Source organism: Ochotona princeps, chromosome 13 (assembly GCF_030435755.1).
Source record: "Ochotona princeps isolate mOchPri1 chromosome 13, mOchPri1.hap1, whole genome shotgun sequence".
Classification (NCBI taxonomy): Eukaryota; Metazoa; Chordata; class Mammalia; order Lagomorpha; family Ochotonidae; genus Ochotona; species Ochotona princeps.
In genome coordinates, this window is record NC_080844.1 from 3,073,187 (window position 1) to 3,145,275 (window position 72,089).

The window sequence follows — 72,089 nt, forward strand, 5'->3', positions numbered from 1 at the left end:
GCCCCTGACCTATGCCAAATTATGCTGGTGGGTCTCTTTCCCTGGCCTGGTCTGGGCTGCTGCCTATCATGCTTCTTGCGCTCACCTGCAGGGACTGTGTTCCGACAGAAGAGTTGCCCAGGATCCTCCATCAGAACCTCTCTCAATGCCAGATCTCACGCATAACGGTGGGTCCATGGGCCAGCCCTCCTTAGTCCCCCTCCTGTCCTGGCAGGAACAGTGGCATTTCCTGACTGGCCTTCAACCCATTCTGTTTCTTACTGTTAGATGTCTCAGTCCAGCCAAGACTCATCCATATCCAGACACAGCTCATACATGGCTCAGTAGGGGCCGAGACCTAGCCTGGTCTGTCCTACAACTACCCTGGTCCTCCAGAGCACCAGATGGTGCTGAAGTCTAGCCCAATTTGGTGCGCCTAGCCCCAGTCCACATTTGTGCCAGCTATAGATCTTTCACATGGCAGTCTGACCCAGCTTGGCCTAGCCCCTCACCTGTCATGACCTTTGCCGTTGGATGCTCTATCCTGGCCTGACGCAGCCTACCCCAAGTCCCACCACTTGCTGATGGGTGCTGAAACCTGACCCTGCTCTGCCTGTTCACATGTCAGGCTCATTAACCCTGGTAGGTGTGACAACCTAGCAAAGGCTGACCTGTACTCCAGCCTGGTTTCTACTCTTGCCAGTGAGGTAATGTTGGCTTGGCCCCACTGATCTCCACCCTCCAAAACTAAACCACACATTAGCCAACAGTTGAAGTTATCCAGCTCGGGTTCCCCAACACCCAGGCCTGAAGCATGTGATAATCAGTGGGATTTGTGACCCCCTAATAGGTTCCCCAAGTTCCCACATTCCCTCATTCGGCCTACTCCCTGACCCAGAGCTCACATGCTCCAGCAGGAGCTAGGTCCTTGCCTGGCATAGCCTGCCCCTCCATCTTGGCCTTTGTAGGAGCTGGAGGATGTTGCAGCCAGGCCTGCCTCACACCCTGTTTTAGTATGCACATGTGGGTACTGCAGCCTGGGCCTGCCTATCCTGTTTCCAGCCTCAACACCCATGGGTGTTGGGTTCCATAGTCATTCTTACCTCAGTCCATCTCCATCCCGACTCTTAAGCTAATAGCAGGACTTGCATTTCCACAGGGTTGGGCCCATTTATCCCCCACAGCATCTACCCCCTGGACCTGGTTCTCTTGCATGGTGGTTAGTGTCATGACCCTTCCTAATGTGACTCATCCCTGTTCCGACACTCAGTCAAGTACTGGGCTCTCACCCTGCCACATAGGCCCTCAGCCATAGCTTTCATGTAGACTGGCATGTGGCAGTCAGCAATGTTCTTTGCTAGCAACCAATCTCAGGACTCCCATGTGGGTTGGTGAATCAGTCTGACCCAAAAAGATCATGCAGACTCTTTCCTCAAAATCACCAGGTCTCTTCCCCATGCTTGCCTGCAAGTTCAGTGACCCCTTTGCTTGGAGTCACACAGGATTCATTCCTCACCTACACGCACACTGGTCTTATCCATGGATGTCTCTAAGCAGCAATTCTCTAAGCAGCAATTACAACCTCCCCAAAGCCCTAGAGCTCACCACCAGGCAGCCAGCAGGCGGAGCCTAGCACCACTTGGCAGGTTGTCATCCCATAAGCCCATCACTTGCTCACTGTGTGGCGATGGTGTCCATGCCCAGAGTCCCAAGCATTGGGTCTGAACTGGCTCAGGTAACCTCCTCAGCCACCACACTGCCAAGGGCTCCTTTCACCCAAGCCCTGCAGCACAATACAATGGCTAGTATTTATTACTGGATTTTGATGTCAGTGAGACAGCAAATTGCCAAATTAAATATGATGTTAGTTATAGTTCTCTGTGTGTATGTACAAACTTGGCATATGTGATAATTAAGAGATCTCCAAAGAATTGAAAAATGATATGATAAGCATTTAGGGCATAGCAGAGTAGAATCAGAAATATTGATCTGTTCAATCTGGTAAAGAAGAAAACATCCCAAATAACACGTGTTAACAATAAAATGACAAAACTTCAGTAGTTGGAGGAAAGCTAAGTGAAGCACGTATAATAATTCTTGTGGGGAGAGAATCAAGATGGTGGAATAAGGTGAGGACATGTTTAAACAGATGGAGAAACATTACCCAGTATGAAGCACAGAGGACACATTCCAGGAAATAAGAGAGGACAGAATGACAGCAGAGGGGCACTTAGAGACTAATGGACACAGGAAATGAGCGGACACAGCCGTGTGGTGTTGCAGTGCCCAATACCCCAGTAATCAGCAATCTGAACTACACCAGTGGGCGGAACTGCACCAGCAACAAGGTAGGAAGAGGAGTTCACCAGGAACTCGGGAGGTGAACCCAAAGAACTGCCCATCCTGGTGGTTTGATTTGACCAGGAGCAGAGACAGATCAGAAGATCCCAAAAAGGTGGTAAGGGGACAGGGTGAATTTCACAGCCCAAACCCCTACTAGAGTCAAATCAGGTGCATCTTATGTAGGGAGACAATAACTATGAGACAGGACAGTGCATGCACTAAGCTGGGAGTGAACTCATGTTGGGTTCAGTAAATTGCAACGATGTGGCATCCTTCAGGTTCCACCCAAAGCAGGTCCAGGTAGCCCCCAGACCTAATGGCCAGCAGATCAAGAACTCCACCAGTGGAACATCGGGTACCATTTTGTACAGTGTGTCAAAGGCTTTGAGACTGCAGGGACAACAGTGAGCTGTGCATATACTGAGCTGGGAGCAAACTCACTGAGTTTAGTACATTGCACTGGTCCCATAATGACTTTGGCACTGTGAGACTCAAAACAGTTCCAGGTGGCCCTCAGACCTAATGGACAGCAGTTTCCAGCAAGATTTGCACAGCCAGCAACCCAGTTACTCAGGACACCTGGTGTCTCCCTAATCAAGGGACCTGCTTCAACCGGAAGTGGGAGAAACATTGAGACAGTAGTGTATCAACAGCGTGGGATTACAGGAGGTAAAGTCCTGAGTCAGGAGCTGGGCAATGTTGGAATGGTGGTGAAAGCCTAACAAAAGTCCAGATCTGAAACTTGCTGGAGGGAATGGCATAAGTGACTGCAAACAAAGAACCATGTACCAGCCACAACAAGTAAAATCAAATTGGAGACCTGTGGGTGACACAGCATGGAGACCTGCCCTAAGGAGAAAAACCTGCTAACCAAAAGTACAATGACCAAGAGGCACAATGACAAAGTCACAATGAATATTACTGAAGACTCCCATGCAAAGGAGCAAATCACTTTGCCAACCTCAGAGTTAACTGAGGAACACATTGAGAAAATGTGGGTTACAGAGGTTTGAACACTTTTATAAAACCTCTTATCAACAATGAGAAGCACATGAAAGAATGTAAGGAATATATCACACAGCAAATAGCAACACTAAAACAAAATCAAGCTCAATTATTGCAAAAGAAGGTGCAATAGAGCAAGTTAAAAAAAATCAGTGAAAAATCTCAATAATAGAATGAATGAAGAAGAAGAAAGAATATCAGAATTGGAAGATACTTCTTGTCACCAGGGGGAAACAAGGAAAAAGCTGGAAGCAGAGCTAATTTACAGACATGATTAAAGACCAAATATAAGAGTTACGAGAGTTCCAGAAGATACAGGAAGAGAGGCTAGGTTTACAACTGTATTTAACAAAACACTTCCAGCAGCCACCTTGCTGAGGGGGGCACCCGGGATGGAACGGTCATCTGATTCCTAGTTCACACATGCCAGCCACTTTGTGCACATGATGAGCTGCTCCCGGACCTGCCAGACCCCCAGGGGCTGACCTCTCTGGGGTAAGTCTCCTGGGCTGTTAGGCAGGCTCAACCCCTCCCACTGCTCCCCTTTCTCAGCCTGTTAGCCACTCATCCAGGGAGCTGGGGGTTTTGGATTTTGATTCGCTTCTTACATAGCTCCATGCCAAACCCACAGTGCTTTGGGGCCATGAATGAATCCTAAAGATTCCCAATGACAGTAAAGCTTCTTCTAAAGAATTTGTAATTACTTAATAATGTTGAGCACTGAATATCAGTTCATTCCAAAGCTAAGACTCCGGGCATGTCTGACAGGATGTCCCCATTACCTGACATGATGATGGATCAGCAGAGGGGTCACAGTAGCCAGGGCTGGTCTTGCAGGAGCCAAGGGAGAGGAAAACTTAAGGCTCAAGCTGGGCCATGTGTTCCCCTGTCCTGTCCCTGCCCCTCTGGTCCTCAAGGATTCATCTCAGGATTCCTGCCAGCCCTCTGAGCTGTCCCATGTCCAAGCTGGGGAGCTGATCTCATTGTCCCACCTGCTCACTCACCACAGCTTCACCCTGAGCCTGAGGGATGAGGCTGCTCGCACACATGTGACGCTCAGAGCATCCTTCGCCAACAGAAGCCTGGCCTGGATCTCGCCCTGGGGACAAAAGACGCTCATCGCAGCCCCCTTCCTCTTCTACCCCCAGCGATTCTTTGAGGTACTGCTGCTATGCCAGGATGGAGGACTGAAGCTAGCCCTTAATGGGCAGGGGCTGGGAGCCACCAGCCTGGGTCAACAGAACCTGGAGCAGCTGTGAGAACTCTGGATCAGTGGAACTGTCCAGCTCTACTATGTCCATTGTTGAGGAGGTTTCCTGCAGAGAGGCCCTAGCCAGCGAAGAGTGAGGAAAGCCCATGCCCAGGGGTAGATTGTGGGGTGGTGGGCGTGGGCCACACCCTGTGAAATTCTAACCCCACTGGATGGCTTGGGAGTGTGGATGGTGACGGTCTAAGCTGGTGAACAGGAGGTCCAGACCTGGGGGACGGACAAGCTGGGCAAAGTAGCTCCAATTGCTCATCAGTGTATGGAAGGGTGATGGATTGGGCGCCCCAATCCAGTACTGAGCAAACCTTAGCCCACAAGTTAAATTAGAAACCAGGATGGACCACAAGACATGCCAAGCTAGGTTCTTGCACCAATTGGTCTGTGTGAGCCAGGGATGATGAACCACAGTGTCCAAGGTAGGGGTTGTGGCAGGCGATGGGCTGTGCCTAGCTGAGCGAGAGCAACCACTGGCACGCTCAACACTGGCTGGGAACAGGCCTGGTTGGGGAGCTGGGGGGAGACCCTGGTTGGGTGGAGGTTCCCACCAAGGGGTGCACAGACTGGAATGGGGCTGTGTTCTGGTAGGGATACAGTTGCAGCCTCGCTTGGCACAGGTGTGGACAGGGACTTGACGCACAGGGCTGGGTCAGACTGTAACACCTCCTGGTGTTCTGCAAGACCAGGATAGATAAGGGATGGAATAGGCTGGATTTAAACCCCAACTGAGCCGTGTCTGTGCTATATGTGGGTATGGACGAGCTGCAGCTGGGCTTAAACATCCCACAGCAAGAACCTGAATGGGTTGAAGGCCAGTTGAGAAAAGCCACTGTTCCTGCTAGGACAGGACGTGAACTGAGTAGTGCTGGTCCATGGACCCACTAGTAAGCATGATACCTGGCATCAGGAGGGGTTCTGAGGGAGGAGTCTGAGCAACCCCTCTGACAGGACACAGATCCTACAAATAAGCGTAAGAAGCATGGCTGGAAATAGCCCAGGAGAGATTATGGAAAGTGTCGCACTGGCATACATTTGGCATGGGTTGGGGGCGGACTAGGCTGGATCAGTTCGCGTCATACACTGGCAAATTCAAATGCCCGGAGCAGGGTGTGGGTCAAGCCAGGTTCGATCACAGCAAAAACAGTACACAACACAGAATGCCAAGGTGTTGCTGCCTGTGACAGATGTGACCACAGCACCCAACCAGCACACATGAGAACCAGGAAGGGAGGGGCAGAGCCAACAGGGGAATAACGGGTGGTTCCCTTGCTAGATAGCTGCTCCCACTGGAGAGCATGAGCTGGGATGAGGATAAACCACACTAAGCAGGGCTGCAGCACCTATGCGCCTCAAGTGGACCAGATCTGGGAAGAGCCAGAATGGGTGGACTACTCCTACTGGTGCTAATAAAACTAGAGGGGGTGGAGAGCTGTTGGGGCTTAACCGTAAAAGAAGCTGGCACTGGGGGCTAATAAGATGAAGCCCAACCACAGAGCCACCTAGAGAGAGCATAATCTGGGAGTGAGAGAGACCTGGGAGAGAAATAGTGAGCTCCTCCCTCTTGGGTTACCATTCCCATGGGAGGCTACAAAATAACTGGGATGGGGGCTGGGGTGGCCAGACAGAGAGAAATTCAACAACATCCATGAGGGCTGGATAGTTGAGCTGGTTGGAAGGAACTAGGCTCTAATACCCTTTGACATTTACGAGAGCCAAGTGGGATATGGGGCAGACTGAACTGGTCTGCTACACATACTGGCAAACCAGGGTAGGGGCGGGCCTGGTGGGGGTTATTGGGGGTTGCCCTGACTGGGTTGTGGCTCCCACTGGTTTGTGTGATGGCTGAGTATGTGATGGGCAGAACCAGGCTGGACTGCAACACCCATTGGTTCCAGTGGATGTCGGGGCTGAAGACGGAACCAACCCAGCAATTGCAACCACCAGCTGACCGGGTAGATAGACTGTGCCAGGTCCTGTACTGGCTAGTACATATAGGAATCAGGTCTGGGAATGCCTCAAAGTTTCTTTGGGGATCCCCTCAATTGAAACGGCAGACTCAGAACCTTAACCAAGAAAAGACAGAAAATAGAACAGGTCAATCAACCACCTCAGCTATATGTTGGCAGAGAAACACTGGACAAAGGGAGACTCTATGTTGGACTATGTCAATCAATAGGTTCTTCAACAGCCTCATTGTGCCTGGAGTGGCCATGGGCAGCAATGCATAACTGATGAACTACTGGGAGCACTTGAGCAAGGATCTCAGAATATGCCCTACATCCGGTACCTGGGGGTGGGTGGGAGAATGGTGGGGCTTCTCCCCAATATTCCCTTTAGCTCTTGTAACTTTTTATCCTAATCAACAATGTAAAGATTGTCTAAATAAATTTAAACAACACAATTGCATTTAATGAAATAATAAAGGAAAACTTCCCTAATCTGGAGACAGACTTGGGAAACAACATCCAGGAGGGCACAGAACTCCCCACAGGATTGACCAAAAGCAATCTTCACCATGACACATGATAATCAAACTCTTGTCAATGGAACTTAAGGAGAAGATCCTTTTCTTTAAGGATTTATTTATTTTTATTACAAAGTCAGATATATAGAAAGGAGGAGAGACAGAGAGGAAGATTTTCCATCTGATGATTCACTGCCCAAGTGACCACAACAGCTGGTGCTGTGCCGATCCGAAACCAGGATCCAGGAAATTCCTCCAGGTCTCCCACATGGGTGCAGGGTCCCAAGGCTTTGGGCCATCTTTGACTGCTTTTCCAGGCCACAAGCAAGGAGATGGATTGGAAAAGGAGATGCCAGGACTAGAACCATTGCCCACATGGGATCCTGGCACATTAAGTGTGAGGAATTTAGCTGCTAGGCCGCCATACTGGGCCTGGATTTTGAATAAAGGGGATGTATCGTAACTGTGTAATGGAGACTAACATATCCAGTGACATGTTATTTAACTGCATGACAGTGTACATTTGTTTTTCTTCTTGTTTTTGGTTTTGTCTTGTGTATTTTTCACTTGGAGGAATTTATAGTTACTGTATAGAGGAGACTGACATGTCCAGATGTGAGGATCTGGTGCAGTATGCATCTCTACTTCTGGATCAAAGATGGACTCCTAGTGAAACTGTTCGATGCGTCTTGACAATGGGATGCTGGACTCTGCCATTTTCCATGCCCGCAATGATGGACTTATGACGGTTTGCGCAGAACTATGCTGTTGTAATGATATTGGAGAATTAAATGTGTGTGTGGGTCGGGGTGTACTAGAAAAGAGGGAGGGGTACTCCCAGGGCCTATGTAACTGTTCCATAAAATGATAATAATATGATAATAATAATAATAAATCCTTGGGAACTATAAACATAAGCAGTGCTACATAAAATATGGAAATGAGTTGAATATGTTGGCATGTGCCAATGCAAGACAGCTCCTGTGCCTGGGTTTCCTCAGGTGCTGAATTTGTTCCTCCAGTGAGTGCCTGTTCAGAGCAGGTGGCTGTCAGGGCACGTCAGGCTCAGGGACTGTCAAACACCAGAGGCCCAATCAGGGTGATGGAGTCTTGAGAGAAAATCAGACAATCTTCCTGTTTCTCTTAGACCCTCTGGTGTTTTGAAAAACGTTAAAAGAATTCATTTCAGGTTTTATGAGAATGATGTAGCACGTGGGGGCAAAGATGCAGCCCAGGAGACCCACACTGGAGACCATGATGGAGAACACCTCCACAGCCACCATGACCTTTCCCTTGGTGCTGTGGTACACAGGCAGGAAGGTCACCCACACACTGCAGAACACCAGCATGCTGAATGTCAGGAATTTTGCTTCATTGAACGTGTCAGGCATGTTTCTGGCAAGGAAATCCACAATGAAGGTCCCCAGGGCCAATGAGCACAGGAAGCCCAGCACACAGGAGAAGGCAGTGAGGATGACGTGTTCATGCTCAGAGTGTGCATCTATGTCCAAAAAGGGAGGAGATGTTGCCAGCCAGATGCCACAGAGAGTCAGTTGGATGAGGAAGCAGATGGGAATGACAGTTTTAGGGGCTCCTGAAACCAGCAATCGCCTCATGGTCCTTCCAGGCTTCATGACCTTGAAGCCAGAACCACAGTGATGGTTTTGGCCAGCACGGCAGAAACAGCCAGTGTGAACATAAGGGCAAATGTGACTTGTCTTAGGAGGCAGGTAGCTGTGTTGGGATGCCCAATGAAGAGGAAGGAGCAGAGGAAGCAGAGGAGGAGTGAGATGAGCAGGATGTAGCTGAGGTTGTGTTTTTTGGCCTTGACGATGGGAGTGTCTTGGTGCTTCGCAAAGATCCCCAAGATGGCAGCTATCACCACAGACAGGGACAGAGCCATGCATGCCAGGACCATCCCCAGGGAATCATGAAAGTCCAGGAAGGTCACTTGCTTGTCCAGGTATCGGTCATGTTCTGCGTTGGCATACTGGTGATCAGGACATGTCACACACTGGTCCATATCTGGTGAGAAAGGAGAGACGCCATCATCCTACATCCAGTTCGCTGAATCACAGGCCCCTCTCTGATCCCATTTGGGTGAATGTTCCCTAGTTGTTGTTGTTGGAGATAGGGCATTAGCATAAAGGATTAGGAAGGAATGGCAATTAATAGCACCCAACTTCCCCATTGTTTGGAAAACATTCATTCTGTCATCCTCCTATGTAGCTTGTGTGCTGATGAAAACACTGTGTATTCTCACAATGCCGTGAGGTCTGCTGATTCAGTTCATTCTGCTATACAAAGAATTCCCTAGAATTTTTCATTAATAAAATTTTAAATTATTTCTTCATGGTTTCTTTAAATTTGAAAGGGATTCCTGGAGCTCAAGTGTCCCGTGTTCTTACACATGGTACACTCGTGTGGCATCCTCATGTGTGGCATGAGTTGGCAGTCTCCTCCTGCTTTATTGTAACATATATTTCCCTCACTTCTCTCACAACTTACTCTACCAACCACACTTGGTCCACATGCTAACATGATGGGCTGGTGCAAGGTGGGTGCTCAATGTCAGTTGTTGAAAGTACCTAACTTGCTTTTGTAACAAGCATAGGAAGAAATGCTGATATGAGTGGGAGGCAGAGCAAGCGTATTATTGCTCTATCAAGTTACTACATGGCACGTGGTTTTCAAAGAGTAATCAGTATGATTTGGGGACATTTCATCCTTCAAGATTATACATGTAAGCCTTGATAGCTTTGCTTTCCGATGCCCCTGAACTGGTAGTAGAAATGACCCTTTTTTGTCATTCAATCTTGTATGCAGCACTACTGAATACAGATGGTGAAATACAGTTACTAACACATGGTTTAGCCTGAGTAATGCTGTCTCACTATAATTTCACTTCAAAATGATACCACTATAGGCACTTCTTTTTAATGAATTGCCATTGTGTTTTCCTGTTTGTTTCTGTTTTGAACAATTACTGTGAATCTAGCCTCCTCTGAAAATTTTTGATGCAGAGGCAATATGCACCCTTTTTACATCAGCTTGATTTGTAACTATAATCATAGACATCCACACTTCCACTGACATCCTGCAAATGACCTTCACTTAGAATTGAAAACTGCCCCTTGGTCTGGGAATACCTCAAAGTTTCTTTGGAGATCTCCCCAACCAAACTGCTGGACTCAGAACCCTAACCAAGAAAAGACAGAAGACAGAACAGGTCAATCATTCATCTCAGCTGTATGTTGGCAGCGAAATATGGGCCAAACGGAGACTTTATGATGGACCATATCAATCAGTGGACGACCTCATTGAGCGAAACTGGCAGCGATTCATAACTGGAGAACTATTAAAACCACTTGATCAAACATCTCAGAGCATGCCCCACATCCGGGACTTGGGGTGGGCAGGAAACCGGGTGGGGCTTCTCCCTCAATATCCCCCTTTACCACAGATACTTTATGGAAACAATATGGACAGAATTGTATTACCCACTTCCCTATACCCCATGAACCTTTTTTTTTAACCATGATTAACTATGTAAAGATTGTCAACAATAATACAATAAAATAAATTAAAAAATAAAATAAAAAGTCACAATAACAACAAATAAAAAGAAAGCTGCCCCTTCTCTTGTAAAGCTCATGAATCTTCTGCTGTTGTTTGGTCATCAATCACAGATAAGTGCTGAGTTTAGAAAATCAATTTTCCTGTAGTTACATTATCATTAGCATGACTAACTCAGGGAAGAACACACTGAATTCTGGGATGTGCACCAAGTGAGGCATTCTTAAGGTGATTTTGCTGTTTTGAGTGGATAGCTGTGTACTTATCTTTGGAACAGTGCTTTCCAAACTTCATACTGCTGAAAATCTGCATGATTCAATCCCAGTAGACTAAGGCATTTTCAATTTCATGCAGATTTTTCAACGTGTTGAACAAATTTATCACTACCATTTAACACTGACATTTCATAAATTTTATGGAGATCCCAGAAGTGTTGTTCTGCATGAACAAACTCTGTGGGCCCACACACACACACACACGCACGCACATACACATGCATATGTACAACTCATGAACTTGCACACACACATGCAACCTAGACACAGACATAATCAGTAACCTCATCATTTCCTACAGAGCCATCATCTCTGTGGTTCCTAATTTGGTATAGATTAGGCTCTGTCTTAGATTTTCTTCACTTTCCTTCTCTTTCTCATCCTCTCTCTAGGGTCTTAGCTGAGTGCTCTATCACTGATCTGCATTGTTATGTACACTTAGTACATTTTAGTGGTCATTCTATCCCTTCCATACACTTTGTTCTGTTCATGTTTTCTGCCACATTTCAGCCTGCATGCCACCTGCATCATTCTTCCTGTGTCATTCAATCTCCTGTTTGCGTTTCTGATAACACAGCAAACACAATGCAACAGGGAGAGCTCCTTGAGTAGAGGGATGAATGCTGTGTGTGAAAAGCAATTGTTTTCTGAAGGTAGGCAGAATTCTCTCCCAAGGCTTAGCCCACATATTGGTCATTCTTAGAAAGCACTGAAAGAAAGTCAAAGAGAGGTGTGGAATTTCTTCGAGAGGAGGATGTGCACTTACCAGTCTCTTTGGCAATCTTGCTGTATGGACAGAGAGTGCAGTCGAAACAGCAGGTGGGCTCTCCCTCCCGGGTGGTCCTCCAGAACCCATGGCCACAGCTGGAGCTGCACATGGATTGTGGGGTCTAAGGAAAATGACGCATCTGTTGGTCACAGGTGAAGCTGGTCAGGAAAACATTCCTCCCAGGTAATGATTTAGAGTTTGGGAGACCATGAAACTCCAATGGTGAATACCTGATTTCCACTACACTAAGTGTACGGCATATTGCACATGTTTGGAGGCAAGGAAGTCGATTCAAAACATACAGGGAACAGTTGTGCATAGTCTCCAATCTTCAGCGGAAAAGAACATGAGAAAACACTGAAGTTCAAGAGGGAGTGGTTTAAGGCCACACAACGTAATTCTGAGGTCAGGGGGCACAGATTCGCATCCTGAGAGTTTCAGAGTTTGCAGATGGAATGGCATTTTGAACTCACCTGTGTGATTCCCATGGCCCACTCCATCAACTTCACAGAGAGAGACAACTGTTGGCCTGGTGGATCGTAGGAGAAGTGTCCCACTTTCACGGTATGGCCAAGTCCTTGGGGAAATTTCCAGAAGTTGACAATGTCATATGCTGCAGCCAGCTTTCTTTTCTCATCTAAGTACACAGGGTCGCCAGCTGGATTTGTAAATTGGAGGCTCTCGAGAATGGAGTGCATCTCCTGAAAGAATCACATTGTTCTATGAGAAAGAGTACCAGATGAGATGAATCAAGGACCAAGTGTGACAAAGTCTCTGTCTGTGACCACTGCCTCCCCATGAACTGCATCACACAAAGGAAAGAACACAGAGAATTCTGTTCAATGACTTTTAGTCCCCAGTTAAACAAAGAGAAGATGACAAAGACATGGCCCATCATACAGCAGCAGGTGTGAGGTTTCAAAGCTTCTCATTTTTGAAGCCTGATTCTCCAACTTGTCCTATTTGCTCAATGTACTTGTGTGTAGTCATGGTCAGCAGAAAGAAGTGACCCACTACCTGGTGTGAACAGATGATAAGAGAGCATTCATGCCCACTGGGCACTAGAGTCCTGAGTTCCACTGGACACGGGCAGAGCTCAATCCCCAACAACAGAGTTTGAGCCTCTTGTGATGGATCCCATGCATCTGCTATGTCAACATTATTGCACTGGAATCTGAGTTGTTTGGACCACAACCCTGGTAGTGATCCAGTGTGTTCTTCTTGGTCCATGATACATGGCTGATGATAGAATCCCCTGCCCATCTGTCCTTACACCTCCAAGACAGTGTATACCTGCAAGATTCCTTGTACATTTTTACTATTTTCCTTGGTGAGGATATTCTCCCACGTGCAGGGCCATCACGTTGAAACACGTTAGCTGGAGCACCTGTCAGGCCAGGAACATAGCATACCTGCCAGTGGAGAATCATGCCTTTCTCTCCAGGTCCTGATGGTTGCATTTCTGACACCTGTTGATGCATTTTGTGTAAAGAGTGGGCCAGAGCATGCACACACACAGCATTGTGTATGTGGTATCTCCCTTTGCTCACTGTCATGTCAAAATCTTGCCAGGACAGCCACTTCAGGGAGGCTTTTGGGGGACAGCATTGCAGCGTCCTGCAGTCAGCATTGGAAATGGAGCAGTGAAAGTCCAGAGACCAGAACAGGGCGAGGTAAATGTTTTCTGGATACTTGGCAGGGGTTGCTGTATGCAAAAAGTGTTGGAATCTCAGAATCTTGCTGCGGTGGTTAGAAAAGATGAGGGTGCCATGGAAGGAATGCAACAGGAAATGTTTCTCACTGGTGGCAAAGTCCGAATGGGAGGTGGTGACTCAGACCTTCCATATTATCAGGGACCTCGTCAGCAGCAAGATTAGCTTAATAAATAATGCCTTGTCACTGAACAGAACAACCACATTGGCTGAGGACATCATGATGCGGGTTGGCTGTTTTAAATCTACTGAGGGAACAAAGCAGTTGTTCACTGGGATCAGCTCCACAAAGGCTAGGCAAAGCCCATGCTCCTGCATCTCTGCTCTCAAATCGGACAGAAACACCACACCCTTCTGGTGATCCGGGATTGCCAGTCCCACCCACGTCCAGCCAAAGTGCAGCATCAGGGAGACCAATGCGAGGGCCATAGAAGTGTCCTTTGAGGCCTTCTGATAGACAGATTAGAAGTGAGGTGGCTGCTTGGTATAGCTGGTAGGCTAATTCTTTACTTCGGAGTGTGTAAAAGAAAGTGACTCTTGGTGAAACTTGCAGGGAAGGTGAGGGTGATGTGGCACAAGACAGGAGAATGGGTGTGGCATCTTTAATAAGCCATTTGAACTTTGTCTTTTGTGCTGTTGACATGGAATCTACCCTTTCTGTTCCAGGGAACTGCATTGCCGTGGAGAGGAGGAAATGCAGTCTGCATTCTGCTACTGATGCAGATGCACTGGGACAGGGATGTTTCTTATTGAATAAAAATCTCTCTTCTTATGGAGTAGTGCGAGAGAGGACTATTTCCTGAATTACAGACACTTATTTTTTTCCCTGAGATCCACAAAGGAGAATCATGAGTCCCCTGGATAGTGGGACTTTCTTGAGATACCAGCTGTGGCCTGAACTTGTCATGAAGTTAACCTTATTGTTTTCCTCTCATCAGTTAACAAGGCCTGAGAACAGACAACCTGTCCAGGCAGGCCTGCCTCAGAGAAATGAGTCCACAGGTGAGAAGAGTGGCACCCACATGCTTTCCACTGATGTCTCCCAGAGACCAGGAAAGTTCACCTTTTCCCTCAAGTGGATATTCTTCTAAAGATGACAGGACAAATTGTACTGCTTCTACAAGTGAAGTGGGAATAATTGGCCTGTAAGGAGATGAGCTGGGACCCTCTCCTCACTATAAACACATGTTGAGGATTTATTTCACTATGGAGTCCCATCAGAGGCTTAACTGGGTGAGTGTCTGTGGCTTCTAGGATGAAGCAGTCTATCTTTCAGTGTAGCGTTAAGAAAATTTTCCACTCAGGATATGAATCTTAGATTAATGAATTCTGTAATGTCATGAGTTACAGAAGCACAAGAGTGTATAGGTTTGCATGATTATCATTCTATATTTCTGCTGACTTGAATTGCAATTGCACATGCTATCATTTATTGCAGCATTTTTAAATTTAACTTCTTCATTGACTTCAAGCTTCTCTAATTAGGTATAACACACCTGAACTGACTCAGTACATTTTGGTGATATTGTATAACAATGGCAAAGTTCATTTAACTTCTACTCAGTGTTCTTAAACAGGGAATTTGGAGCAGATGGCACAATTTTTACCTTTTTCTAAACTCAGTACTTGATGGGTAGCTCTGGCTATAGCCTTCTCCTGTTTTAGTGGTTTATAGGTTGGCATGTGTGAAACCTTAAAAGTGCACTTTCACTTCTCTTTCTTGTATTTACAGGATTCTGTTGGTATTACCAATTCAATTCTATGCAGCACTTTCTTTGTTTGAAGATTCACAAATTATGATTTCCTATTAACTCATCTTGCTGCATTTTTTGTCTCCTACTTTACACTAAATTTTTGCTACCTCTGTTTTTGTTTTCTTTCTCTCAATGGGTCTGTGAACACAATTTGCACAATTTGGATATTCTCATGATTCATGCTGCATTTTTCATTTTTCTGCATTATGCAACATTTCAAAGAACAGCTGATGCATTGCAGATAATCAATGCTGTTAGATCCCCATTCTCTTTATTCTTCTAAAATTTGTCCATTTTATTAAGAAAAATGTGCTCGAGGTGAACCTATTATAGTGGAAATAATTTTTATTGGTTGATTCTGCCAGCTGACTCAATTTTTTTTATCAGCACTATCAACCTACTCACACATATTTCCTCATCAAAAGTTCTTGTTGCGTTTTAGTGTTGTAAATGTTGTCATACGTCTTCAAATGCTTCTCCCTATAAATATGATAAATCTTATGAGAGCATCAAGCAAAAATTGCTGTGGTGGACCAAGAAAATGTTGATATTCTTATCTGGTCACCATTTTGTCATTAATTTGCTTTACTAAATGACTGATAATATATGAATATTCTAATACTGTTACATATTTACTTATAATTATTGTAATAGATTATTTCTTCCTTAAGTGTGTTACTAAATGAGTTGATCAGGATCATTCAGATGTGGAAATAGTCAATCATTTAGTGAGTTCAAAGGTGAGACACAATTCTTTTTGCTTCACTAGATTAAGCTCTGGAGAATGTTCAGCAACCATTTAATCAACAATGCATTGATTCCTACAATACCACATGGCATGTCATGTGGTTGTGAACAGGTTTTCTGTTTCTGTGGTCTATTTCTGAATTTAAGTTATTGTACATGTATGTGTGTGTGTATATATATATATATACAGAGAGAGAGCATGAGAGAGAGAGGCTAGCAGCAGTTCCTCTACAAGGCCCAGGAACAGTTTATATGGAGATGAATGAACTGGAAATCACTTAATTCACAGGTTCAGATAATGGATGTGTTAGAGTATTGGGAGACCTTACTGTTGAAATGCAAATGGCTCAAGCCCTGGCCTTGGATGGCTAAGGGACAACCTTCTTTTAACAGTCTGATGCTGTTAATAAATTTTCCTATTGACCATCAGTCAGTAGTCCATGTGTGTCATTGTCAGGCTCTGTGTACCAAGTCCATCGCTGCAGAACAACAAATATATATATATATATATGATGAATATACACATGTATTTATATATGCATATATTGCATTATATACACAAATGTATAAAGCAGAAATGTATACATGCATGCATATTTGCTATATATATGCATGCATGTGTGTATTTACAGAGAAACAATTTCAAAATATTTGGGAAATCAAATTAAAATTGCAGTGTTTTATTGAAGAATTATTTTGAATTACCTAAACAGAGAATTCTTTAAAAGCTTGAAAAATGACATATACTGACAAATTTTCGTATGTTATAGAATAAGCAATGCAGACGTTTTACTATCAATAATTTTAGTAAACATTCAGAGTTTATTAAAGTAGTGGGCAAAATAAAAAGGATGATTTTGCATGAGTTTCATATAAACAGAAAGATTTATGGTGATATGAGGACTGTGTTTTGCCTTATAGGTAGTTGATATATCTTCAAATATGCTGACATGAAAAAAATATCCAGTAATGTTATCACTGAAACATGTGTATTTTTTCCAAGCTGGCATTGGCATCTTAGCCAATACCTCCCTTCTTCTCTTCCACATCTTCACAATCCATCAAATTCGTAGGCCTAGACCAACTGACACGATCACTTGTCAGCTGGCTTTTGTCCATATAGTGATGCTACTTACCACTCTAGATATTTCATCTGCAGACATATTCCAATCCCTGGGATTTCCAAATGAATTAAATTGTAAACTTATGCTCTATGTGAGTAGAGTGTCTATGGGTCTCTCCATCTCCACCACCTGTCTCCTGAGCATTGTTCAAGTCATCACCATTAGTCCCAGCTCCTTCTACTGGTCAACATTTAAACATAAACTCACAAAACATGTTTCCATTGCTTTCGTCTGTATTTGTTGCCTCAACCTGTGTTCCAATAGCAACATGATCATCTACACTGTAGCTCATTCCAACAGGACCAATCTACTCAATGTCAGTAAGTACTGCTCACTTGGCTCAATTAATTCCATTGTCAGGGCACTATATCGCACAATTAACTTGTCCCAGAACATCTTCTTTGTAGGAATGATGCTGCTCTCCAGCATATACATGGTGATTTTCTTATGTAGCCATCAGAGGAAGTCTGAGTACCTTCACAGCATGAGCATTTCCCCAAGGACCTCCCCAGCAAAAAGGGCCACCTGTACTGTCCTAGTGCTGGTGAGTTTCTTTGTGATTATGTCCTGTGTTGATATCACCATCACGTCCTTCTTATACACATTGTGGAACTATGAGCCAGCCATACCGCATATCCAGAGACTCATGGGAAACATGTATGCCACTGTCAGTCCTTTGGTGTTTATTAGTTCTGATAAAAGAATACTTGACATTCTGAGAAAAGTAATCAATATGTGCCAATTATTTCAAGAGTTGATAAAGCAAATCAGAAAGATAAAATATATCATTTGGGGAATATTCAATCATCCATAATTCTCAATGTGATAGATTATGAATAATTTTCCAAGTGTATTTTCTATTTTCACATTGTCACAGCCAAAATCTACATACCTGTCTTATTTCAAAGTTTTCCATGTATTGAAATTTCTTCCTCTTATACTTTTTGTGTAGAGGAATGTATTTTCTGTGTGTGCTCATGAGAAGTTCTTCATAACACCTAAATCTTAATTCTCTTTACTTACAAATAAATCAAAATTTACCTTTGCTTGTTGAATGCCTAGCAACTACATGTCCAATTCTAGCTTTAACTACACTGTATCTGTTAAGATAATTATCTCTACATTGACCCTGTATAAGCTCACTAAAATGTTTTTAGATTCTTATGTGTTTTTCACAAAGATTTCTTCCTCCTTGATGATACACAGTATAGACATTATTTAAGTATTTTTTCTTAAATTTCCAATTATTGGGCCCTGAGTGAAAAACTAATTGCTAAAGTGCTTGCCTTGCATGCACCTGGGAGAACATATGGGCACCACACCATGTCCCAGTGTACCCACTTCCCATCCAGCTTCCTGCATGTAGCCTGAGAAAGCACCTAAGGACAGATCAAAGTCTTTGGACTCTGCACCTGCATGAGAGACCTGGAAGAATCTCCTGGCTTTGGATCAGCTCAGCTGGGAACATTGCCTCCAGCTGGGGAGAGAATCAGCAGACAAAGATTTTCCTCTTTTCTCATCTCCTCTCTGTTTATCTGACATTCCAATACAAATAAGTAAATATTAAAAAAATACTTATTGATCCTGTAAACTCCTGAATTTATAGATTTGTATCTTGTGGACAGTTTTGGAAACTTACATAATATAAATGATTATAAGGCTGTCATTAATTTCTGTGTAAGAATATAATTTCTAATGTATTTTAAGTACCATTTAATTCAATATATTTACCCTGACTGTGCTTAAAATCAGTCTATTTAAAATGAATTTATTTGAGCAAAACATGGTAGCATAGTGACTACATTCCTTGCCTTGTTTGCAATAAAATCCCGTAACCACTCCAGTTTTTTTTAAAGTTGTGTGTATTTGTTTTTTTTTAAATTATTTTATTTTATTACATTGTATTATGTGACACAGTTTCATAGCTACAGGGATACCCCCACCCCTCTCCACACCCTCCCCCCATGTTGGGTTACTCCACCTTGTTACAAAACCACAGTTTAAGCTCAGTTGAGATTCCCTCACTGCAAGCATATACCAAACATAGAGTCCAGCATCTAGCACTCCAGTTTTAATTCCAGCAGCCTGATTCCCATCAAGCTCCTGCTTGTGGCCTAGGAAAGCAGCTGAGGACAGCCTGAAGCCTTGGGATCCTGCACATATATGGGAGACCCAGAGAACTATCCTATCTCCTGGCTTTGGATCACCTCGGCTCTGGTCATTGTGGCTACTTGGGGAGTGAAGCAGCAGATGGAAGATCTTGGTTTTTGACTCTCCAGCTACCTATATATTTGACTTTCCAATAAAAATAAAATAAATCTTTAAAAATGATTTTACTCATATAAGGTTAGCAAACTGGGTTTGTTCTCATGAGCATCACATGCTGTATGTTGAATATATTCACTTAATTTCAATATTTTACTTCTTTTAAATATGCACTTGATGCATATCATTTCATGTTATTTTATAATGGCTTTCTATATACATTTTATTGACAAACCTTTTTTAAATACCACTCTCAATTGAGAAGTTTTTGTAATGTGGAATTTTATTTTATTAGCTTATTTAATGTGTGAAAAATAATACATTGCTTCTCACATGATTTCAATGTCAGCTTGTAATGTTTGCAATTAGTGAGTTTTAATTTCTTTTTGCTCTTCAATCTTTTTAATCCAAGATAGATTTGTGATATGCCTGATAAATGTGTAAGGATGGAAAACTTGCTCCGTAGTTTGCTCCATTCCCCAAAATCATTTATTTCACTTATGTTTTCTTTTGCATGTCTTCAAAATTCCGTTCCAGCTTCTTTAGATTTTTTTAGTGAAGCTAGTAGATGTTGATAATTTTAAACTTATCCACTAGAATTGTTACACAGTGTAGTGCTTCATCCAGAAAAGCACATTTTCTAGAAGCATGCACATAACATTTCACAGTTTCTGTAATACTTGAGCATATTTCAAGTGGAATATTTTCATTTGCAATTTTTGAGCATTTTAAGGGATAACTGTCAAAAATTACATAAGCCAAAGAAATTTGTCAAAAATTACATTAAGGGATAACTGTCAAAATTATATTAAGGGATAACTGTCAAAAATCGCATAAAATTGTCAAAAAATACGTAAGTCAAAGAAATTTGTATCAACTCAGCAAACATAGTTCAACCCAGATGAAATAATCAGTTTTAGGAAGAGTTTAAAATGTTAGGCACCTTAAAATTACAACCAATTAATTAGAATAACTTCCTATACTTAGTAACAAAAATTCACAATGTTTCTTCAGATGGTTTACTAATGTAGGTAGAATAAAATACAAAAATTGTAGGTCATGAAAGAAAGTTGTAGCAAATCTAAAACAGTTGTGCCTGGAATGATAAAATGCATTAGCTAACTAAAAGGTTACTGTTTACTTCTTAGGGTATATTTTAAAAAAGCAAACATTTTTTTCCCTTGCCTGATTTATACTTAAGTGTAGGAGGACAATTTATTAGATCTGTAGGAAAACAGTTGGGGAGCCTTTGTTGAGCCATGGCCTGCTACAATCCTGTCAGAATGCTTCAGTAGTGGTTGATATAGAAATGCATTTGCTAGGAACTCTCTAAACCACAGGTTTAGATAACAGATCAATGCAGAGCTCTTGGAACTCTCATCCCCTCAAATGAACTCCTCTTGCTCCATCTCCCTTATGCCTATGTGACCCTTAGTCTGTAAGACTCTGACGCTGTTAATAATCTTTGGCTATTGACAATCAATCAGTAGTCTATGTGCATGATCATTGGTTGCATGCAGCAAATCCATTGCTACTGGACAGTGAACAATTATGTGTACCAAAATGACTTAGGAAATATACAAATAGATCTACCCTTTTAAATAACTTTTGCTACAAGAATTGTAAAAACTGAGTTTCAAATGCTAAAGTATTTTCTGATTAGAAAACACAAATAGCAATGACTGATAACACTTTAAAATTTCCCAAAGCAAATATAGCCTGAAAAGAATGGCATACATCTAAGATTATGAGGCATTTTCATTTAGTCTCAAAAGGACCTGGATTCAAATGGCATTATTGGGAAGCAACACCTTTTGTTTTGTAAAATACACATATATCTCTGCGGGCTGTGAGAATAGAGCCTTTGATCAGTAGGTGTTGACTCTGACACCACACTCATAGAACCAAAAGTGTTTACAAAAACAAACATGAAAAGATAAATCTGTGGTCAATATTCACGCTTTAGAAACTTAAGGAGTCTTTATTAACCAAATTTGGTGGGAGCAGTGCTTACTAGAAATTAGCAAGTGAAAAATTATTATGCTACTTCAGTCTGAGTCAAGACACTGAGAGGAAAAAAAAACAGATTGTAACTATGAAATCCATCCATTAAATTTAAAGCCTATGTTTAAGTTTTCCCAGCAATATAAATCATTCTAAAAACATGAAGTGAGCAACTGGATATATGTGTAAAACTAAATACATCTGCCTGTTACTGGTTTATTCGTTTATGTATCATTGTCAGCCTTTTTTTTTTTGGAATTCTTAAAAGCACACACATTAAAATTAGATTCATATAATTTTATGGATATATGCTGTGGAAGTATTTTGATATGATAAAATTGTGCACTGCTCAGCACTCACCAATAGCTTTCATATAATCCGAATAGTCTGATTAGTTGTTGCCTGTACAAAATTAGAGGTAAATCTTCTGATATTTCCAAGAAGCCTCACTGTAACTACCAAAGTCCCCAAATTAAAAACTTCTGAATGTTTTGGATGCCTGCCAAGGAAGACAAGAGGGCTTAAAGTATATGACAAAGGAAAGCTTTTTTGTTTGTTTGTTTGCTTGTTTTTTTGTTTTTGCGATATAACACAATATGGATTAGATTCAATTAACAAGAAAAAAATCATCACTTAAATGCATTTTAAAAAAGAACAGCATTTGTTAATTTAAAGGAATGGGAACATAATAAGCATCTGAAAACAAAAAAAAAAGACCTTAATATATAAAAAACATTGATTTAACCTATAACTTGAGACAATGTAATAGCTTTGGACCATTCTCTACTGCTTTCCCAGGGCAAAAACAGGGAGCTGGATGGAAAGCGGATCATCAGGACATGAATGAGTGTCCATATGTGGTTCTGGTGCACACAGGATAAGGTTTTAGGCACTAGGCCATCAAGCTGGGCCCACAATGGCTGATTTTTGGCCGAGCTTACAAAAGAGCATCCACTTAACTTACGCTCATCAACATTGTCAGGAAAAATCCACATGGATACTGCCTTGACTTCACTGGAAGAGTCTACTGGACCCTTATTAGAATAGAGCCTATAAATACAAATAAATATCAAATAAGCATATTACATTTATTTTTACTTTTCCTGAAGCTATCCTTCTCTTTAAATCTAGGTCAACTGGAGAGACAGCCATTCAATTTAGAAGAAAATGTTACCTAATGAAGTCAGTAGTTGTTCCAATGAAGAAAACCCAGGAGAGCTGACACAAAAGCAGACATCGCAAAGTTTATAGCAACTAAAGCTGGCAAATAGAAGACACAGTGGTTCTAATCTCACTTCTCTTATACCTTTGAGGCCTGGCAGAAAGGACTAGTAAAATTTGAAGAGATTAAAACACAAGCTTATACCCTGTGGGTCATCAGGATCAGCACCAGTTACTTTATCCAAAATAATCTGCCACAGGAAGTTGATATTTAGCATTTTACTCTTTAATTTTCTTTACAATGTAAGTTGGAAATATCTCCCTCTCTTATATTGCCACATTTTGAAAGCAGATCTTTCTAAAGTGGCATATGTCTTCAGATCATTTATCATTCTAATCTATCAATTCTATTTTTAGGTGTAGATTAACTTTAATTCAATATTTTAGAATTAGGGTCAACAACTGAAGCTGCCAATTAACTTCTAGTCTGATGAGCAGGAACGATGTTATTAACATAAAAATTATTTTACTCTTTCCCTGTTCTTTTTAATTGTATCTTTTATTTTAGAGAACTTATTAGCATATTGGATTTTATCTCCTTGTTCTATGACCTTATCTGATCCTATTTTCTTTGCCTCTTCGGTCCCATGCTTTCTTCTTCTTTCTTACTTTCTTCCACTCTTTTTGCTCATCTATAAACAATAACAGGGTTTCTGTGAAGTCAAAATAAGCATATACATCTTGAAGTGTTTCATCAACTGCAAAGAATTATTCACGTAGTGGTGAATATTAGTGTATCATTTTACACCCACTCTTTACCTCTTTCCCAAAACCACTCACTTTTGCCAAGTTCAGACTTAATTCTTGTGGTTTTATCTTATAAGATTACTTTGCAAAAAGTGAGTTATTTTGCTCTATAGCTTCTAGTTGTTTGTGTATTTTTTTAAATTTTAATAAAGGTTTAAAATATTGACCAAAAAAAAATAGAAATGGGAGGTGAAGTATTCCTGAGTTTTATACCTTGAACTTCTGAAATAACCACTCCACTCCCCTTAAAAGTTCTTGCTGTTTCACTACTAATGAAGATGTAAGAAGCCTTGTTATATAGACCTGAAGTGCCCATTCCTGAATATTATCAGCATTGTAGAAGGTCATTGATTACAATTATGAAAACTAATGTTTTTTTCCTGCTTTTAATTGTTCTTTTTCATTAAGTCATGAACAAAATTTATTTTTTTCTCATAAATTGATGTGGATGCTGTGTCATCAGACTTAATCTTCACCAACTAGTTATCAGTTAATTTTATACTTTTACATGATTTAGTCCTATTATTATTTTTCAATTTCTAGGATTCTATCTTTTTTATTTTTTTTATTAATTATTACACATTATGTGACAGTTTCATAGGCTCTGGGAATCCCCCCCACCCCTTCCCACGCCCCTCCCCCCTGGTGGATTCCTCCACCTTGGTGCAGTATTACAGTTCAAATTCAATCAAGATTCTTTTCTTGCAAACATATACCAAACATAGAGTCCAGCTACTTATTGTCCAGATGGGTTGAACAGTTTCTTGGGGAGACCATTTCTGGTCCAAAGTTAGAGCTGGTAGAATATCATCCCAGTCAATTAGGAGTCCCAATATAACATTAACAGCAATTTGTAACATTATGGAATTGACATGGTTTTGTGTAACCAGTATGTTAAAAAAAAAAAAAAAAAACACATTCCTTTACATTCCATGGGACTCTTACAGAATACAACTTAGCTTTCTTTACTGCAAGTTAGGTATGAGACATATTTTACAAAGAAGTGTATATCTGCCAACTTGTGTGTTTAAGTACAGCACATTGACACTGAATTCACTGATAAAATTCATGGGTAACATAAAATGTAGAAACAGTGGAAGAAATGATAGTGCATTGGATTAACTATCCTCACATCTGGATGTTAGTCTCTATTACACAGCTACTATACATCCCCTTAAATGAAAAGACACAAAACAAAATCAACAACAGGAAGAAAAAAGAAATTAATCACACCATGAAGTTAAATAATAACATGCTACTAAATGACTAACGTGTAGCTGAAGAAATGAAAATCAAGAACCTTCTTGCAGAAATTGATGCTTCACCAACAAAAATGAACCGAAACTATATCACATGGGTTTTGATGTTTTCAGTTAGTTTCATCTCTTCATAACACTTTCTTCTGATTAAACCATTAAATGACTCATAGCTTACCTGGTAGATCAATTCTAAGAGCTCAAGAGAAGGCTAATCCACCACAGTCAAGTGGGATGTAACCAAAGGACACAGGGCTGATTCAAGATAGAGTGATTTTTATTCTTGCCTGTCATGCAATAAGATCCTGTATGGGCACTGGTTCATGTTCTGGCTGCTCCAGCTCTCTGCTTGTGGTCTGGGAAAGCAACAGAGGATGGCTCAAATCCTTTGGACACCACAATTTCTTGGTAGACCCAGAAGAAACTCTAGCTCCTGATGTCAGATTGGCTCAGCTTCAGCCATTGCAATCATTTGTGTAGTGAACCAGGAAATGGAAGATCTTTCTCTGTAAACCTCCATTTACAATTAAATAATTAAAATCAAATAAACATTTAAAAATGACATATAGTGTAAAACTATAGTACATTATATCAATAGAATGAAGGCTAACAATTAGATTATCTTCTAATTAATTGTAGAAATGGCATTTGATGGAATCCTTCATTCATGCATGCACAAATTCCTCATAATGAAAATTACAAGTCCTATGTAAAAACTTCAGCAAACATCATACTGAATAGGGAAAAAGCTGAAAGTATTTCTACTTAATTTTGGAAGCAGACAAAATGCCTTTTCTGTCTGCTCCTACTAAATCTAGAAATTTTAGGATACACACATGGACAAAAAATGCATATGAATAAAAAATAAAGAAGCAAAATTATGCCTGGTTTAAAAAGTTATTAACTATTAATAAAAAAGAAACCTATGTACTCTAGCAGATTTGTTTTAAATTATATATATGAATTCATTAAATGTGTTAGGATACAAATATACAAAAATATCAAAAGTGTTTTCATATTCCAAATATATACATATGCATTTAAAAAATCATGTGGAAGATATTTGCAGTGAGAATTTAATAGCATTAATTAACAAATTACACACATATGCATGTATTGGAAACACTCCAATTTCATGAATTCTTTTTTCCTACTCATTTATTCATTAATTACATTGTATTACATGTCACAATTTCATAGGTACTGGGATTCTCCCCCCTTCACCCCAAACCCTTCCCCCATGGTGAATTCCTTCACCTTGATGCATAACCACAGCTCAGGTTCCGTTGGGATTCCCTAATTACAAGCTCACACCATGCAGAGTCCAGCATCTCACTGTCCAGTCAAGTTCAACGGCCTCTTAGGGAGGCCCTCTCAGGTTTGAAGGCAGAGCCAGCAGAGTGTCACCTCGATCAATTAGAAGCTCCAACATATCATCAGCAACAATCTAGGTACGATGAGACTGGTGCAGAGTCCACTGATTGACATAGTCCATCTTAGAGTTTCCCCTTGTCCAGTTTTTTGCTTCAAACATATAGCTGAAGTGGTTAATTGATCTACTCCATCTTCAATCTTTTCTTGGAATTTTTGAAGAATTAATTTTTTAAAATATTGATACTACTAAAAGTAACTTAAATAATTCACTGTCTTCCAATAGATTATTTTCTGTTATTGTTTCACTAACTACATTTGTAAACCCAGCTTCTCTTTCTGCACCTTCTGGGATTCCTATCCCTCTTATATTTGGCCTTTTTTTAAAGATTTATTTATTTTTATGGGCCCGGTGGCATGGCCTAGAGGCTAAATTCCTCGCCTAGAATGCCCTGGGATCCCACATGGACACCGGTTCTAAAGGCAGCTTCACTTCCCATCCAGCTCCCTGCTTGTGGCCTGGGAAAGCAGTTGAGGATGGTCCAAAGCCTTGGAACCCTGCACTCCAATGGGAGACCTGGAAGGAAGTTTCTGGCTTCATATTGGTGCATGACCTGCTGTTGCAGCCACTTGAGGAGTGAATCATTGGATGGAAGATCTTCCTCTCTGTCTCTCCTCCTCTCTTTATATCTGACTTTGTAACAAAATAAATAAATCTTTAAAAACAGTAATGATTTATTTATTTTTATTGGAAAGGCAGATGTACAGAGAAAAGGAGAGACAGAGAGGAAGATCTTCCGTCCTATGACTCACTCCCCAAGTGAGCTGCAATGGCCAGTGCTGTGCCAATCCAAAGCCGGGAACCAGGAACCTCTTCCAGGTCTCCCACACGGGTGCAGGATCCCAAAGCATTCGGGCATCCTCAACTGCTTTCCCAGGCCACTAGCAGGGAGATGGATGTGAGGTGGAGCTGCCAGAATTATTACCGGCACCCATATAGGATCCTGGCATATTCAAAGTTAGGACCTTAACTGCTATGCTATTGCACCAGACCCCTATTTGACCTTTTAATAGTGCCTTTCAAGTCTTGGATACTTTTTGTGCCCTGTTTCAGCTCTGCTTCCAGCTTTTTTGGGTTTCACCCTGGTGACAGGAAATATCTTCCAGTTCTGAGATTTTTTTTCTTCTGCATCCTCCATTCTATTTTGGAGACTCTCCACTGTACTTGTAGTTCACTCCACTGTATTCTTCATTTCTGATATATCAGCTTTCATTTGATTCATTTCCAGTGTGACATACTCGTTAAATTCCTTGAATGCCTGCTTTATGTGCTTCTCATTCTTGATAAGAAGTTTTGTAACAAGTATTTTGAATTCTGAATCCCCCATTTTCTTGATGTCTTCCTCTGTGAACTCTGATGTTGGCAAAGTGTTTTGCTCCTTTGCAGGGCAGTCTTCAGCAATATTCATTGTGACTCTGTCTCTTGTTTTGCTCTTGGTCATTGTACCAGAAGGTTAGCAGAATATTCTCCTTAGGGTAGATTTAAGCTGTGTCCCAGACAGGTCTACAGTTCGATTTTACTTATTGCTGTTGATAAACAGCTCTTTGTTTGCATTGAATTGTGGCACTCTCCAGGGAATTTCAGGTGTGGGTTCTTAGATTTTCATATCTTCCATTCAATGATTCCCTCACGAAGTGAGCACAAAGGCTAGTGATGTGTTGATCCTAAGCTAGGAACCCAGATCCTCTTCCAGGTCTCCCACATGGGTGTAGTGTTTCAAGGCTTTGGGCTGTCCTTGACTGCTTTCCCAGACCACAAGCTGGGAGCTAGATGGGAAGCAGGACCGACAGAATTAGAACCAGCACCCACATGGTATCCCACTGCATGTAAGGTGAGGACTTTACCCACTAGGCCAGAGCGCTGGGCCCCATTTTTCTCTTAATATTTCTGATTGTTTCCTACACAAAACTGCATTTGTGCTGACCAGTGGTATGAGAATAAATGTTTTACTTGTTAGATTGTTGGTGATTTGTTACTCAGCACTGAGTAACAGTGACCTTCAGATATATCTAATCCTTGACCTTCAGATATATCTAATTATGTCATTACATCTATCAGGAAAAATTAAGTGAAGCTGAACATGAATTGGCACGCCACCAGTAATCAGAAATGGGATAGAGAAAGATTTGATAAATTTTGTGATCTGAAGCTGAAGTCAGCCTTGTCGCATTAGAAGAAAACTATGATTAAGTGGTAGCTTGGGGCACAGTCTTACCCTAATGTCCTGACACAAAGTTAGAAAGCTCCCTGTGATGTCACAAAGATGCTCAGTCAAACCTTGTCCTGCAGTCACCATGGAGACCTCTCTGTGACTCAGCTCTCAGCCCTTGAACCTTCAAGCTTCCTCTCCAAGCCCTGGAGACATAAGGAGTCTTGCTCCCTGCTTCTGTCTTGGCGCTGCTAGAACCTAGTGGCTGAATGTGTTTGGTAGACTGTTGGCCCAAGCTATGGAGGCCCCTGGTATGGAGGGGCCTGAATGTCTGTGTTTGGTAGACTGTTGGCCCAAGCTATGGAGGCTCTGGTATTAGACAATGAAGAGGGAAGGCCCCTGACCATCTGAGAGACTCCATGATACTGAGAAGATCACGGCATATGTGGTGGCCTCAGTGGTCCCACAGAGGAGGATGTGGTGATCTCTTGTACTGGGTTTGCTCTTTTACTGAGTTTTCTGGTTCACAGTAGATGACGAGGGTTCTGTAATACACTCCCATGCTGAAGGATGCTCAGGAGGGGGAGGATGGCCTGTGCACAAGGAGCAGATGTGAGAACCATTCAGTCTGATATTCCAGGGAATGTTACTCTGTGATGGCCTTTGACAGGAACTTGTGTATGTTTGTATTTGTGTGTATGTGTCTGTTTGTGCATGTGTATGTTTAGCCTGGATATGAAGGAAACATTTTACTTTTTTCAGGTGCAGGAAACAGAATAGACAATGTATCCCTGTTTGTTTGAAGAAGCTGTTGTAGGAAACCAGGTACAAGGGGTAAAAAGTCAAATTAACATTCTGAAGATCATAACCTTTTATTTAATATTTTTTGATACAGTTTAGTTGGCACTGGGTTCTCCATTCCACCTCCCCAAGTTCCCTCCCATCCCTTCTGCTCTCTGCACCAATCTCACAGTGGGTGTCTTTTATGAACTTTCCCCAAGTCCTTCATGCTGCCACTGGATTATCTCCCAACCATGTAGGAGACTGTCAGTCATTTCGTTGTGACTTCATTCTTATATCCCTGGGCCATAATGAATCTTTGTTATTTGTGGGCAGTGCCGCAAACAGTGATAAAAAGGACATTGTCCATTTCAGGTAATTTATAAACAGTCAGTCTCTTACAGATGCTTGGTTAATGAATTCAAGCACAAGATCCTATTACAAATGGTAATGAATGTATGAAGTGACATAAGGTAAGATTCACATGTAAGATCCCAAGATTTGACATTATAGTATCTTATATTAGAGCAAACATGATATCTGACCTTTTGGGATTGGCTCATTTCCCTTAGCATCAATGGTCTCTAGTTTTGCCCACTTGGCCACAAAGTATTGTATTTCACTTTCTGATATAGCCAAGTAGTATCCCATAGTGTAGATGGGCAGATAACTGGCAATTAGTTTGTTTCCATGTTCTTGTGGTTGGTGACCATGCTACAATGAACATTGGAGTGCATGTTGCTTTCTCATGTAACAAGTCTTTTGGATATATTCCTAGAAGTGCTATTGCTGGGTCATATGGTAGGTGGAGGTTTAATTGCCTGCATGTTCTCCATACAGACTTATATAATGGTTGCCCCAGCCTGCAATGCCACCAGCAGTGGAGTAGGGTGCCTTTTTCACTGCAAGATTGCCAGCAGATGTTGTTAGTAGTTTTCTGTATGTGGGCAATTCTTGCTGGAGTTAAGGGGAGACTCAGTGTTTGTGTTTGAATTTCCCTTATTGGCAGAGACCTTGAGCATTTTTTCTTGTGTCTGTTAGTCATTTGCATTTGTTCCTTTATAAAATGTCTGCTCATTTCCCATGCCCATTGCTTCACTGGTTTATTTCTTATGATTTTATTGTTGCTCTGGAGTTCTTTGTATATTCTGGAAATCAGCCCTTTGTCTCCTGTGTAGTGTGCAAAGATCTCCCATTCTGTTGGTTGCCTTTTTACTTTGTTGATTGTTTCCTTTGCTGTGCAGAAGCTTCTTAGCTTAATGTAGTCCCATTTATTTATTGTGTTGCATACTTCCTTTGCTTTTGATGATTTTTCTAGGAGGTCAAGGCTTACACCTGTATCTTGCAGAGTATTTCCAACTTTATCTTCCAAACGGTTTATTGTTTGTAGGTATAGGTTTAGATCTTGTAACCATTTGGATTTGATCTTTGTGTGTGGTGAATGGTGTGGGTCTTGTTTCTTATTTCTACAAGCTGCGAGCCAGTTATCCCAACAGCAACTAATGAAGAGACCTTCCTTTTTCTCAGGTTGTTTTCTAGATTGTTGTTGTTCGTTTGTTTGTTAAAGGTTAGATAGATGTGCATGTGTGGTTCCCTTCTGAAATTTTTTCTACTCCATTGACCTATATTTCTGTTTCATTTTTCCATATGCCTGGATGCTCTCATGTTTGGCATGTAAATGTGTATTATTGTTATATTTTCTTGGTGAATGACTCCCTTTATCATTATGTAGTGTCCATTCTTATCTCAATATCTCTCGTAGTGAAATCTATATCATTTGAAATTAGAAAAGCTACAGCAACTTTTTTTCTTCTTTCCATTTGTGTGAAGTTTCTTTTCCCATCCTCTCACTCAGTTTCCTTGCAACTGTGTTGATTATGTATGTCTCCTGTAGGCAGCAGATACTTGGGTACTGTTTTATGATCCATTGTTTTATTCTATATCTTTTGATTGGCAAGTTTAGGCCATTTGTGTTAAGAGTCAGTATTGAGAGGTTATGGTTTAGCCCTGTCATGATTGTATGTGTGTGTGTGTGTGTTTGCATGCTGTTGTCTCTGTTTAATGTTGTTTCCTTTCATGAGTCATAATGAGAAAAATCTTCCCCTTCTGTCTGATATTCTTTCTTCTGCAGCATTCATTCTATTGGTCAAGCTTTTTTTTTCAATTCTGAAATTTCATTGTGATCTGGCTTATTTTCTCTGCTAATGTTATTTTTGAAGTCCTTGAGTTCTGCCCAATGCTTCTCATTGTCTCTGCATAGTTTCCTGATGCTTTTTAAATTTTCCTTATCTGGTAGCTTTTTCCTGTCTTCATCTCACAACTCTGAGACTGAGGTTATTTTTTGGTAATTTTTTGGGCATGTGCTTTCTCCTTCATGTGAATTATTTATTTTCTTGGTAACTCTTCCTGTTTATATGTGTTTTCTTGTCATTTTGCAATGTTAGCTTCTGATGTGTTTTTAGGAGTTCCTGGGACCACTATATTGGTCCACTGCCATGTGCATTGTGTGGCCCATCAGATGGCCAGGCAACTAGGATGTTTGTCAGCTGCTGCCAACTTGTGTGTGACTGGTGCTTTCACTTTCCTCAGCATTCACGTTTCCCAGTCTCAGGTGGGTGTGGAACTTTGCAACTCAGAGCCTGCAAATTCCGGTTTTGTACACAAGCCCTTTCCTGCTGACGACTTCACAGCCTCTACCCACTGGGAAGTTGACTAGAGTGGGAGTGATGCAGCCACTGCTACACATTGTGTAATCAGTAGCTCGGTTCTCCACACTCTGGAGTCACTGAGCCTTCACTCATCTCTAATGGGCAAGTGACAGCATGGGGTAGTGTGGCTTTGGTTTGTCACAGAATTTGTAACTCCACCACTGGGTTCCCCTGTAGTCTGCTGGGCATTTTTATGGTGCCATCCTATTGTTATGCACCCTCGGAGTCTGACCTTACATTGCTGGGTCAACAAGAGAAAGAGAAACCTATGACCATGGTGGGAGTGGGTAATGCTGTGTTTCTGTTTTGGGTGATTTTATTGTCCCTCTGGGTGGCCCAGCTCTGAGGTCTTTTGGCTGGGGGTGGCTCAGGTCTTACCCCATGTGTCTCCAGTTTGCATGTTTCATTTCCCATCTATCCTTTCCCCAGTGGCATTCCCTCCTCTGGCAGAGGCTGCTCAGGTCTCTGCCTATAGTTTCCTCCTTAGGGCATTTTTTATCCCATTGGTGCCCTGATATGAGTCCTTTTGCCTCCCTCCATTTCTTATACATGGACTAAGACTCGCACTAGCATCTTCTCTGCATTGATGCACAACAGCTAGAATGCCATCTTGAGAGAATTTCTGCTGCCTTCCCTTGCCTGTGCGATACTTGCCTTGTTCCTGAGGACTCCAGGAGCTTCAGACACCTCTTCCTGCAATTCTGTACTTCCTTCTCTCTCCTCTGCCTATTTCTATCCCTATCTCTCCACACATGTAGCTACACCAACCTTCTGTAGTTGGCCAACTGTTTTGTGTTTTTTTTTTTCAATGATGAGTCTTCTTAAGGAACAACAACAACAAAAAAAAAATGAAACATTCATAGGGGATGAGAGAAAACATGATATCAAGAAGAATTCTGCATTCCTGAAAACAGTGGGAATATTTCTCAAATTCCCTCAGTAGTTTTTAAAACCTTAAAATCCCATACAGACTCTGTTCATATTCTTAAGTTGATATTTTCTTTCTTTGAACCAATCCAATGGGTCAGCTTGTATAGACTCTCTTATTCTCCTAAATGTAGAAGTTGCAGATTTTAGGATGTAATATGTTAGAGTACTCTGGTTCATTTCTTAACATGCCTTTAGTCACCTTTATCCATATATTTTCCCATGATTAAAAAAGATCTTTATTTGTTTTGAGGGGTAGTGAATTGCCTTGTTGTTGCCTTTGCTATATATTTACTCTCTACTGTGAATCTTCCTGAGATTCTGCTTACTGACCACTTAGGCACTGACAGGCTTTAGTTTTATGAGTTTTCTTTGCTTTCTTTTTTTAGATTTATTTTCATTGGAAAGTAAGATATACAGAGAGGAGGAGAGACAGAGCAAAGGGTCTTCCATCTGATGATTCACTGCCCCAGAAACCACAATGGTCAGGGCTGTGCCGATCTAAGGCCAGTAGCCCAGAGCCTCTCCTAGGTATCCCATGGGGTTCAGAGCCCCAAGCCTTTGGGCCATCCTATGGTGCTTTCCCAGGTCACAAGCAGGGAACTGGTTGATAAGCAGGGCCTCAGCGATTAGAAGCATTGCTCATATGGGATCCTGGCGTGTGCAAGGTGAAGACTTTTGCCACTAGGCTACCATATAGGGCCCATGAGGTTTTCTTAACCTTATAATAAGGAACAAAAGCCAAAAGAAGTCTCTTTATGAGTTTAGTGGAATTTAGATAGAAGTTTAAATGTATTTGGGAGCTGTGTTGTGGTGATATTGAATCTCTTAAAACCTACCTTTCCATTTATTTCATTCTAATTTGATGCAAACTACTTTTATATGAAAAAATTTACATTGATTTTTGGACATACATTAGGTGTATTTTAAACCTTGATTTTCAAACCTATGTTGCATTGAATCAGAACACATGCAAATGCACTGAAATGTTCTTTCTAGAAATTTATGTAGAATTTCATGCTGTATTTATCTTGTTTGTACATCTTACAAATACATTGGTTTGAGCATTCATTAAAGCCATGCATTTTGTTTTTATAGAATAGTTACATATTTTCATACATAACTTCAGTTTTCTGAATGGGATCTTTAGAATGCTCAGAGAAAGACAGGAGATATCATTTGAAACTTAATTTTAATGGGATTTCCCCCCTTACATTTCTTAAAAGCTTATGAAAAGTGAGCAAATTAATACAGACTTAGAAACATAGAGGTGCTTCCTACCTACACACCATCCTTCCTATTTTCATTTCTTAAAACATTTTAACAATGGGATAGTTTAATTTCATTTTGCAGTTACAGGCTTCACACTCCATTGGTAAAAATTTCAACAAATATGGATTGGCATGATGGCTGAATAGCCGGCTAAATGCTGACTTTGCAAGAGCTAGGATTCCATATGGTTGCTGCTTTGAGTCTTGGCTGCTCTACCTGCCATCCAGCTCCCTGCTTATGACCTGGGAAAGCAGTAGAGAATGGCACAAAGCCTTGGGATCCTGCACTCATATGGGAGACCTGGAAGAAATTCCTGGCTCCTGGCTTTGGATCAACACAGGTTTGGCTGTTGTAGCCAGTTAGTGAGTGAGCTAGCAGGTAGTTCTTTTTTATCTCCATAAATCTGATCTGCATTTTCAATAAAACAAGAAATACTTAACATAACAATGAGAAAAAAATCTTACTGCTACTGAAGAAAGTAAGCATAGTCTGAAACAAATAACTCAAATGTCAGGTTGCCATTGTTGCTCCAGTAGATTACATCTGCTTTGTACACTGAGTATGAGTTACTGATCTCCTTTTACTAGAGATTCTCCCAGCACAGTTTTATTGTGGTGATAATCATTCGTATTTCTGTTGGTAGCATATATGCTAACATATTTGCTAAGGAGTCATGTCTATGTCAGATTGATGGATATAATATTATGGTTGGAATTTTCTTCCTTTAAGGACCTGGGCTACTATTCTGCATTCTCTCCTAGCCTGTATGTCTTTCATTAAGATATCAGCTTTTGTTTTAATTGAAGATTCTCTAGAGGTAATCTGGAGTGTTTTCTCATGAATATTTTGGAAAATTTTCTCTCTCTCTTTTAAGGTTGAGAGGTTGATTATGATGTTTTGTGGTAAAATTAGTTTCTGTTCATGCTTATCAGGAGTTCTGCATGCTTCCTGTACTTGGTGTCCCCCTTTCCCTCATCAGGGAAGTTCTCTGCTATTTTAGGCCTTCTAACATTAAATACTCTTAAAAGTTTTCCTGATATGTTTTCTGGTTGTTTATTAGACTAATATATTTCCAAGAAGCTGTCTTCTACCTTAGATATTTTTCTTCTTCCTCATGAGCCCATTGAAAGTTTGCATGGCATTTTCTGCTTCCCACATTGAGGTATTCATTGTTAATATTTTTGTTTGAAGAATTTTTGAGGTTTCAAACTTCTGTAGAATGTTTGATTTGTAGCACATGCTGATATGCTTACCTTAATGATTTTTTTTGTGCTTTTTGATTAATCCCATGACTATTTTTTTCATTTTCAGGTACTTCATCAATATTTCATACTTGTAATAGTTGGAATTGACATACTCTTTCTGAGTCATAATACCTTCATTTTCTCTTTTATGCGTTTGTGACATGCAGAAGGACCTCTGCCCAGGGGCTCCTGTCCCTAAAGCCCCACCCACCCAGCCACCACTGACCCACCGCTCACCACCCTTCCTGTTTTTCTTCTTTAGAGGTGTTGTCTTTGATATATACATCTGTAATTTGCTTCAGCGACTGTGCCTACAAAATGTGCCCATGTCTGCAGGATATTAAGGTCAATACTCAAGTGAAGTGAGAATCCAGAATGACACCAAAAGTGGCCATAGTTGATCTATTTTGTTAGCATGGAAGAGGCAATGATCGTGATTGTTATTATAGTCACAGCTTCACCTCCTTTCTTCCTAAGTAAACCATGCACAACAATAAACTTGAGTGGTTATAACTCCCCATTTTATGCCAGGACATGTGCCCACATTATGTGTATGCTAACTTCTCTGTGTATCCAGATTCCCAGCTACATACAGCATGCCCTTTTACAAAGTCATCAAATTCATAAGGTCTCTGCATCAGACTCTTATGATTATGTTATTATAAATCTTTGCTCAGATCCACTAGTCTGCCATGATCTCAGCACCAGCTGCCTCTGGGGGAACTGTTTTGATAGATTGCACCTTTGGCCTTCCGAATGGTGGAGGTGTGTGCATGTCTCACAGTTCCAAGTGAGGACTACCTCCTGTCTGGCCTCAATTCCTAACACAAATTCAGCGGGACAAACAGAAATATTTTCTTTAAAACCTCATGAAAATTAAATCATCTGATATTATTTCATTTCCAGCTGTGATGTCTGGGATTATATCATCTGGTAGGATCTATTTGGGAATCTATCACTAATGCGAAAATTGTCATGCAATAATGTTCTTTCTACAATGATCTTAGAAATGGAAAAACTGTGAGGACTCCCATAGGCCATCTGAAAAAGATGAATTTTTTTCCCTTTACCATTAGTGATGATAATAAGAAAGAATATAGAGTTGATCAATACAGGATGTTTTATGATACAGTTCCATATGCTCTGGGAATCCCCACCATCTCCACCAATTCCCTCATAACAATACAATTGTATAATTCTTCATAAACAATCATAAGTGCATCATTGTGGATATGGACAATTGCAGAGTGTTCAGTTTCCTATTATCAAGATATACTTGGCAGCTTTTTCAGGATTCCGTTTTTGATCTGGAAATTGATGTGGTGATTGCTTTGTATCCTCATATCTGAATATGATAGTTTTCCAATATAAAGGTACTAAACATCCCCTTAATGAAAAGCCACAAAACAAAATCAGCAACAGGAAGAATGATAGAAATTTAAAATGACACGAAGCTTAATAGCATGCTACTGAATGACTCATGTGTCATTGAGGAAATAAAAAGAAAATCAAGAATCTTCTTAAGAAAATGATGCTACTGGGCCCGACAGTGTGTCCTAGCAGCTGAAATCCTCACCTTGAACTCCCCGGGATTCCATCTGGGTGCCGGTTCTAAACCCAGCAGCTCCACTTCCCATCCAGCTCCCTGCTTGTGGCTTGGGAAAGCAGTTGAGGACGGCTCAAAGCTTTGGGACACTGCACTCGCGTGGGAGACCTGGAAGAGGTTCCTGGTTCCCGGCATCGGATTGGCACGGCACTGGCCATTGCGGCTCACTTGGGGAGTGAAACGGAAGATCTTCCTCTCTGTCTCTCCTCCTCTCTGTATATCTGACTTTGTAATAAAAATAAATAAATCTTCAAAAGAAAATGATGCTACTGTGTGACCTATGAATCGATAAAGAATTTAATATGAGAAAATAAATGCTTTGAAGAAACAAAAATAAAACATTGAAATCATGAGATATAGTTTCCACTGAATGTTGGTGAGATATGTCTCCTGTGGGCAACAGATAGTTTTTTTTAAAATTCAGCCTACTAATCTATGATGTTTGATGGATGAATTTACTATATTTACATTCAGGTCTAATATGAATGGGCGGTAATTTGGTCCTGCCATTTTAGCCATGGGTTGTTCATTGTTTGACTTATCTTCTGTTGCTATTTTACTGGGATGCTCTTCATATTTGCCTTTGGTTTTGGAGGGTGCTATTTCATTTCTTCATGGAGAGAACATCTTGAAGAGTCATTTGCAAGGCAGGTCTGGAAGAGGTCCGTTGGTTGAGTTTCTTTGTACTGTGGAAAAATTTTAAAATCAGAAGAAAACTTTGCTAGATGTATTATTCAGGGATAATTTTTTATTCTTTTATAACCTGGAATATGTTGCTGCATTCTCTTCTGGCCTGTAGACTTTCCTGTGAGGGGTCTTCTGTGAGTCTCAATGCCATTTTTCCATATGTCAATTGCTTTTTTCACATTAACATTTAAGGATCTTTTCCTTATGTTCAACTAAAGACGGTTTGCTTATTATTTGTAATGGTAAAAATTGCTTTTGGTCAATGCTGTTGGGAGTTCTGCCTACCTCTTTTCTGTTTCCCAATTCTTTCTTCAGGTTAGGGGAGTTTTCCTTTATTATTTTGTTATTTTGTTAAATACATTTTTTTGAGATTTATTGTTATTATTGGAAAGCCGGATATACAGAGAGGAGGCGAGACAGAGAGGAAGATCTTCCGTCCGATGTTTCACTCCCCAAGTGAGCCGCAACGGCCGGTGCGCGCCAATCCGAAGCCAAAACCAGGAACCTCTTCTGGGTCTCCCACGTGAGTGCAGTGTCCCAAAGCTTTGGGCCATCCTTGACTGCTTTCCCAGGCCACAAGCAGAGAGCTGGATTGGAAGTGGAGCTGCCGGGTTTAGAACCGGCACCCATATGGGATCCTGGGGAGTTCAAGGCGAGGACTTTAGCTGCTAGGCCACTCTGCCAGGCCCTGTTAAATACATTTTTAAACCCAGCTTATCTTTCTGCACATTCTAGAATTCCCACAACTCGTATATTTGGCATTTTAATAGCACCTCTTAATTCTTGAATACTTTTTTTTTACTTTGACTTTTCCAGTTTTTGATTGTTTCTCTGTTGCGGCAAGAAATATATCACAATTCTGATATTCTTTTTTCTGCCTCATTCTATTATGGAGGCTTTCCACTGAACTTCTAATTTGCCACGTTGTGTCCCTCATTTCCAATATTTCTGCTTCATTTTGTTTCGTTGTTGCTATTTCCTGTGTATCAAAATCCTTACATACCTGCACGTGCCTCTCATTGCTGCCATGAAACTTTATGATAAGTGTTTAAGTTCTTTAAACTCTGATGTTGGCAAAGGCATCCATAATATTCATTGTGCCTCTGTCTCCCCTCTGCTCTTGCTTACTGTACTTGTGGTTAGCAGATTCCTCTCCTTGGAGAAGATTTCTAAACTCTGTCACTGTAGGGCTACAGTTTGATTTTACTTAGTGCATTTGGTACCTGCTTCTTTGATTGTAGTCACTTGCACCACTCCCTCCAGTGAGTGTGGGTTCAATTTGAGCAATTCAGAGGATTTAGGGGACAAAAATTGTTATAAATTGCTAGGTTGCTGGTGGTGCTGATTTTGCGGAATGCTGCTGGTCTTTAGGTCTGAGGGCACCCTGTACCTATTTTGACCTGCAGGTTGCCAAGGTCAATATGATTTTCCCTGTGGAATCAGGGTAATGCACTGAGCTGGAAGCCAGCTCACTCCCAGCTCAGCGCATGCTGAGTCTTCAGTCTCATAGACTTCGGTACACTGTACAAAATGGCACCTGATGTGCCACTACTACAGTTCTTAATCTGTTGTCTGAAAACAAATCTAGCAATTTTACTCATGGTTGGAGTTTTGAGTCTGGAGGTCCAGGTAGGTGGGAGGAATCTGTAAATAAACCTTGCTTATGTATTTATTTGTTTGTTTATTTATTTATTTATTTATTTATTTATTCATTTATTTTGGATACAATTTAGTACCTGACTCTTGTGTGCTTCAACCAGTGCCAGGTCTGATGACTCAGTCCATCATTAGCATTAGCCTACACACACTGGTAGTTGTAGTCACCCAGTCAGTTCTGTCCCAAGCCCATCTATTATAAAAATCAATGGATGCTGCAGCCCAACCCTTCTCACTGTACACACAGCCCTCTCACACATGCAGGAACTGCATTCTATTTGGAGTGACCACCCAACACTCCCAATAGGCCCACATCAAATTTTTGTTCATGTGCATGGCATTTTGTGCTCAACTTCATCCTGTTTCATTTGTTCTTGTACACATCAATGGTGTTGCAGCCTAGCTCAGCACACTGAGTCCCAGTCTAGCCCACACTTATGCCAGCAGGTGCTAGCTGAACAATAGGCCTGTCATCAGCCCTTGTTCTCATGTTCATTGCTGGGAGATGTAGCCCATCAGAAGGGTGCCTGGAGTTTCAGTACTAGGGCCACTGCCAGCTCCAAATCTTGCACTTTCCAGGTGGTACTGCTGTCTAGCCTAATGGGACTTGCCCCTATTCCTAGTACTTGCAATTGATGCTGTGGAAATATCCAAGTAGCATGCACTTATTTTTGCTGATGCATACACCAATTGAATTTGGTCACGTTAGCTCAGCCTATATTTCTCCCTGACTCAACTCATATTCAGGCCAATGGAAGGTGTAGCCCTTCCAAGACCGATCCACAACAATCCCCAACTCTCAAGCTCATGAGCAGAGAAGTGGCCAACTGGGCAGTCCCTGGATTTCCCTTACACATTACCCACCCTGCTTGGGTCTTACATGTGCTGGTGACTGCCAAATCCCATTCTGGCTTGGCCCACATAAACTCAGCATTAACAGGCATAAGCTGCAACCTGGCTCAGCCAGGCCTATACCATTTCCAGCTCATGCTGGCAAATGCTGTATTCTAGCCTAGCCTGAACTGCCCACATTAGCCCTAATGTGAACTGGCTAAAGTTGTGGCACAACCCAGCCTGTTGAATCCTGAGACCTGAGTTGCAATTATGCTGGAAATATTGTTACCTAGTTTGGTCTGAGCTGCTCCTACCCTTGGTTCTTGTGCTCACCTGTGGGAAATGCATCTTGACAGAGGCATTACCCAGGCTCATCTATCAAGTAAATTCCCAGTCACCGACCTTGCTCATGCTGTCAGATGCATCACCCAGCCTGACTTGGCACCTGTCCCAGCAGATATATTGGCCTTGACTGATTAGCCCACACTATTCTGGCCCTTACTGTCGGGTGCTACTGTCCAGTCCCACCAGGCCACCATGAAATCCAGCTCTGAATGGTTCAGAGGGTGCAGATGCCATGCTGTGCCTGTTTCATACCCATCCTGACTTTGCAAGCACCAGCAATTGCTGGAGCCTCTCTCAGTCTGGCACACCAAAGATGCAGTCACCCCTATATCAAGGGATATTGCAGACATGTCAAGCCAAGTTTGCCCAACTCCCTCCTCCTTTCTAGCTCCCAAGCATGTGAATGAGCACTCAAGTCTGAACAACCAGTGCACCATGTCAGCATGCCAATCCTATATGCTTTCCTCACCCTTTTCCCAAGAACCCAAACATGTCAGAGTACCCCAACCTACTTTGATGGCCCAGGCCCTGGCATAGTTTCCCAGTTCTAAAACCCATCTGAATGGCATGGTAGTAAACAAGTGTGTTTTAGAGAGCCTTCAGTATCAAAACATATCTAGAAACATATCCTATTTTTGAAAACCCATCCTAGAAAAATACAAAATTAAATAGAAAAATTTAAAAATTGATCTTGAGGCACATACATTAATTTTCTGACATCTAGCAGGGCAGAGCTTATGAAACTGTGTCACATAATGCAACATAATTTTAAAAAAAGAAATATGTTGTGACAATAGGATGCTGAATTCTCAGTAAATGTCATGGCTATAATGTCAAGATACCCTTAAATAGCAGAATGATGGACTTATGGCTGTTTTTGAAGGACTATATTACTGTAATATTATAGGGGAAATTGGTGGTGAAAGGGGACATGAGGAAGTCGGTGAAAGGAAATTCCAGAGCCTATGCAACTTTGTCATAAAATTTAAAAAATAATAAGATTACTTGCTTGTTTCAATTATATCAGTCTGAGAATTCCTGTGATCAGACACCAGAATAGCAGGAATAGAAACAGGATAGCAGCAGCTCTACTCTATGAGCCTGGCAATGAAGATCTAGCATGTCTGCTTCCATAGCAGTCTCCATCTTGGATCGCAACATACAACCTTGACTGGGAAGGGTGGGCCTCCAGCAATTCAGATGAGTAAAGAGGATGCTTCCAATATCCAGCAAAATGGACCCTAGAGTGTGACGGAGTTTGTGCAAGTGTGGATATGCTTGTGGGAAAATATCATCACTTTAAAATCAGAATGTATTAGATTCATCAAGGGGTAAAGGTGACAAATAGGTGGTTGATGGGTATAACTGGCGGTTTTTATATTTCTGTGTTTGTGAAATTAAAAGAACTGTGAGTGAACTTTGCGAAGGAGACTTAGTGGGAGGTGGCACAGCACTGGAGGTTAGGTGTGATAGATTGTTATCTTAACCTTGGCCCACTTTGCTTCTGAAATGTGAAGTATATTTGTCCCTCTAGAAATCAGCTTACCTGAAAGTCGAATAGAGGAAATGCAGTATGCATTCTGCTAGCAATGCAAATGCCCTGGTTCAGGAATATGTCCCCTTGGAGAAAAGATATATTTTCTTAAGTTGGATAGCACAAGTGAGCAGTTTCCTAATTTTCAGTTGTTGTATTCTTTCGCTGAGATGCTAACACCACAGAAGAACCAGCAGGGATCTCAGCACATGTATCCATAGGGATAACTTGGGAAATCACCTGTGGCTTGTACCAGTCCTGAAGTCAAGCTTATTGTTTTCCTCTTGTCTCTTGGCAAGGATTGAGAGCAGAAAACATGCCCAGGCAGGCTTGCCTTGGAGAAATGAGTTCACAGGTGAGAAGAGTGGAACACAACTGCTCTCCTCTGCTGTCTCAAGGAACCCAGGAACATTTACTTTTCCCTGGGGTGGCTACACCTCTAATGATGATGAGGCCAGTGCTGTTCTGCTTCTGCAGGTCAAATGACAGTAATGGGCCTGGAGGGAGATGAGCTGGTACCATCACTTCCTTATAACCACATCTTGAGGAATCATCTCACAATGTGTTCATATCAGAGGCTTAGCTGGGTGAGTGTCTTTCTGTATTTTTTTGTGTATTATTATTATTCTTCTATTACTTATTTTTAATTCATTAATTACATTGTATTATGTGACACAGTTTCATAGGTACTTGGGTTCTCCCCACCCCTCCCCAAACACTCCCACCATGGTGGATTCCTCCACCTTGCTGCATAACCACAGTTCAAGTTCAGTTGAGATTCCCCCATTGCAAGCATACACCAAACATAGAGTCCAGCATCTTACTGTCCAGTCAAGTTCAACGGCTTCTTAGGTATACCCTCTCTGGTCTGAAGACAGAGCCAGCAGAGTATCATCCCGGTCAATTAAAAGCTCCAACATACCATCAGCAAAAATTTACATCATTATGGAATTAATTGACATAGTAATGAGTAACCAATATGTTAAAAGTAAATGCGAGTTCTTAACCACCTTCTGTGACCACCTCATTGACATTTCAATTTTAGTTTATACACAACATATAACATACATAACATAACATGTTTTACATAACATCATATCATCTTAGATTAAGGCAAACACGTGGTATTTAACCTTTTGGGACTGGCTCATTTCCCTTAGCATTATGGTTTCCAGTTTGGCCCATTTGGCCACAAAGAACTGCATTTTGTTTTTTTTTAATACCTGAGTAGTATTCCATGGAGTAGATGAACCATAGCTTTCTTCGCCAACCCTCTGTTGATGGGCATTTTGGCTGCTTCCATGTTTTTGCAATTGCTGATTGTGCTGCTATGAACATAGGAGTGCATGTTGGTTTCTCATAAAACAAGTATTCTGGATATATTCCTAGGAGTGCTATTGCTGGATCATACAGTATGTTGAATTTGAGTTGTTTGAATGTTCTCCATACTGATTTCCAGAGAGGCTGTACCAGCCTGCAGCCCCATCAGCAGTGGAGTAGGGTTCCCTTTTCCCAGCAACCTCGCCAACAAGTGTTGTTGGTGCTTTTAGTCATGTGGGCCAGTCCTACTGGCGTCAGGTGGTACCTCATTGATGTTTTAATTTGGATTTCCCTTATTGCCAGGGAACTTGAGCATTTTTTCATATGTTTATTTGCCATTTGGGCTTGTTCCTTTGTGAAGTGTCTGCCCATTTCCTGTGCCCATTTCTTGAGTGGCTTGTTTGTTTTGACATTTTGGTTGTTTTGTAGCTCTTTGTATATTCTGGAGATTAGCCCTCTATCACCTACATAGTGCGCTAAGATCTTCTCCCATTCTGTGGGTTGTTTTTTTACTTTGTTGATTATGTCCCTTGCTGTACAGAAGCTTCTTAGTTTGATGAGGTCCCATTTGTTTATTCTGGTCTTGATTTCTATTGCTTTTGGTGTCCTTCTTAGGAAGTAGGGACCTACCCCTAGATCTTGCAGAGTATTTCCAACATTTTCTTCCAAAAGTTTAAAGGTTTCTGGATGTAGGTTTAGATCTGTTAACCATTTAGATTTGATCTTAGTGTATGGTGAGAGATGTGGATCTATCTTTTTGTTTCTTTATTTTCATGTATAGTATTTTTCAAGAGCAGGTGGGTTCTGGGATGGTTTTTGACAGTTCTCCACTTATGGTATCAATTTTAGATCACTGAAATTGGAAATTTTATCAATTATATTTACACATGAGTGAATAGCTTTGCGAAAGTATACTTGTAGTTTTCTATCAGTTTGAGTTGGAATTTGCACTTAGTATCCCACAGTCTGACACATTTCAATTGAAATTACTTAATAATCTTTGATCTAGTAACATACAAGTGCCCAGAAGTGAATCAACATGCTTTGGTGATAGTGCATTCATGCCCTATAAAGAAGGTGAAGTTTGGTAATGTGGACCCAAGGCTCCTCATCACGGAACATGGAGCACAGGTGACATTTTTCACTTTTGTCTAAATTCAACATTTAACAGGTTGCTAGGGTATCACCTCATTGGAGTGATACATGGGTAAGCATGTGATTAGTCCTTACTAACAGTTTTTTCTTTGTTTTTGTCTGATGTCTACTTGATCCTCATGATTTTAACAATGCATTTTTAGGGAACATTTTTAAATTTTCTCAAGTTTTGTGCTTATGATTGTTGCCTTGTGCTGCTGTTATTTTTCTCTCCTACCTCTTAGTGATAATTTTGTTTCTTTTTTAACTGAATCTTACTGGGAACTCACCTTGTGATATTGTGCATATGTTTATTACTAACTCTGTGTTTTAGGTTTATCTGCATTAAATTCCACTTCTAAGAAGAGGTGACACATTGTAGTAATTTAATGCTATTGGAGGTTTATCCTGTTTGTTCTAGAATTTGTTGCTTTCGTTTTAAAATATTTTTTGAGTGGAGTGAATCATGTTAGAAAAGATGTTTATGTGCTTGATTTTACCAGCTAACTCAATTCCATGAAAACACTGTCAACTTGTCACACCTATTTTTTCATGAGAATTTCTGGTTAAATTTTGGTGTTGTGAACGATGTCATATGTCTTCAAATGCCTCTCAAGAAATATGATAAAACTTATGACAATGATAATACTTGTGATTAGCATAGTAATAAAGTAACAGTATTATTTAACCATAGATATTTCTTATTCTTAAATCTATACAGAAGACAGAAATCAGTGTACATTCATTCATTCATAAAATAATGCTTAATTTAACATTCATACTATAGCACTACTCAAATAACTGCTATTGAGTTCAGCATAAGAAAAATGTTTTATAGAATAATTTTCTGGAAGAAACCATTGTCATTAAGTTGCCTCTTTGGTTAGAAATTTTACTTCAGAGATTGTACATCAGAGGGTGATTCTCTCTCCCTCTGTATCCTTTTTAGTTTTTGCATAATTCATTTTAAAAACACACTGCCTGTTCTAATTAGTCCTCAAGTTTTGCAGATGGTTTCTCACCGTCTTGATACTCTGTTTTACGCACCTGTCAAATCCAACACCTTTTAGGATGTGATTCAGAGATACTTGGCAATAGCCAGATTTTCTGATGTCACCTTTTTCAAGGTCATTAGCGTTTATTGCAGTGATCCTTCCACGATGGGTGCAACATTATTCACATCAAAATACAGAATACAAGATTGACTTTGAAATTCAAATAATGGTATTTTCAGACTCACATATGTAATATAGAAAATTATCATTTGTAAGATCATGGGAACTTTGACAGCTTTCAGGGAAAAATTACCTATATATTTCACTGTGGCTGTCAATGTTCATTCACAATAACCAGGACTTTTATCCCTCAATTTGGATGTTATCAAGAGCCTCTTGGAAAAGGAGGACATTTGATCATATTTAGGATTAAATCTGTTTCTTGGCATGGCAGGCATTTACAGAATGAGGAACATGAGTTAGGGAGAATCCGCCAAATATGACTGTGGTGGAAGAAAGAAATATTAAAATTCTTTCCTGATCTCCCTTTTGAAATTAGTTTTACTCAATGGCTCATGATGTATGAAATATACCAATGCATTTTCATATGTATTTAACTGAAATAATTGCACAGATATTATTCTATGCTTACATTATTAAGATTATTTGTGATCTTTCCAATGTGGAAGTTATCAATCATGTTGTCAACTTGATCTGAGTGCTTCTCCTGGCTCTGTGTTGTGCTAAGTGTGCACATACAAGTATATGGAGCAACCAGTTAACAGTTCTGATTCACAAGTATTTTTCCTCTCCCAGATTAATGCTTTGAAGCATGTTCAACAGCCGTTGAATCAACTAAGCAGTGAGTCCTCTGTTAACTCATTGCAAGTGATATAGTTTGGGAAGGATTTTATATTTCTGTTATTTCTGTATTTGAGTCATTTTGTTTCATGTATGTGTGCATATATGTATAGAGGGTAATTGAAAAGGTACAGAAAATGAAATTAAAAATCAGATTGTTTTGTTTGAGAAGGACACAAATATAGAGGTCTTCAAAAGATTAAAAATGATATAAAATAACAACTTGTTATAAAGTAGTGAATTTTTATTAGAAAGAATTTCTACTAAAATGCAGAGGTTATAAAATAAGTGGATAAAATAGAAATCATGTTTTATGATCATTTTCCTGACAAAATGAAGTTCATGGGTCACACAAGGTTTGTCCTTTGTATTACAGATAGCTAACACATTTTCAAGTTTGCTGAGATGAGCAAAGCCTCCACTTATGTTATCATTAAGAAATGTGTATACTTTCCAAGCTGGCATTGGCATCTTAGCCAATACCTTTCTCCTCATCTTCCACATCTTCACAATCCACCAGGGTTCATAGCCCAAGGCCCACTGATATAACCACCTGTCAACTGGCTTTTGTGCACCTAATGATGCTAGTTATTGCTCTGGATATTTTATCTGCAGACATGTTCAAATGGCCAACTCTTCCCAATGAACTGAAATGCAAGCTTTTGTTCTACGTGAGTAGGGTGATGAGGGGACTCTCAATTTCCATCACCTGTCTCCTGAGCATCATTCAGGTCATCACCATAAGTCCCAGCTCTTTCTATTTGTCAATGTTTAAACACAAACTAACAAATTATATTGTCATTGCTTCTTTCTGTATTTGGTCCCTCAGCCTGTCTTCCAGTAGCAATATGATCATCTACACTGTAGCTCATTCTAACAGCAGTAATCTACTCAATGTCAGTAAGTACTGCTCATTTTCCTCAATGAACTCTGTCATCAGGAAAATATTTTTTATGCTTGAATTATCCCAGAGTGTCTTCTTTGTAGGAATCATGCTGCTCTCCAGTACATACATGGTGATTTTCTTATGTAGCCATCAGAGGAAGTCTGAGTACCTTCATAACATGAGCATTTCACCAAGAATATCCCCAGCAAAACGGGCCACCTGCACTGTCCTAGTGCTGGTGAGTTTATTTGTGATTATGTACTGTGTCGATATCACCATCTCAGCCTTTTCATCCGTACTGTGGAAATATGAGCAAGGCATCGTGGATATTCAGAGGTTTATGGGAAACATCTATGCCACTGTCAGTCCTTTGGTACATATTAGTTCTGATAATAGGATACTTGGTCTTTTTAAAAAACGTGATTGATTTAACAATAATTGTAATGCTGATGAAGCAAGTCTGAAAAAATAAAATATGTTGTTGTTGAAATAAACATAAATCCAGAATTTTTAGTGTAATATCAATGTGCAGAATATTATTTGTATTTTAACTTGTGTTTAGTTTATTTTCACCTTGACACTGCCAAATGTATGAACTTTTTGGTTTAATATTTTTCTTGTATTGACATTTCTGCCTCTTGTGCTTTCCTCATTTTGAGTAGAAAAACATTTTCTGAGCTTGCTCATATGAAGCTCCTTTTGACTCCTAGTCTTTACATCTTGTTACTTCACAAGTAATCTAAATTTACTTGCTGAATGCCCACTAACTAAATATCTGATTCTAGCTTTACAGTTTGTCTGTGACGGTAAACATTTGCTTTTGTTATTACTCTATATAAACTGCTGCAAGTTTGCTCTTGTTTTTGTAGATTAGGATCCTTTACTCAGCTTTTCTTGATCTTTGACATGACACCATATAAAAAGTATTTAAGTTTTTTTTTTTTAGCTTTCACTTATTGACTATATTTCTGAATGCATGTATTTGTGTCTTGTGGTCAATTTTGGAAAGGTTGTGTAATACTTTAATTTCTTTTATACAGTCCATATAAATGCTGGATTATTTAATTCATTCTCAATTGAGTTTGTCTATATGTAGGAGTGTAATTTCAAGCATATTTTAAATTTATATCGATTTTAATGTACTTAGCCTAACGGTGCTTAAAATTACACTTCAGTAGTCTTTCTTTAAACATGATTTTATTTATATAGAGTTGTTTTTCTTTACCTCACTTCAATTAGCACAGGTTATGTATTGAGTAATTTCACTATACTTAACAGTTATTTACTTGCATTTTTTCCAAACATGCATTTATAAGCGTAGTTTCATATTATTTAGTTTTAATTCCTCCATATTTATTTTATTGACTTACATATTGAAATATCACTGCGAAGGTTTTTGTGATGTAGATTTTATTTTGTCAGTTAATTTATTTCTTGTGTAAAAAACAATATATTGATTTTTGTAAGTCAGCCTGTGATGTTCACAGTTGATTATATTTAATTCTTTTTCCATCTCCAATCCAAATAGACTGTTATATACCCGTTGATTCTTACACAAATGGAAAAGTTGCTTCTTTGGTTCCTTCCACAGATGTTTTACCATTCTTTTTACAAATCGTTGAAATTTTTTTTCTCACATTTTTAAGCATTTTGTGAGTCTAATGAAATTTTTTTTAGAGAATTGGAAAATTGTATTTTATTTTCTTTAAATGCAATTATTATAGTTAAATTTAAATCCCCTTATCTTGCTCTTTATTTTCTGTGTGACCCATCTGTTCTTTTAATCTTTTTTCTTCCTTTCTCGTATTTTTCTACTAATTAGCAGTTTTAATATTACATTTTATTTTGAAAATTGAGTTAGCCATACCTATATGATTCTTTTTTAAGGGTTCCTCTAGAATTTATAACCTGCGTTTTTGTTATTGTATTATCGTTAAATAATTTATATAAATTTTACTTTTAAATACTCTTATAAATATGTAAAGATCTTTTGTTATATTTAAATTTCTCATTTCTTGTGATATTGTTGCCATGTTTTTATTTTCTACCAACATTATAAATGGCAGAACTCACTGATATTATTTCTTTTTTTTATTAATTTTATTCATTAATTACATTGTGTTAGCATAACCTTCTGCACCTGAAGTAGCTAGACAAGCTTTTTTATAAACTATTTAACAATTGGTTCATATCTTCTAACCACAGGCATTGATCACCTTGGAAGAGAGGAAATGAGGCTGTATTATTGCCAATCAATATCATTGTATCCTCCTTGCTGCTGACAAGAAAAATCTAATAGCCAACTTGTGTAACACCCTGGATTTTCTCCCCACCCTGAGCACTTCCTAGAGATCCATGGTGCAAAAAGTATAAACAATTTAATACTTGCACAAGAAGCATAGTTAAAAGAAATGAAAGCCACCACAGAATAAGACCAAGAAAATTTTCTGCAAATTCCTAAAACTTAGTGGAAAAATGTGAGAAACAAGAGCAAGGAAGATGATGTGACTCCCCCAAAGTGACATAATACTGTTTGTATATTAGAGTATGAAGAGGTTAATGGAATGCATCAAAAGGAATTTCAGAAAAGGATCCTAAGGTTACTACAAAATGTGCAGAAATGTAGCACTGAGCTAAAAAAATCCATACATTATGTAGATGAAAAATATTGCTGAGGTAGACATATATAAATGAAATCAAACTGAAATATATTGCAAATGAAGAATTCAACATGTTAACCAAAAATTACAGTGGCAACGCTTAACAGTGACCTTGATGACAAACTAGAAAGGCTGTGCAAATTACAAGACAAATTCTTGGGAACAACTCAGATCAAAAAATAGAGAAACTAGAAACAATCTTCTAGATTAATGGGACCTTATCAAGTGACCAAATATAAGCATCTTTGTGTTCCTGAAGATGTAGAAACGCGGAATGAATTAAAAGCGCAGTTAGTAAAATACTAGCAGAAAATAGTCCTAATGTGGAGGGACATGCAAGTACAGGAAACACAATGAATCATTAATTGGCATGGCCAGGTACTGTTTTAATCATGACATATTATAGACAAATATTCAGCAAAAGGAAACAAAAAATTCTAAAATGAGTGCGATAGAACTTCTAGATTGCATTTAGACAGTCCTCAGTTAGATTGGAAGCTGATTTGTCATCATAAAACCTACAGGCTGGCAGAGAATAGACAGACATAATCTGGGTCCTTAGAAAACTCTCAATCTGCAATACTGCATCCAACAAATCTCTTATCTGCGAATGAAGGTGAAATAAGGACCTGTAAACAAACAGAAATTGAAAGAACTTGCCACCGTGCATTGACCCTAACAAGCAATGACTAAGAATGCCCTATAGACAGAATTAGAGAATAATAGTCATGATGAACGAAGAGGAAGGCAGAAAATCTTCTGGTGAAAGCAAAAGTGAATCCAAAGTAAACAGTATAAATATGCAAAATGGTAGAAAGAACTCATTACATACCCATAATAATCTGGAAAGTCGATAAACTCAATTATTGAATCCAAAGAAACAAACTGGTAGGCCAGATTAAAAAAACAAAGAAACAAAAAACAATCCCATATGTATTTACAGCCCTCAAGGAACATACCTGGACAACAAGCTTCACGCAGAATTTAAGTGAACAGATGGAAAGATATTATACATCAAAGGGAAAGAAAAATGAGCAGGTGTAGCAATTTTAATATCAACCAAAATCAATATATTACAAAACATCTGATTAAAATATGAACGACATTATATAACAGTTAAGATGTCTATTCAACAGAAAAGCATTAGATTCTTCATCAAATCAAAGCAGTATGTGAAAACCCATATCCATCATAATACTGACTGCAGAAAATTAAAAGCATTTGCACCAAAATCTGGAATCAGCTAAGAAGGTCCAGTTTCACTACTGCAGTAAAATGTTACTAGAAGTCTTATACAAAGTGATTTGATAAGACAAATCAGAGCAGTATAAATTGGAAACTATCTCTGCTTGCACTTGACAATAATCTCTATATAGGGGAACCAACCTATTGAGACTACTGTACTCATAAGCAAGTTTGATAAAGTTACATTATAGAACATACACCAAATTCAGTAACCTTTATATACAATGAAAATACTGTGGTTGAGAAATATTTTGTTAGATTAGTCCTATTTAAAAACCCTAAAGAGAAACTCTAATACCTTGGAATAAACTTAATCAAGGATGTGCAAGTTATCTACAAGGAAAATGACAAAACCCTTAAGAAAAAATAAAAGCAAAACCATAAATAAGAGTTGGGAATATTCAATGGTTATAAATTAGTATACTTTATATGAAAGCAACTCCACCATCTAAAGTAGCTGCAATTCTTCTAAGATCAAAAAAAGATGATGGTAAAGGGCTGGCACAGTGGTGTATCAGGCTAATCCTCAACCTGCTAGTGCCAGCATCTCATTTGGATGCTGGCTTTTTCTCTGACCATTCCATTTCTGACCCATATTACTTCTTGAACTAGAAAAGTAACATAAGATGGCCCTGCTAGAAGAATCTCCAGGTTCCCAATTTTGATCAGGAAGTTATGGCCTTTGTCGTCATTAGGGGAATAAATTGGAAGGTTAAAGGCCCTGCTGTCTTTTGCCTGTGAAACATGTCTTTTAATTAAAAATAAATCTTCATAAAATGATGTTGAAATTCATGTGGAAATACTTGAGACCCTAAGTGGTTAAAGCAACCTTAAACAACAAAAGCAGAGCTGAAAGCATCACATTGTCAGGCTTCAAGACATACTCTAGGCAGTTGTGATTAAAACAGCCTGACACTGGCTCAAAATGTCCATGTAGATTAAATGAACTGAACACAAACCTGAGAGAGGAATCCACACACCTGAACACAATGAAACCTTGGCAAGAGAACTGAAATTACCTCAGGGCGAAGGAACAGTCTAAAGAAATGGTGCTGAGAAACTTGCATTTATGTGTGCAGAAGTAAGAAACAAAACCCTTACTTTGAAACTCTTACAAAATAACTCAGAATGGATTAAGAATATAAACCAATGACTAGATACAATCAAATTAGCAGAGAAGAAAATCTGCAAGATATAGTCCAAGACAAAACTTCTTGCAAAACACCCAAGAACAGGCAATTAAAACAAAAATAAGCAATTGGTATTACACCAAGCTAGGAAGCTTCTGCGCTGCAATTGAAATTGTCAATAAAGTGAATCAATAACCAAAAGAATGGAAAAAGCTAACAAATTATGCAACTCATGGAGGATTAGTATCCAGAATCTATAAAGAGCTCAAGAATACAACAACAAAGCAAAGAATCCAGTTGAGAAAGAAGTAAAGGATCAGAGTGGGCAAGTTTTAAGTGATGAAATGAAAATGGACAATGAAGGCAGAAAGAGCAGATTGTTAATTTTGGGCTATATTTTTATATCATGAGTAGGTGATCTGGTCTTTGAATATTTTTAGTATAGAATCTTATGATTAGAGTCAAATTTAGCCTGTGAAAATAGATCCAGGAGTCAGAATGGGAAATTAGGGAAACAGTAGGCACTTCCCTTCTGGGTTGCCACTTCAACTGGTGATCATGAGAACCAGGACTGGGGCAGGTTTGGCTAGACAGAGAGTGACACCCACTTTCATGTGTGTGGGTTGCATAGTGGGGCTAGTTGGGTTAAACTAGGCTTCAATGCCCATCAACATGCATGAGAGCTGAATGAGATGTGGGACAGACTGGACCAGACTTCTGTACAAATTGGCATCCATGAGAACCAGTGCAGAGGTGTGCCTGATGGGGGTTATTGGGTGTTGCCCCAAGTAGGCTGCAGCTCCCACTGGTTTATGTGGACAAGCGTGTGGTGGGTAGGAGCTGACTGGGGTGCAACATCCATTGGTTTGTGCAGAGGACAGGCTGGAGATAGAACTGACCCAGTAATTGCAACAACCAGTGTGGACGTAAGCTGATTGGGGAGACAGGCTGTGCTGGACCCTGTATTGGAAAACACACATAAGAATTAAGTCTGGATCACCTCAGAAGAGGTTTGTCTGAGGATACCCCAACTGAACTGCTGGACTCAGAACTCCAGGCCTGAAGAAAATTGTAGGGTCCATGGTCCTGTCATGGAGTGCTTCTGTCAGAGCTGGGCCTCCTCAGTGTCCTACACAAAGCTGTGGACAGCATAGCCAGCTGCAGGTGGAGGATGCAATGGCACATTAAAACCTGCAGAGGACACCTGGCACCATAACCGATAGTGAGGACTTTGGGATGGTTGGGAAGCTGGGTATGGCTTCTCCCTTTATCTTTCCCCTTCCCCCAGATACAGGAAGGCAAAAAGAGAATGTGGAAACAATGGTCTTATCCAAATTCCTCTAGCCATTGACCCTTTGCACACTGACCAAATTTGTCAAGATCATCAAAAATAACAAAAAAAGTTAAAGAACAAAACAAAAAATATGTGCATAAAAAACCAAAATTATGTGCATATATTTAAGATAGATAAGTGAGAGAGAGGCCTATTCTGGGTAATCAAGGAAGTGATGAGGATGTAGTTGCTTTGTTGTTTATATGGAATATGTAAAATCTGTTCTTTGTATTAACTAATGTTGTAATTAATATCATTTTTATTTCATGATTATACTCCAATAAAACTGTGGTATTCCTATTTTTCAGTTGAGGAATACTAGGCAAATTAAGCCTGTGCAAATAAGGTGGATTAAAATTACGCCTTATGAAAAAATGATGAAGGGAAGATTGGAAGTGGGTCTGGAGGTTTAGCAGGTGTTGAGGGAAAGGTGGTTGTCTTCTTGGGATTATACCTGTGGAATACATAAAATTGTTTTCTCTCACAGGGATTTTAAAATATGCCTCTCAATGTTTGTGGAAGGAGGAGAAAACAGAAGAACTCACAAGGAGTGCATCCCATAGAACAGATACTGCTTTGGTCACAGAGTAAGATTCAAATTTATCCATGTCTGATTTCAGTGAAGATGGAAATAGACTTTGTCGAAAGTAAAGGCTAATTGAGGTTTGAGATCTAGTTTTGTAAGATCAGGGTCTGAAAAGAGACACGTTAAACAAGGCATGGAAGCCTTAGACATTAGCCAGGGGTGCCAGTGATGACTGTCTAGTGTTTGCGGATTAGAGTGAAGGCAAAGAGTGATGGCTTTGCAATAATATGGAAATCCATCTTCAGAAAAGAGACTAATGGAGCTGATCACTAACATGGCATTAGCTCTCACATGTCTGTCACACTGTTAGTTTAGAGTTTTGAAGTTAAGTAGCAGAGGTCAATAACTCACATGATCTGATAAGTATGATGTAGCATTGGCATAAGAGTGGACTAAAGTCATGATTACTATAAAACATTTTTTCTATGTGACTATTTGGAGTCATTTCATAGCCAAACAACATTATGTATCTCCCACAGACAAACAATATAAATGATTGAAGACACAAAAATTGGTGAATTGATTTAATATTCTTTCAACATGTTACACACACAGAACCGGTAACTGGTATTAAACTAAGCCCACTTTGATGCAACGACTCTTTGAAGATAATGCGCCTGAAAGCCCAGTGTACTCCCATTACAGTGCTAAGAAAGCCTGTTGTTTACTGAAGTCAGAATTATCAAGACAACCTCCCTACTGTTTTCACCATGTGTCTTGATGATGTTCTCACTGGACTTGTGATGGAGCAGAGCATCAGCTTTCCATGGTGAAACACAGGAGATAACAGAAGGACTGTACCATCCTAAACTAACACTCTTAAAATAAATACTGTTTCTCTAAGAATATATTTGTAATGTCTGTCTCATTTCCCAGATAAGTGTCATCCAACAGAACTTGCTGCTGTCCTCAACATTATTCTGCTTGTTTTCCAGTGTGTTTGTCACCAGCTACCCATAACTATTGAATACTTGCACTGTGAATGTGAGTGAAGAACTCATACCTGTTATTGCCTGTTAAATAATTAATGCTGGGGGCCCGGCGGCGTGGCCTAGTGACTAAAGTCCTCGCCTTCAACACCCCGGGATCCCTTATGGGCGCCGGTTCTAATCCCGGCTGCTCCACTTCCCATACAGCTCCCTGCTTGTGGCCTGGGAAAGCAGTCGAGGATGGCCCATTGCATTGTGACCCTGCACCCACATGGGAGACCTGGAAGAGGTTCCTGGTTCCCGGCACCGGATTGACGCGCACTGGCGGCTCACTTGGGGAGTGATTCATCGGACGGAAGATCTGCCTCTCTGTCTCTCCTCCTATTTGTATATCTGACTTTGTAATAAAAATAAATCTTTAAAAAAATAATTAATGCTGAAATTTAATCTGTTACATATTAATGTCTAGTGTAAGAATGAAACACTGGATTTAAATGTCTTGGAAGACACAATACACAATCTTCATTGGCATGACCTAAAGAATTTGACTAACACTTCATCTTATTAAAAAGAAAACGGTTCTAAAAAGAAAATGGTTTTATTTTTCATTTTTTATTTAGGCACTGAATATTAGCCCTCTCTGTTGGGTATTGTGAAATGATTTTCTCACACTGTTGGCTGTCTCTTTATTTGTTGATTATTTTGTTTTCTTTCTGTCTCAAGCTGTTTTAGTCATGCCTGCCTTTGCTTTTGATGATTTTTCTGACAAGTTTTGCCTATGCCTATAGTTTGTAGATTATTTAATACATTCTTCTACTAGTTCAATGATTTCTGGGTGTAAGTTTAGATCCTTTATCTAATTAGATTTAATCTTTGTGTGTGTTGAAAGGTGAGGGTCTTCTTGCTTACTTCTGCAAGTTGCTCTCCAATTGTCCCAATAACATTTGTTGAAGATACAATCTTTTTGTCCTTGGGTTATTTTCTGTTCTCTCTTTGAGGATTAGGTAAATAGAGGTTCCATTAACCCTAATGAAAATGACACACATACACAAAACTACCAACAACACCCATTGGTGAGGATGTGGTGGAAAATGTACACTATTTCATTGTTAGTGGAAATGTAGACTGGTGCAACTACTTTGGAAGTCAGTATGGAGAATATTCAGGCAACTGAAAATTCACCTGACATATCACCCAGCAATCTTCCTGGGATCATATCCAGAAGTTGCATGCAAAATTAATTTGAATAGATAGAAAAAGACATTGCATATTAAGAGAAAGTAAAAAAAATTTGAGAAGTCATCCTAATATAAAACATTAAAGATTTTAATATAAATACTATTACATAGGCAAAGAAGAGAGGGATGTAAGTGATAAATCCAATTTGAAAATGTGACTACAGTAAATATATATGCTCCCATTGCTAAGGGACTTAGTTATTTAAAACAATTGTAAACATACATAAAGGCAGGATAAACTAAAATACAGCAACAATAGGTGACTTAACACCACATTTCACCAACTGGCAGACCAAACTGAGAAAGGATCAATAAACAGGATAGGTGATTACACCAGTGATATCTAATGGACATTTCATCACACAGTTAAATCATTAAAGAAGACAGTATGGAAAATTCTTCCTTTCCACTTTTGTGGATTAACTCAAAGGAAATGAATTTAGAATATCAAAGAGTTATCTTTGCTTCTTTGGTTGTGGCAACTGAAAAGACAATAGCTAAAAAATAAAATCCACCAAGATATGCTTCAATTGCTGATTATATAAAGAACTTGTGATATGTATGCTTCATGGAATACTACTCACCCATTGAAACAAGGAATTTGTGTCTTTTGCAACAAAATGGAAACAATAGGAGATCTTTTGTTTAGTGAAATAAACCAGTCTCTCCAAAAGACAAATGTCTTGTTTTCCCTGATTTGCAAGACTAATAGAGTACACAAAAGCTGTCATATGTATGAGTAAAGTAGACAATTTGGAACTTTACTTTTCTACAGATTTGTCTACAATCTTGAGGACCAATAGCTTTTCTACTTATTACTTGTTGAATGTTTTCTTTAATGGAGTGTTATCATTACCAAGAAATTAAACACAAATTTTTCTAAACCTGAGAGAAAAAAAAGCAAAGCTAGAGTGATGATGTGGGAGAGGAAGGAAATATGATACCATGGGAAGTATCATACTTTAAAATTTTTTTGTATGGAATGGAAGAGGTATGATCACCATATGTAAAGAAAATGGAAAAAAGGTCCAGGGGCTCAATGTCACTTTGCTAAAACATTAACAGCAGGTAAATGAGTTGAACCATGCAGTCCATTTGAAACAGTAAGAAATTGATGTAATTTCACTCCTGTGCTCCTGAGAACTATGTCATAGTATCACTTTTCCAGTAATGGGGAAAGTATGCAATTGTTCTCTCATTCCTTTTCTAGATTATGACTTTCACTATGAAAATTGGTGGATGACAAATTTTGTGGCAAAATCTGAAATTTAACATCACTAGAAGAGCAAAGACTCAAGAAAAGCTCACTTGATAGAGATAATAGCATGTGGTAGGGAGAATAATTTCATGCATTCTATAGGTATCAATCAAGTAAAGTTTTATTTTATTCCAGGTTACTCAGCCAAACTCTACCACATTTTTATGTGGAATATGACGTACTGATAATGTTCTGACTTTTAAATCATATATTGTGTGAAGCTTCTAGTCTCTTGCCTTTCCATGTAATTTTTTTTCTATTTTCTTTTAATTTCATGGTACAATTGCATAGGCTCTGGGATTTCTCCTACACACTCTCCAAATACCCACCTCTAACAGATTCCCATCATATTATTATATGCTTATGAAATGCCCTACAAATAAAATTTAATCTTTATGTTCTCTTGACAGAGAAAAGAAATAGCACCCACCAATACCAAAGGTAAGTGTAAAATAAGAGCCGAACACTAAATCAAAGAAGACTCATTGTTTAAATGACAGGACCAAGTTACCCTCTATCCATATGAACTTTGAATGAAAATTCATCAATCAAATGTCATACATGAGTAGACCGGATTAAAAAAAAAAATTATCTGCTACCTACAGGAGACACATCTCACCAAAAGTAGCCAAAACTGTATCCCATGGATTTTTTATTCTTTTTATCTTCTGTTCTTCAAAACAGTTTTTGTCTGAAAGTCTTCAGACTCAGAGGCCATACAGTACCGTCATTTTCTTCTAGAACATTCTTGATTTTCTTTTTTCATTTCTTCAGTGACACATGAGTCATGTAGTAACATGGTATGTAACTTCTTGTCATTGTTAATTTTTTTCTTCCTGTTGATTATTATTTGTGGCCTTTCATCTAAGGGGATGTATGGTAACTGTGTAATGGACACCACAATATTAAGATGTGAGCATACATGCAGTATGCATCTCTACCTCCAAATCAAAGATGGGCTCTCAATGAATCTGTTAAATATATCTTGACAATAGGATGCTTGGCTCTGTCATTGTTCATGTCTGCAGTGAAGGATGTATAACTACTTATGAAGAACTATTCTATTGTAATATCAAGATGAATCAATTCACGGCAGCGGCTTTTGGAAAGGGGTAAGTGAAATCCCATGTACTATGGAACTATATCATAAATTCTTAATCATAAAAAACAGAAAAACAATTTTAGGATATAAACTTCAATATACAAAAATCAGAAGTATTTAATATACCAAATGTAAAAAAATAACTTCCTTAGAGAGAAATTTCTCTTTTTAAAATTTATTTTGGGCTTTTTACATAGATGACCAGGATGAGAAGGTTTGAGAATTAGAGGAAAGTGGGCAAGCACATTTTCTTTATGTATCTGAGGGAGTGGTTGATACAAAGGGAGAAACCATGTTGGGCCTCCCAACTGTCTCTGTTCCTGTTGTTAGTGAATAGCCACTCAATATCCTCATAGCAGAGCATTTTCAGAGTGTTTTGGTTAAACTGCATTGACAGTTCAGAGAGTTCAGAGATGCTGTTGCTATCATTGCTCCAACGATGAGGGCATTCTTTCAAGCTTAACTGGCTGACATAGGCCAACTCTGTGTCTCCATTTGCTCAGATATATGCTGTCATATATCGCTTGGGTAGTTAACCCATTTGTTCTGCCCTCCTTTCTCCTCAAACCAATTGGTTCTGTGGCCCAGCCCAGCCCTGTCCACCACATCCTCTCCCAGGGGGAGCTGCAACATAGAGCAATCCCCCCAACTGGACTTCCCCAGCTCTGGTTCCTATGTCTGCCAGATTGTACAGTGAACTGTTCTGATCTGCCCCACAACCCATTCAGATCACATATGCATCATTAGACATAGAATCTTAATCTAACTTAATTTACTCCTTTCCCCAGCCCACACTCATTCCAGCAGGTACTACCACATGTCTAGCCAGTCTTGTTCACAGCTCTGGTTCCACGCTCAATAGTTGGAGCTGCAGCCCAATCAGGGAGGTATTTGATGATGATATTTCCAATGAGGTCACATGCTTTTATTTACTTTCTAGTAATACAAATAACTTTTCTATGAGATTTCTTATTTCAATATATCTGTTTAAATTCTTCATTATGATCTATTTATGTACAGTATTCGCATTTCCTGCTATTACAGGTTTCTTTTGGTAAATATCATTTAAACCTTAAGAAAAAATTCTTGGGCCCGGCGGCATGGCCTAGCGGCTAAAGTCCTCACCTTGAACACACCGAGATCCCATATGGGTGCCGATTCTAATCCTGGCAGCTCCACTTCCCATCCAGCTCCCTGCTTGTGGCCTGGGAAAGCAGTCGAGGATGGCCCAAAGCTTTGGGACCCCGCACCCGCATGGGAGACCCTGGAGAGGTTCCTGGTTCCTGGCATCGGATCGGCGTGGACCGGCCGTTGCGGCTCACTTGGGGAGTGAAACATTGGATGGAAGATCTTCCTCTCTGTCTCTCCTCCTCTCTGTATATCCGGCTTTCCAACAATAATAAATCTTTAAAAAAAAAAAAAAGAAAAAAAAAGCTTTCTTTAAAAAAAAAAAAAAAAAAACAGTAAATTCTTAAAGTACCTGTTCCATATCCTATTGGCAGAAGTCCTCACCTGGCAACCCCAGAATCTCATTTGGGCAGTGGTTTGCATCCCAGTGATACTGCTTCCATTCAGCTCCCTGCTGTGGCCTGTGAACGCAGTCAGGAATAGCTCAAAGTCTTGGGACTCTGCACACATTTGGGAGAAAAAGCTTCAGGCTCCTGGATTCATTATTGGTTCAATTCTAGCCATCCAAGCCACTTGGCAGTGAATCAGCAATGGAAGATCATTCTCTGTCTCCCATCTGTGTATATCTGACATTCCAATATAAATACATCAAGTAATTTATAAAAAGAAAAAAAAATCTTATTATACAATCTTTAAGAAACTGGGCCAGACTAACATGTAAATAGGAACCTTACATGCATTGAATGGAATTCAATCAGTAACTTAAAAAATAGAGTGTGAGAGATTTGAGTTTAGCACCTTAAAGTTTAAAGCACAGTTCAGTGTGACATATTGGTCTCCAGTTGCTTCTAAATTTTACCTCATTTTGTGGCATTTTTATAATCAGTAATAATGACTTCTGCTCAGGAGCAGGTGACAGAAAATCTGCTGAAGCATACTGGATTTTTTTTACTTCTTCTGATATTCCTGGTAGTCATTCTTTTCTAATATTACCAAGAATGCCATTAATACAGTTGTTGGAGGACTGCTGGGATCAGAATGGGCATTCATGTGGGATCCTGCATTACCTTGGAGAGGGGAAATGCAGCCAGCATTCTGCTACCAATCCGGATGCCCTGGGTCAGGGATGTTTCTTGTTGGATCAAATATCCTTCCCGAGGAGCAGTGGGGGAGGCGAACTTTTCCTGATTTACAGGTGATTATTGTGTCCCTGAGATCCGCAGATGAGAATCAATTTGAATGCCACTATTGGTCTCTGGGACAGTGGCGCTCTCCTGAGATATCAGCTGTGGATTGTACTTGTCATGAAGTCAAGCTTACTGTTTTTCTTTTGTGTGTTAACAAGGACTGAGAGCAGACAACCTGCCCAGGCAGGCCTGCTTTGGAGAAATGAGTCCACAGGTGAGACGAGTGGAACACAGATGCTCTCCTCTGCCACAAACCAGGAAAGACATTTATCCATTCAACATTTTCCCTTGAGTGAATACCATTCTAAAGATGACAGGCCAGAATTATCCTGCTTCTACAAGTGAAATGAGAATAATCAGCCAACCCAGAGATGAGCTGCTACGATCCCCTCATTATAAACACATCTAGAGATTTAGTTCACAATGGATTCAGATCAGAGGCTTAGCTGGTGAGTGTCTTTCTTTGTGTCTTATGGGGTGAAGCAGTTTATTTTTCTGTGTAAAGTTAAGAAAATTTTCTGTTCATGATATCAATCTTAGATTAATGAATTCAGCAATTTTATGAATTACATTGAGTGGATGGGCTTCCAAGATTGAAGTTGTATTTATTACTGCTTTAAATTGCAATTGAATATAGTAACACTTACTGCAGTATGTTTTCAATTTAACTTCTCCATTGATTGCAATTTGCTCTAATTAGATATAACTCACCTGCACTGACTCAGCATGCTTTGGTGATATTGAATAACAAGGATGAAGTTCAGTTAAATTCAACCCAATGCTCTTGTTCAGGTAAATTGGAGCAGAAGACACATTTTTTTACATTTTTTATAAACTCACTACTTGACAGATTATTCTGGCTATAATCTCATTATTTTAGTGATTTGTAGGTTGTCATTAGTGAAACTTTAAAAGTGCACTTTCATTTTTTTCTTGAATCTACGTGATTCAGTTGATATTAACAAGTAACTTCTATAGAGCATTATTTTGTTTGAAAACAAAGAGTAATGATTTCCTACTAACTTATCTTGCTGAATATTTTGCTACTTCTGTTTTTCTCAATGATTCTGGGAACTCAATTTTAATGATTGTGCATATTTTCATCATTATCTTTACAGTTTTTCATTTTTCAACAGTAAACAACACTTCCAAAGAACAGGTAACACATTGTAGTTATTCAATGCTGTTGGATCCTAATTCTGTTTATTCTTCTAAAATTTGTCCATTTTATTAAGAAAAATGTTTGAGTGCACTTACAATAGTGGAAAAGATGTTTATTGCTTGATTCTGCCATCTCACTCAATTTTGTCAATAAACACTAATAACCAATTCACACATATTTGCACATCAAAAGTTCTTGTTACATTTCAATAATGTAAATGTTGTCATATGTCTGCAAATGCTTCTCTCTATAAATATGAAAAATTGATGAGAACATCAGGCAAATATTGGTGTGGGGGATGAAGAAAACACTGATATTATCTGGTCACTATTTGTCATTAATGTGTTTTACTGAATGGCTCATAATGTGTGAATATTGTTACACAGTTACATATCTAACTATAATTTGTATTACATCATTTCACCTTAAACATATTACTAAATGTATTGATTATGATCATTGAGATGCAGAAACAGCCAATCATTTATTCAGTTTGAAGGTGCTACACAACTGTTTCTGCTTTACTAAAGTAAGCTTTGGAGAATATTCAGCATCCATTTAATCAACAAAGCATTGATTCCTATGTTAACTCAAGGCATGTCATGTGGTTGTGGAAGGGTTTTGTACTTCCGCACGTTTTTTCTGAATGTGATTTTGCTTTAATTATTTATAAATATATACACACATATATGTAGGTATTTAGAGAAATTATTTCAAAATGAGAAATCAAATTAAAATCATATTGCTTTGTTGCAGAATTTAAAGATTATAAAAGTTTCAAAAATGGTGTATACTAACAAATTTTCACATTATTGAATTAGAAGTGCAAAAGTTTTACTATAAATAATTTTACTAAACATTCAGAGTTAATTAAAGTAGTAGGTACAATAGAAAGGATAGTTTTTGCATGATTTCATATAAACAAAGATTTATGGTGACATGCGTTCTCTGTTTTATTTCATAGGCATCTGAAATATTTTCAAATATGCTGATATGAACAAAATATTCAGTAATGTCATCACTGAAAAATGTGTATTTTTTCCAAGCTGGCATTGGTATCTTAGCCAATACCTTCCTCCTTGTCTTCCACATCTTCACAATCCATCAAATTCGTAGGCCTAGAACAACAGACATGATCACTTGTCAGCTGGCTTTTGTCCATATAGTGATGTTACTTACCACTCAAGATATTTTATCAGCAGATATGTTCAAATCCCTGGGATTTCCAAATGAATTGAATTGTAAACTTATGTTCTATGTGAGTAGAGTGTCTAGGGGTCTCTCCATCTCCACCACCTGTCTCCTGAGCATTGTTCAGGTCATCACCATCAGTCCCAGCTCCTTCTACTTGTCAACATTTAAACAGAAACTCACAAAATATGCTGCCATTGCTTTCTTCTGTATTTGTTGCTTCACCCTGTGTTCCAATAGCAGCATGATCATCTACACTGTGGCTCATTCCAACAGGACCAATCTACTCAATGTCAGTAAGTACTGCTCACTCACCACCATAAATTCCATTGTCAGGGCACTATACCTCATTCTTGCCTTGACCCAGAATATCTTCTTTGTAGGAATCATGCTGCTTTCCAGCATATACATGGTGATTTTCTTATGTAGCCATCAGAGGAAATCTGAGTACCTTCACAGCATGAGCATTTCCCCAAGAACCTCCCCAGCAAAAAGGGCCACCTGTACTGTCCTAGTGCTGGTGAGTTTCTTTGTGATTATGTACTGTGTGGATAGTATTATCTCATTCTTCTCAGCTGTATTGTGGAAATATGAACCTGTGGTCCTGGGTGTGCAGACACTGGTGGGAAACATGTATGCCACTGTCAGTCCTTTGTTGCTTATTAGCTCTGACAAGAGAATAGTTGTCATTCTGAAAAAAGTAATCAATATGTGCCAAACATTTCAAGAGTTGGTAAAGTAAGTCAGAAAGATAAAATGTATCATTTGTCACATATTCAAACATCCAGAATTTTTAATGTGATACAAATATGGTAAATTCTACTACTAGTATTTCTTTTTATTTCCACTTTGTCACTACCGAAATCTATATGACAGACTTCTTTCAAAGATTTCCATGTATTGAAATTTCTTCCTCTTCCACTTTCCTTTGTCAAGGAAAACATTTTCAGAGTGTTCTTATAAGAAGTTCTTTATAACACCTAAACCGTAATCCTACTTACTTCCAAAGAAATCTAAATTCACCTTTGCTTGTTGAATACTTAGTAATCATGTGCTTAATTCCAGCTTTAACTGTTCTGTATCTATTATATGATATTTTTTATCTTGACTTCAACATTGTATAAGGTTTGGGAAGTGTTTTTGTTATGTATTCCTCACAAAATCTTCTTTCTCCTGGATGGAACACTTTATAGATATTTTTTAAGCATTTTTCCTAAATTTTCACCTTTTGGGCCTGGCCTGGCTAACGTCTTCACATTGCACACACCTGGGAGCACATAGGTTTGCTGCATTATTTCCTAGCAACCCACTTCCCATCCAGCTTCCAGCTTCTGGCCTGGAAAATGATTTGAGGAAGTCCCAAAGCCTTGATACCCTCAACCACATGGGAGACCTGGAAGAATCTCCTGAATCCTGGCTGCTGTTTTTAGATCAAAACAGCTCTGGCCATTGAGGCCTCCTGGGGAGAGAATCAGCAGACAGAAGATCTTCCTATGTTTCTCCTTTTCTCTCTGTGTGTCATTCCAGTATAAATTAGTAAATTTTTTTTATTTTAAATTCATTAATTACATTGTATTATGTGACACAGTTTCATAGGTACTGGGATTCTCCCCACCCCTCCCCAAACCCTCCCACCATGGTGGATTCCTCCATCTTGTTGCATAACCACAGTTCAAGTTCAGTTGAGATTCCCCCATTGCAAGCATATACCAAACATAGAGTCCAGCATCTTATTGTCCAGTCAAGTTCAATGGCTTCTTAGGTATACCCTCTCTGGTCTGAAGACAGAGCCAGCAGACTATCATCCCAATCAATTAAAAGCTCCAACATACCATCAGCAAAAATTTACATCATTATGGAATTAATTGACATAGTAATGAGTAACCAATATGTTAAAAGTAAATGCGAGTTCCCAGCCACCTTCTGTGACCACCTCATTGACATTTCAATTTTAGTTTATACACAATCTATAACATTCAAAACATAACATGTTATACATAAGATCATATCATCTTAAATTAAGGCAAACATGTGGTATTTAACCTTTTGGGATTGGCTCATTTCCCTTAGCATTATGGTTTCCAGTTTAGCCCATTTGGCCACAAAGAACTGCATTTTGTTTTTTTTAATAGCTGAGTAGTATTCCATGGAGTAGATGAACCATAGCTTTCTTATCCAATCCTCTGTTGATGGGCATTTTGGCTGCTTCCATGTTTTTGCAATTACTGATTGTGCTGCTATGAACATAGGAGTGCATGTTGGTTTCTCATAAAACAAGTGTTCTAACTTCCGTATTGACACTGTAGATTTTGGAAACTTGCACAAAATAAAACACTATACTAGATTATCCTAAAATCTGCCAAGATCAGCAAGATTATACTTCAACACAACAAATGGCTAAATACTAAAATGAAATAGACACGAGACAGCTGAATGGTACCTTATAGCCATTTTAAGGTATATAGCAGCCGGTCCTGTATATAAACTAAAATTGAAATGTCAATGAGCAAATCATAGGTTGTGGTTAAGAACTTGCTTTTTTTTTTTTTTTTTTAAACATACTGGTTACTCAAAACCATGTCAATTCCATAATGTTGTAAATTGCTATTGATGTTATATTGGGACTCTTAATTGACTGGGATGATATTCTACCAGCTCTAACTTCAGACAAGAAATGGACTCCCCAAGAAACTGTTCAACCCATCTGGACAATAAGTAGCTGGACTCTATGCTTGGTATACATACGTTTGCAAGGAAAGAATCTTGATTGAATTTGAACTGTAATACTGCATCAAGGTGGAGGAATCCACCAGGGGTGAGGGGTGTGGGGAGGGGAGGGGGGATTCCCAGAGCCTATGAAACTGTCACATATTGCAAAATAATTAATAAAAAAAAAGAAAAAGAAAAAGAAAATACTATAATAATGTCTTTAAATTTTATGTATATTTAGGAATATAATTTATAGTGTATTCTAATTTCCATTGAATGTAATGTATTTTCCCTAATTGTGCTTAAAATCACAGTTCAGCAGTCTATTTAAAATGATTTTACTTGGGCTAAGCTCAATAGCCTAGTGGCTAAAGTCCTCGCCTTGCATGTTTCAGAATTCTATTTGGGTGCCAGTTCATACACAAGAGACCCAATTCCCATCAAGGTCACTGCTTGTGGCATGGGAAAGCAGTCGAGGAAGGTCCAAAGCCTTGGGACCTTGCAGCCATGTGGGAGACCCAGAGGAGGATCCTGGCTCCTGCCTTCAGATCAGATCAGCTCCAGCCATTGCAATCATTCGATGAGTGAATCAATGGATGAAACATCTTAATCTCGGTTTCTCTTGCTCTCTGTGTATTTGACTATCCAGTAAAAATATATCTTTAAAAATGATTGTATTCATATAAAGTTAACCAACTAAATCTGTTATGAGTATCATGTGCTTTTTATTGAATAAATCAACTGTTTCAGTAATTTACTTCTTTTCAAATATGCATTTGAATCATATGGCTTCATATAATTTTGTATTAATTTTCTATATACATTTCGTTGATGCACCTGATTTAAATACCACTCCCAAGTGAGACGTTTATGTGACGTGGAATTTTATTCTGTTAGTTTACTTATGTGTGGAAAATAAAAAATTGATTCCCAAGCGAGGCAGATGTCTGCTTCTAATGTTTGCGGTTAGTGAATTTTAATTCCTTTTCCTTCTCCAAACTTTATAATACAAAATAATTTGTGATATTGCTGAAAAATTTCATAAGAATGATTAACTTGTTATTCACTTTAATCCCTTGTCCAGATCATTTATCTGGTTTATGTTTTCATTTGATGTCTTCAAAACTCCCTTCCAGCTTCTTTAGGCATTTTAGTGAAGCTACTGGATTTTGACAATTTTAAACTTCTACACTAGAAGTTTGTACTCAATATAACATTTTCTCCAAAAAAGTACAATTTCTGGAAGGATGCAAACATTTCACATAATGTTCTGAAATACACAAGCATATTTCAAGCAAAATATTTTTTATTTACAAAATACTTCTCCAACGTGAACTCGAGTATGATAATCTGTAAAATATTGTTTTCACAGTATGTAAGTAATTTCACATTTTACACAAATCTGTTTCATGTTACACTGGAGTATTAAGTTAATACTGTGGAGGTTATTCATATGCATTCAGGGCTTTATCTTCCACCACCATTTCTCTTCATTAATCTTCTCATCTGTGCACAACATAATCTTATTGGATGATCTTGCCAAATTTTGTGTTACATAAATGATCTCAGTGAAATATACATGTAGACACATGTCTCTTGTTGTGATTTAATTTTACTTGATGGTTTCTGTTGTCTTTACAGTGCTGAGAAAATATCTGCTAGAATTCTACTGTGAGGGCTGTAATGACAGGTTTTATACACAATGTATTTTTCTAAGTAAACACACCTGATTTCAAAATGTTGCCCACTTTATTCTATCCTTTAGCAGACAAGTTTTTAAAATATTTGCTTAGCATTTTGCATTTTAAAATAATTGCTAAACTTTCTTTCAACTAAAAATAAATCATAAAGAATGATTCTGAAATTAATATGGAAACACATGAGACCCTGAGTAGTTAAATTATTCTAACAGAAACAGAGTTGGAAGCAACACATCTTCAGGCTTCGACATATACTCTGTGCCATTTCATTCAAAGCAGTCTGGCACTGGCAAAAAAAAATCATGCATATCAATTAAAATGAATATAATTCTGAGAAATAAACACACACACACACACACACGCGCACGCGTGCACGCGCGCACACGGCCAGCTAATCCTGGACAAGAGAACTGAAATTAACTTGAGGGAGACAGGAATATGTCCTCAATAAATGATGCTGAGAAAATTGGGTTTATGTGTGCAGAAGTATTAAACAAGAACCTTCCTTTGCAACTACAAATATCAATTCAAAACTTACTAAGGGTATATATCTGCAACCAGATACCATCAAATTACATGAGGAAAATCTCTGGGAAACTCTGCAAGACATAGGTATAGGTAAAGACTTCCTGTAAAAGACCCCAGATGAACAGGCAATTGAAGGAAAAAACAATGGCATCTGCACTGTAAAAGGAATTGTCAACAAAACACTTTCAAACTTCTCAAATGATGGAACATTAATATCAGAATGTATGAACAGCTCAAGAAGCTCAACAACACAACAGCAAAGAATCCATTACAAATGGGTAAAGGCTAGCAGAGCAACTTTCAAAGCATGAAATATAAATGGCCAAAAAACACAGTCAGAACTGTTATTTTTACCGTATATTTATATATCATTGAAAATGTGATCTGTGGTCTTAGAAAAATTTTGTACTATTTTATGGTTAGGGGCAAATTAGCCCTGTGAAAATAAATTGCTTCAAAATTATGTGCATATTTTTAAGGATGAAACGGCTGCTTATTGGATTGGATTCAAGGAAATCAGTGGAGTAAGAGGAATGTGACTCTCTCTTTTAATGTTTATATGAAACACATAGAGTCTGTTCTGTTTGTATGAGTCAAAGGCCCTACCACTTTTTAGTTCTGGAATATTAGGCAAATTCATCTTGTGGCTATTAGGTGGCTTAAAATTATCTCATTGCTGCTTCTAAAGTGAATCTGGCTAGGCAGCTTGACCTCATGGAGGGGGAGTGCAAAAGAGGCTTGGATGGAGCACCTAGACCCTTCTAAGCCTGCATGCACAGTGAGGCTCATGGGCAGCTCAACACCTCAAGAATGGGAGCTCTGTGGATTCTTGATCCAAATGGCCAGGGCACCAAGGTGCCAAGCCAAGCCTGTAGGCTACCTGGCAGATTTTTGGGAGTTTGAGGTGGGGTGCATGTGAGACATAAGGACTCACACCTATCTGTGGCAGGACTACAGAAGGAACATGACTGAAAAGGCCATTGCACTTGCAAGTAAAGGAGGGGGCTGAGGCCAAGTAGTTGGCAGAAAGGAACAAGAGGAACATTAATGACCAGACTGAATCACCAGCACATGTGAGACACCTCAGCTGGTATACTTAGCATCACAACCACCAAGCACTACTCCATTGTGCACATGAAAGCCAGCTCTGGGGCCTGACTTGGCAGGGCTGGATCACAGTACCCAACACTGAGAATCTTGCCTCTGTGGAACTGCAATCTCTGCTGGTATGCACAAGATCTCTGGCTGGGAACAGGACTGGCTGTGAGCTCAGGGAAAGCCCTGACTGGGTCTGGGTTCCCACTGGTGAATGCAAAGGCTAGAATGGAGGCAGTATTCTGGAGTGGACATGGCTGCAGTCTCCCTTGGCATGGGTGTAGACTGGGTCTGGTGAGTTCCAGACTGGGCAGGCGTCCATCACCCACTGGTTCTCATGAGAGCTAGGCAAGGTAATATAGAAGTGATTGGACTATGGCTTGGCTCACACTGTAACATGTGAGAGCCATATCTGTGGGTGGATCAGGTGTGACTGGGTTGTAACACCCAATAACACAAATCAGAATTCTGTGCGGACAATTTGGGAAAGGACATTTTTCCTGCCACAAGAGTTAGTAAATCAACTCTGGACAAGGACCCTATGGTCTGCAAGCCGTGACACAGCGATCTGATAGAGGAGCCTGAAGAACTCCACTATCAGTAAACAGTCCCTACAGATGAGTGAAAGAACCACAGCAATGAGCAGCCCATACACATCTGGGTTGTATCACCCACCAGACATATGTGGGACAGATTTCAGAATTAGGATGTTCTTGATTGGGCCCTGGTTAAGCCGCAATACCAGTCAGTTCACATTAGGGATGCTGAGGTGTGGTGAACCGTGCCACTCTAGAAGTGGGTAACAGGTCCATGTGTCACGGGGTGGAGTGTCTAGCTGGGCCTCCAGTCATCGTAGGTGCTGGGTCTGTTAGTCTTAGGAATGGGTGTCAGCCATGGCTCTGGTTGCCCAGCATGGGTCAGTGGATTAACCTGCACAGTGAGTTCCACGTTCTTAAACCCCAGGTGTATGGAGTCCTGCCAGGCTTGTGTCACATGACCTGGATCCCTGCACATGCCTACATGAAACTATAAAAGTATTAGAAGAAAATGCAGGGAACACAACTTAAGATATCAATATGGGAAATCTGATTTGGACAAGACCTCAACGTCACTGGACAAAATGGAAAATACGCTAGTGAGGTTATATCAAGCTATGAGACTTCTCATCAGAAGGAACAATAGACAACTGCAAGAATGTCAGAAAATATTTTAAACTATTTATGTGACCGAGGACTAGCATTAGAATATATAGTCAAAACAATTCAGCAACATCAAAATCTCCCCAACTCAGCTAAAAAAGAAGCAAAGGATATATAGTTGAATGAACATTGTTATATAATTAAAGTGTGTGTATATATATATATATATATATATATATATATATACACACACATATACACATATAAACACAGACATGGATGTGTGTATATATAAATTATAATATTTTTTTTCAGAATGGAAAGTGGATTGGGAAAAATCTTCCCTGTGACAGCAGCATCTCATATGGTCACTGGTTTTGATCCAGATCCCAGCTTATGGCCTAGAAAACAACAGAGGATGGCTCAAATCCTTGGGCCACTGCACCCATGTGGGAGTGCTCCATGATTTGAACTTGCTCAGCTCCAGCCATTGCGATCATTTGGAACATGATCCAGTAGAGCATAGATCTCTTTCACTGTCTCTCCTTCTCTCTTGGTGTCAACTCTTTTGAAATAAAAATAAAATATTGTTTTAAAAGAAAAATACTTGTAGCAAACAAACATGTTTTAATCTGCTCACAACCAGCCATTAGAAAAATGTCATTTAAAAAACAATGAGGACTGGGCAGTTGGTATGGTGGTCAAATGTTCCTTGGACACTCACATCCCATATCAGAAATTCTAGCTGGAGTTCTGATTCTGATTTTGATTCCAGGCTCCTTGATTAGGCTCATTTGCACCCTTGCTACAGCTTCATATATCTCTACAATTTAGAATTAGTGTATGAACCTTTTTTCTCTTAATATTTCTGAAAATCCTGTTTCTAAATCCAATACAGGAGTGCAATGCGTAGTGAAACATGAAAAAACAAAACAGAGGATTTTGTTGTACAATGACATTTTTAATTGTGCTGCCCCAGTACAGCAAATACACATATCTTCTTAAAATTTTTTTGAGGGGAGAGACTCGCAAGATGGCCGACATAGGAGGAAGACTGTGAGAGAGCTCACAGACAGAGAGGGCTAGAACGCGACAAAAGCGTAAGTGGAGCAGCATAGAACTGCAGGGAGAAGAACGTGAAGTTCCCTGGACAGTGTGGAGCCAAAAAAATCCACACAACTCAGAAGAGCAACCAGGGAAAAACAAAGCAAAGGACAGGGGAGACGACTTTCCGCTCCTGACCTGCTGAGTCACCTTTGAGTGCAGACACTGAAAGCCTCAGACTGATCCGCAAACCGACCAGCAGACCGATCTGCAGACGCAGTGATCGTGAGGACTGGCGGTGATTGGGACCAGCTGGCATCTGCTCACCCTGGTCACCAGGACTCGCCAGGACCTGCCCCGCTGCGGACACCAGGACCCTGAATCACCGGGACCCGCCGGCATCTGCCCACTCTGGTCGCCGAGCCCCGGGACCTGCACCAGCCGCAGCCTCCAGGCTCCATCGCGACCCGCCGTGACCAGCAACGGACGCAGCAGTCGGGAGACGCACCGGCGGCCAGGATTCCCACCAGAGGAAGAGGCAGACTGCAAGAACCTGAGGTTTGAGTGAGTTGGGTGGGGACAGTGGTGGGTTGGAGGCTTCGGGAGTTGGCCCCCCAGGGGCACGCACAGAGCCTGAACACAATTGGTGCTCGTCTCCCCGCCCCTCCAACCCCCCCCAGGCTCCAGCGTTTAGAGACACAGGGCGAGTGCCTTGAAACTGCCAAAACTGTGTCTGGGAGAAAGGCAAAAGGCACACTGGATACTCCCCCGTGCCTTTGCGGTCTGGCACTCAGCTGGGCGGTGCTATCCCACAGGAATCCAAGCACGCCTCTGGGCTGGGCAGTTCCCT

At 39.7% G+C, this 72,089-nt stretch overlaps 2 protein-coding genes across 2 annotated transcripts; one reads left to right on the forward strand and one right to left on the reverse strand.

Moving 5' to 3' along the window:
- Nucleotides 1–8,176: 8,176 nt before the first annotated feature.
- LOC131481751 (vomeronasal type-2 receptor 116-like) lies at nucleotides 8,177–13,849 on the reverse strand (the record flags this gene model as incomplete). The annotated part of the gene is given in 5 exon segments (XM_058671878.1): nucleotides 8,177–8,700; nucleotides 8,703–9,080; nucleotides 11,673–11,796; nucleotides 12,149–12,376; nucleotides 13,514–13,849. Coding segments are annotated over 5 exon segments (1,590 nt in total), but the record flags the coding sequence as incomplete, so codon positions are not given.
- Nucleotides 13,850–62,845: 48,996 nt separating this feature from the next.
- On the forward strand, nucleotides 62,846–63,766 carry LOC101528033 (vomeronasal type-1 receptor 90-like). The gene has a single exon (XM_036495706.2). It carries the CDS (start codon nucleotides 62,846–62,848, stop codon nucleotides 63,764–63,766), a length of 921 nt encoding a protein of 306 aa, XP_036351599.2.
- Nucleotides 63,767–72,089: the final 8,323 nt, after the last annotated feature.

Bases quoted from the DNA above. Each gene is read 5' to 3' on its own strand.
- LOC101528033 (XM_036495706.2), top strand. From the start codon at position 62,846: ATGTCATCACTGAAAAATGTGTATTTTTTCCAAGCTGGCATTGGTATC.